At 44.2% G+C, this 72089-nt stretch overlaps 1 pseudogene; it reads left to right on the top strand.

Moving 5' to 3' along the window:
* Nucleotides 1-53530: 53530 nt before the first annotated feature.
* On the top strand, nucleotides 53531-53648 carry LOC124597141 (annotated as a pseudogene).
* Nucleotides 53649-72089: the final 18441 nt, after the last annotated feature.

Raw genomic sequence — 72089 nt, 5'->3', positions numbered from 1 at the left:
AGACGCCTGAAAGTGCGAACCATGAGTAGCGAACTGGTATATGGCAGTACCAAGTGTAGTAACATCGACAGGCAGAATGAAAGACCCAATAAATCAAGTTGCTATTAGACAAGTGCGAACCGACAGAAAAGGTACCCCTGACAACTTAAAAGTAAAAAAAAGGGGACAAAGGACATAGTAACAAATCAGAAAATAGGTCGAAAACGGATATTTTGATTAAAAACTGCCCTTTGGACACTGGGCCAGTAGTACACCTGTGGACTGTTCGATCAACAAATACGTCAGGGGAAACTGAAGAATCACAACTACTATGCTCATTTTACTAAGGTTTGAGGCTCCTCCTATCGTTCTTCCGTGTTTGCTATTTAAAAACTGTTTTTTGGAAATCAGCCTTATACAAACACAATTGGTTAATTTTTATATTTACCCAAACATGTTTCGACAGAAACGTGTCATCTTCTGTGGGTAAAATTTTTTTATTTCTTAAAATTACGTCGCTAACTGAACTTATTATTATACATTCATTTTAGTATTCGTTTCCGTCTTTTTTTTTTTTTTTTACAGCATGTCATCTGCAAAATTTTCCGTCCTGTTTCGTGTCCCTGGTTGTTGTCTCAATCAGCTGCTACTTAGTGCACTGTTTTCACTTAGTTTTTCACAAACTTCCGCTCACTACTTCACCTCAGATGCACTTACACAAAATGTAGCGAAATGTGATCTGAGCAGACCCTTCTGACAACACACCCAGTGACAGGACTACAACTACCATGAGCATTTTTTTCACTTACTAATAATTTCCAACACTTCAGGTGCCTCTAAGTGACATTCTTTAGGAACGGAATGATAGATTTCAAGATGTTGATCTATGCGTCGCACTTTATGTCTGCATTTTTCAAATGAGAAGCAAGTCGAATATCAGAAGCTCTGCCCTTTTGGTCTCTGTAAAATTGTATCTTATAGAGTCCTGACTTTGAGTATTTGTTATGAACTTCTCCTTCTGTATACCCTAATTTGTGTCGAAGCTGACTGTCAGTACGGAAGATTGCTCCAGTTCTATCCTTAGTAAAAGAACGAGCAATTTTTTTCAGATGCTTTTGTTCTGCAAGTCAATGCAACAAATTTATTCTTTAGGATTTTTTCATCCATGCTGCAAGTTCACTTCTTAATAATAAGGGGTAGTCAAGCCTCTTCGTCCGAAGCAAATCGACTGCCACGAATTTCTTTCCTCAGGGCTCCAAAAATATGGATGTCGCACGAGGAGAGATCGCTACTGTATGGAATATGCGTAAAGTCTTCCCAACAAAACTTCTACAGCGTGCTCTAAACAAACTTGGAAACATATGGACCCACCCACATTCTTGGCTGTCGATTTGCTTCGGACAAAGAGCTGCACACCTGCGTTCGACATGGCTCCCTAGGCATTCGCAAACATTTTTTAATCAACACATCGACCGATTTGTCTCGCAGTGTGATAAGTGCATTAATAGCTATGGTGATTACTTTGGAAATAATAACCAGTGTATTTACTTTTTGTCCTTCTGTCTTAGGAGGAGGAGATTACTGTTTAACGTCCCGCCGACAACGAGGTAATTAGAGACCGCGCACAAACTTGGATTAGGGAAGAATGGAAGACGACAGCGACCGTGCCCTTGCGAAGGAACCATCCCCGCATTTGCCTTAAGCGATTAGGAAAATTACGGAAAACCTAAATACGGGTGGCGGGATCTGGGTGTGAACCGTATTCCTCCCGAATGCGAATCCAGAGCGCTAACCTCTGCGCTTCCTTGCTCAGTCTATATGTCGTGTTTTCATTTGACAGTTCCTAATACACTGATGTGCCAAAGAAACTGGTATAGGCATGCGTATTCAAATACATAGGTATATAAACAAGCAGAATACGGCACTGCGGTTGGCAACTCCTATATAAGACAAGTGTCTGGCGCAGCTTTTAGATCGGTTACTGCCGTTACAATGGCAGGTTATTACTATTTAAGTGCGTCAGGACCTGACGTTACAGTCGACGCACGAGCAATGGGACACAGCATCTCCGGGATAGGGATGGAGAGGGGCTTTGACCTACGACCATTTCACGAGTGTACCGTGAATATGTGGAATCCGGTAAAACATCAAATCTCCGACATCGCTGCGGCCGGAAAATGATGCTGTAAGAACGGGACCAGCGACTACCGAAGAGATTCGCCCAACGTGACAGATGTGTCGCCGTTCCACAAACTCCTGCAGATTTCAGTGCTGGGCCATCATCAAGTGTCAGCGTGCGTACCATTGAATGACATATCATCGATATGGCCTTTCGGAGCCGAAGGCCCACTCGCGTTCCCTTGGTGACTGCACGACAATGCTTTACGCCTCGTCTAGGCCCGTCAACAACGACATTGGTCGGTTGATGACTGGAAACATGTTGCCTGGCCGGACGAGTCTCGTTTCAAATCGTATCGAGCAGATGGACGTGTATGGGTATTGAGAAAATCTCAAGAATCCATGGACCTTATATGTCAGCAGGGGACTGTTCAAACTGGTAGAGGCCCTGTAACGGTGTAGGGTGTGTGCACTTGGAATGATATGGGACCCCTGATACATCTAGATACGATTCTGACAGGTGACACGTACGTAAGCATCCTGTCCGTTCACCTGAATCATTTCATGTACATTGTGGATTCAGACGGACTTGGGCAATTTCTGCAGGACAACCCGACACATCCAGAATTGCTACAGAGTGGCTCCAGGAACACTTTTATGAGTTTCAACACTTCAACTTGTCACCAAACTCCCCAAACATGAACATTATTGAGCATGTCTGGGATGCCTTGCAACGTGCAGTCGCGCGGCATTAGCCGAGCGGTCATGGGCGCTGCAGTCGAGGACCTTCCGGCTTGTTCCGGCGGAGGTTCGAGTCCTCCCTCGGGCATGGGTGTGTGTGTTTGTCCATAGGATAATTTGCGTTACGTAGTGTGTAAGCTTAGGGACTGATGGCCTTAGCAGTTAAGTCCCATAAGATTTCACACACATTTGAACATTTGCAACGTGCTGTTCAGAAGATATCTCCAACCCCTCGTACTTTTACGGATTTATGGACAGCCCTGCGGGATTCTAGGGGTCACTACTTCAGACATTAGTGAATCCATGCTACGCCGTGTTGCGGCACTTCTGAGTGCTCGCGGAGGCCCTACACGGTATTAGGCAGGCGTACCAGTTTGGCTGGCTCTGAGCACTATGGGACTTAACTGCTGAGGTCATCAGTCCCCTAGAACTTAGAACTACTTAAACCCAACTAACCTAAGGACATGACACACATCCATGCCCGAGGCAGGATTCGAACCTGAGTCCGTAGCGGTCGCGTGGTTCCAGACTGTAGCGCCTAGATCAGCCTGACCACAGCGGTTGGCTGCTTCTAAAGTGAATTCAGTTTTCCTGTGAAATGCATACGCAATCTTAGTAGCGTCTGCTCTCCGAGCGCCATTCTTCCAGGACACAAAACGAAAGGTTTGTGACAGGAATCTGTGCCTCGAGCCGACCTCCGACTTTGGCGGTTCTTGGACTACACGTCATTTTAATGAAGTCACCGGCGGCGGCAAGGATCGGAATCCGATGGAACTCACGCCGTACTGCGACGGCAGGTGGACAGGTGGCGGCGAGCCATACAGAAGTGCGAGGGTGATGGGGGAGAGGGGGTGAGTGGGTGGTAGGGCGTCTGAGCAGAGTAGCTGCGGCGGCGTCTTTGCCGTTGCGCTGGCAGAGAGCAGGTGTGCCTTGGAGCTCGTTACATTAGGGGCTCCAGCCGTCTTGTCTGCCCCGCTATTGTACCGAGCATGTTCCGCGTAAAGGACCTCCCTTTCCCCCCCCCCCCCCCCTTCCTTTCACCCACCCACACACTCCCCAACTGCTCCCTAACACTCCACACACACACACACACACACACATACAGACCGTCAATAATGTATTCATAAGAGAGAGCCCCGCTTGTTGCACTAGCAGATGCATTTTATTATGATGTTACAAGCTGATTTTGTATCTCGCCGAAGTTTTTGAGCGTTCTTATCCTCCGACACCAGTCTCGAGCGACCCAGGTGCCGTCCAAAAGCTGGTTAAAAACGTTTATACACTACTGGACGTTAACATTTCTACACCAAGAAGAAATGCAGATGATAGACGGGTTTTCATTGAACTAATACATTATACTAGATTGTGATTACATATTTACGCAATTTGGGTGCATAGATCCTGACAAATCAGTACCCAGAACAACCACCTCTGGCCGTAATATGCCTGGGCATTGAGTCAAACAGAGCATGGATGGCGTGTACAGGTACAGCTGCCCATGCAGCTTCAACACGATACGACAGTTAATCAAGAGTAGTGACTGGCGTATTGTGACGAGCCAGTTGCTCGGCGCCATTGACCAGACGTTTTCAGTTGGTGATAGATCTGGAAAATGTGCTGGCCAGGGCAGTAGTCGAACATTTTCTGTATATAGGAAGGCCCGAATAGGACCTGCAACATGCGGTCGTGCATTATCCTGCTGAAATGTAGGGTTTCGCAGGGATCGAATGAAGGGTAGAAACAAGGGGCGTAACACATCTGAAATGTAACGTCCACTGTTTAAAGTGCCGTCAATGCGAACAAGAGGTGACCGAGGCGTGTAGCCAATGGCACCCCATACCATCACGCCGGGTGACACGCCAGTATGGCGATGACGAATACACGTTTCCAATGTGCGTTCACCACAATGTCACAAAACACGGATGCGACCATCATGATGGATTCATCGGAAAAAATGACGTTTTGCCATACGTGCACCCAGGTTCGTCGTTGAGTACACGATCGCAGGCGCACCTGTCTGTGATGCAGCATCAAGGGTAACCGCAGCCATGGTCTCCGAGCTGATTGACCATGCTGCTGCAAACTTCGTCGAACTGTTCGTGCAGATGGTTGTTGTCTTGTAAACGTCCCCATCTATTGACTCAGGGATAGAGACGTGGCTGCACGATCCCTTACAGCCACGCGGATAAAATGCCTGTCATCTCGACTGCTAGTGATAGGCTGTTGGGACCCAGAACGGCGTTCCGTATTACCCTCCTGAACCCACCGATTCTATATTCTGCTAACACTCACTGGATCTCGACCAACGCGAGCAGAAATGTCGCGATACGATAAACCGCAATCGCGAGAGGCTACAATACGATCTTTATCAAAGACGGAAACGCGATGACACGCATTTCTCCTCCTTACACGAGGCATCACAACAACGTTTGACTAGGCAACGCCGGTCAACTGCTATTTGTGTATGAGAAATCGGTTGGAAACTTTCCTCATGTCAACACGTTATAGGTGTCGCCACCGGTGCCAACCTTGTTTGAATGCTCTGAAAAGCTAATCATTTGCACATCACAGCATCTTCTCCCTGTCGGTTAAATTTCGCGTCTGTATCATGTCATCTTCGTGTTGTAGCAATTTTAATTTCCAGTACGTTAGTGCGATAGTTCTTAATGTTTTTGTTGTGCATGTTGGTTTTCGGATAGGTATGGATTTACTCATCGATTGTCGTTTTTTATGTAGCTCACTGTTGCTCTTTCGGTTTACATATTGTCATTTTGTTATCTGAAGGTAAAGAGTGGAGCTATGGACGCTAGACTATGGAGTGCCAAGTGGAGAAATCGGCACATTTCCGACGTATTCTTCTGACTGAGTTCAGTAACGAGGTGACAGTAGCCGAGGCAGCCAGAATCATTTGAACTGTGCATGAGGATAATGCCATTGGACAAAGCATGGTAAGAAAACTGTTTTATCGTTTTAACCAGGAGAGTTTTGACAGTAGTGACCCTTCACCTTCAGGAAGACGTTCGGGGTTTGATGAAGCAGATCGTTTAAACATGTTAATCCATATCCACGTCAATGTACTTGAGAACTGGCAAATGTAAAGAACTGTGATCATTCCACCGTGTTGCGACATTAGCACGCAGTGAGGAAGGTAAAAAAAAAAACTCGTGTATGGGTATCGCATGCTCTAAGTCAAAATCACATAAATCCGCCATACGTGCATCTCTGCTTGCTCGTCGTCAATTAGCTCGTGAACAACACCGGGCATTCCTGTCTGTATCGTTACTGATGACGGGAAATGGTGTCCTAATGCTAGCATAAGGGAAAGAAAGGCGAAACAAAGCAGGAACTTTCCGTACATAGATCTGCGCCCATCCAAAAATTTTAATGTTATGCATCTGGTGGAACAGTGACGGTTTGGTGTACTGGGGATTGCTTCCCCGAGTAGTCACCATCACTGCTGACGTTTACTCTCAACAACTGAGACGTCTTGAAGGCACAATCAAAGAACAACGACCAGGGAGACTGCGTGAAGCGATGCTACTCCACGATAACATCCGCCAGCATTCTGCTGCAGTGCAAAACAGTAACACAGGGGTTGGGTTGGAAAGTCATTCCGCACCCACCTTATTCGCCTGACCTCGCGCCCTCAGATTTTTACCTTTGAAAGTGGGCTGCGTGTGTGTAGCGCATTGCATCCGATCTCTGACTTCGCTTTCTTTGTAAGAGACTCTGTGGCTGGTTGGACACGTTGTTGGAAGTTAATCGCCAGTAGTGTTGGGCAGTTGGAAGTTGGTCGCCAGCAGTGATGGAAGTACTGTTGGGCAGTTGGAGGTGAACAGCCAGCAGTGATTGTTGGTAAATCTGATAAGTTACACTACTGGCCATTAAAATTGCTACACCAAGAAGAAACGCAGATGGTAGACGGATATTCATTGGGCAAATATATTGCACTAGAACTGATATGTGATTACATTTTCACGCAATTTGGGTGCATAGATCCTGGGAAATTAGTACCCAGAACCACCACCTCTAGCCGTAATAACGACCTTGATACGCCTGGGCATTGAGTCAAACAGAGCTTGGATTGCGTGTACAGGTACAGCTGCTCATGCAGCTTCAACACGATACCACAGTACATCAAGAGTAGTGACTGGCGTATCGTCAAGAGCCAGTTGCTCGGCCACCATTGACCAGACGTTTTGAGTTAGTGAGAGATCTGGACAATGTGCTGGCCAGGGCAGCAGTCGAAAATTTTCTGTATCCAGAAAGGCCTGTACAGGACCTGCAGCATGCGGTCGTGCGTTATCCTGCTGAAATGTAGGGTTTCGCATGGATCGAATGAAGGGTAGAGCCACGAGTCATAACACATCTGAAATGTAGCGTCCACTGTTCAAAGTGCCGTCAATGCGAACAAGAGGTAACCGAGACGTGTAACCAATGGCACCCCATACCATCACGCCGGGTGATACGCCAGTGTGGTGATGACGAATACACGCTTACAATGTGCGTTCACCGCGATGTCGCCAAACACGGATGCGACCATATGATGCTGTAAACAGAACCTGGATTCATCCGAAAAAATGACGTTTTGCCATTCGTGCACCCAGGTTCGTCGTTGAGTACACCATCGCTGGCGCATCTGTCTGTGATGCAGCGTGAAGGGTAACCGCAGCCATGGTCTCCGAGCTGATAGTCCGTGCTGCTGCAAAGGTCGTTGAACTGTTGGTGCAGATGGTTGTTGTCTTGCAAACGTCCCATCTGTTGACTCAGGGATCGAGACGTGGCTGCGCGATCCGTTACAGCCATGCAGGTAAGATGCCTCTCATGTCGACTGCTGGTGATACGAGGCCGTTGGGATCCAGCACGGCGTTCCGTGTTACCTTCATGAACCCACCGATTCCATATTCTGCTAACAGTCATTGGATCTCGACCAACGCGAGCGGCAATATCGCGATACGATAAACCGCAATCGCGATAGGCTACAATGCGACCTTTATCAAAGTCGGAAACGTGATGGTACGCATTTCTCCTCCTTACACAACAACGTGTCACCAGGCAACGCCGGTCAACTGCTGTTTGTGTATGAGAAATCGGTTGGAAACTTTCCTCATGTCAGCACGTTGCTGGTGTCTCCACCGGCGCCAACCTTGTGTGAATGCTCTGAAAAGCTAATCATTTGCATATCACAGCATCTTCTTCCTGTCGGTTAAATTTCGCGTGTGTAGCACGTCATCTTCTTGGTGTAGCAATTTTAATGGGCAGTAGTGTATCGTTGATGGATGGTAGAGGTCTGAAGTGTTAGCGTAGGCTAACGATCTGGAAGTATCCGACTTGAAGACTGAAAATTATTCTTGATTATATATTTTTGCACTGGATGTCACTGACGATTTACATTGGTGTTTGAACTGGATATCACATTTTTAAGGTAAAAAAGTACATTATTTGGTTTGCAACAAAATCTTTCTTTTCCTAACCACATGCCTATTAGTAGTTAGTGGCTTTAGTAGGTAGAATGTTTTATTTAGCTGGTAGTACTGACGCTCGCTTTATTGCAATAGTTCGCGTAATGAAGACTTTGGGAGGTAAGTGCTTAATGATATGTATAGGTTATTGTTAAGATTTCTTTTTAGTGTGGGCCACTCTTTTGAATTAATTTTTTGAAGTCAGGTTGTAATTATTTTTGAGGAGTCAGATTGCGTTTCGCTAGAATATTGTGGGTCAATGTCGACATGATAGGAAAAAGTGAAGAGAAAGTAGGCTCAGTACGTTCAGTTTTACTCAGCTGTTTCAGAATCAAATAACGTAGAAGTTTCATCTTCTCAGTCATTCTGCAATTTAAGTACAGATACACACGCATCTAAATAAAGAAGTTTCACCTTCTGCGCTCTCTGCGGTACAGCCTTCAAGGAACTTCCTTTTCGGATGAACATGTATTCCGAATATGGTTCGACTAGTTTTTTGCTTCAAAACAGTGTGATTTCTACAGTCGCGGAGTCGAAAAGTTACCCCAACGTTCGCAGACAGTTGTAAATAGTCAAGAACAATGTAGACACTCTAATCAAAAGTATCGGGACACCTGAGTGAAAATCGCTTACAAGTTCATGGCGTCATCCATCGATAATGCTGGAATTCAGTATGGTGTTGGCCCACCCTCAGCCTTGACATCTTCCACTCTCGCAGGCATACGTTCAATCAGGTGCTGAAAAGTTTCTTGGGGAATGGCAGGACATTCTTCACGGAGTGCTGCCTTGAGGAGAGTTATCGATGTCGGTCGGTGAGGTCTGGCACGAAGTCGGAGTTCTGAAACATCCCAAAGGTGTTCTATAGGATTCAGGTCAGGACTCTGTCCAAGCCAGTCCATTACAGGGCTGTAATTGTCGTGTAACCACTCCGCCACAGGCCGCGCATTATGAACAGGCGCTCGATTGTGTTGAAAGATGCAGTCACCATCCCTGAATTGCTTTTCAACAGTGGGAAGCAAGAAGGTGCTTAAAACATCAGTGTAGGCCTGACCTGTGATGTTGCTGTTGTTGTGATCTTCAGTCCTGAGACTGGTTTGATGCAGCTCTCCATGCTACTCTATCCTGTGCAAGTTTCTTCATCTCCCAGTACCTACTGCAACCTACATCCTTCTGAATCTGTTTAGTGTATTCATCTCTTGGTCTCCCTCTACGATTTTTACCCTCCACGTGATAGTGTCATGCAAAACAACAAGGGGTGCAAGCCCCCTCCATGAAAAACACGGCCACACCATATCACCACCCCTTCGGAATTTTACTGTTGGCACTACACATGCTGGTAGATGACGTTCACTGGGCATTCACCATACCCACACCCAGCCATCCGATAACTACGTTGTGTACCGTGATTAATCAGTCCATACCACGTTTTTCCACTGTTCAATCGTCGAATGTTTGCGCTTCTTACACAAAGCGAGGCGTCGTTTGGCATTTACTGGCGTGATGTGTGGCTAATGAGCAGCCGCTCGACCATGAAATCGAAGTTTGCTCACCTCCCGCCTAACTGTCATAGTACTTGCAGTGGATCCAGATTCAGTTTGGAATTCCTATGTGATGGTCTGGATAGATGTCTGCCTATTATACGTTACGACGTTCTTCAACTCTCGGCGATCTCTGTCAGTCAACAGACGAGGTCGGCCTGTAAGCTTTTGTGCTGTACGTATCCCTTCACGTTTCCATTTCACTATCACATCAGAAACTGTGGACCTAGGGATGTTTAGGGGTGTGGAAATCTCGCGTACAGACGTATGACGCAAGTGAGACCGGATCACCTGACCACGTTCGAAGTCCGTGAGTTCTGCGGAGTGCCCCATTTTGCCCTCTCACGATATCTAATGACTACTGAGGTCGCTGAGATGGAGTACCTGGCAGTAGGTGGTACCACAATGCACCTAATATGATAAACGTATGTTTCTGTGGGTGTCCGGATACTTTTGATCACATAGTGAATGATCCAAATTTCATCGCTCTGTGTTACTTAGCAGTTACGAAAGTTACCGTAGTTCATATGTTTGCACACTATTTTATATATTTAACCACAGCGCAGAGTTTCTCTTGCTTTGTCTTAGATGATACCTTCATCCGCGAATATAATCGACACATCGTCGTTAAATCGCTAGGTAACGTCTGTTAGTACTGTACCTCTCTTGCATTCTGGTTCATTACACAACAACGCGGAAGAAAGCGTTTCACAGGTTTCAGAGCACAGACGATCGGTCGAATCATACACCATCAACCTGTTCTCACACTGGGTTTTCGTCCGGGCAAAGTTCTAATCAAAACCCAGCCATCAAGATGCAGGTTTTACGTGATTTCCCTAAATCGCTTAAGACTAATCTCGGGATGCTCCCTTCGAAACGGCGTGTGTGATTTTCTTCTCCATCCTTCCTAATCGCAGCTTCTGCTCCGTCTCCAATAACCGTCTTGTTGACGGAACATTAAATCCATATCATCCTTTTTTAATCAAGCGAAGGCTGCACTCCCTAGACAGAGGTTGCGTCACGTGGGGTAAACCGTTAGCCCTGCGAGACGACCTTGTATATAGTGCAACCGCTACTATGAGTAATTATCTTGGGTATCAATAAACCGCTTCAGCTGTATTACGTCATTTTTTTTTGTAGATCACTGCCGGTTTTATGGCACTAAGAACCATATCTGGTGAAGATTTGCGAAATAATAAATCAAGGAGGATAACAAGCTGAGGGAATTAGATTAGGAAATGAGACACTTAAAGTAGTAAAGGAGTTTTGCTTTTTGGGGAGGAAAATAACTGATGATGGTCGAAGTAGAGAAGATATAAAATGTAGACTGGCAATGGCAAGGAAAGCGTTTCTGAAGAAGAGAAATTTGTTAACATCGAGAATATATTTACGCGTCAGGAAGTCGTTTCTGAAAGTATTTGTATGGAGTGTAAAAAAAATGGCTCTGAGCACTATGGGACTTAACATCTGTGGTCATCAGTCCCCTATAACTTAGAACTACTTCAACCTAACTAACCTAAGGACATCACACACATCCATGCCCGAGGCAGGATTCGAACCTGCGACCACAGCAGTCGCGCGGCTCCGGATTGAGCGTCTAGAACCGCTAGACCACCGCGGCCGGCGTATGGAGTGTAGCCATGTATGGAAGTGAAACATGGACGATAAGTAGTTTGGACAGAAAGAGAATAGAAGCTTTCGAAATGTGGTGCTACAGAAGAATGCTGAAGATTAGATGGGTAGATAACATAACTAATGGGGAGGTATTGAACAGAATTGGGGAGAAGAGGAGTTTGTGGCACAACTTGACGAGAAGGGACCGTTTGGTAGGACATGTAGGGATCACAAATTTAGCATTGGAGGGCAGTGTGGAGGGTAAAAATCGTAGAGGGAGACCAAGAGATGAATACACTAAGCACATTCAGAAGTATGTAGGTTGCAGTAGGTACTGGGAGATGAAGAAACTTGCACAGGATATGGTAGCATGGAGAGCTGCATCAAACCAGTCTCAGGACTGAAGACCACAACAACAACAACAACAACCCTATGAGGGCCAATGACATGTTAGTTTTCTAAAAATATTTTAATTCTTTCAAAAAAATTTAAAAGTTTTGACATAAGAATATTAAAAAACTTGTATTCACTCAACTAAAACATTAGTGCTAAAAATCTCGGAACTTGTTACCCAAAACCCGTTGTCCATCAAAATAAAACGTCGCTAAAACAACCCGAATCAAGGATCGGAATCCAATACGATGGATGGGGCCTAAACAAATTGTATTATAGTGATGCATTAGTATGGTGAAGGTACATGAAGAACTTATGACGTATTATGCGGTTTGCTTAAAAAAAAAAAAAAAACACGCGGGATTAGCCGAGCGGTCGTCGGCGCTGCAGTCACGGACTGTGCGGCTGGTCTCGGCGGAGGTTCGAGTCCTCCCTCGGGCATGGTTGTGTGTTTGTCCTTAGGATAATTTAGGTTAAGTAGTGTGTAAACTTAGGGACTGATGACCTTAGCAGTTAAGTCCCATAAGATTTCACATACATTTGAACTTTTTTTGCTTATTAAAAAAAAAAAAAAACAAGGATTGGTTGCAGCAAAATGAAAGCATATTCTCAGTAAACTGAACAAAATGCTTCAGCTAAATAGGTTATTAATGGAAAAATAGAAGATGAAAATCACTTACCGCTTATCCCGTCTACACGCACTTGTGGAACAGGAGACGTGACCACGTGGTGTGTCTTACCGACGACATGATAGTAAACAGCCAGGAGCAAGCTCTGATGATACGTAGGCACAACTGTATGGTCTGTGGTCTTTGAGGGAACGCAGGAATGGTTAATGAGAACAACGAAAACTAGGATACCCGAATATAAAAGCTTTCCTGAAAAGAATACGTAGAATATAATAGTGACAGTACAAATTTGTTTTCATTAGTAGCACCCCTAAGTTATCCTAACGTAGAAGAAATTCTTAAACCAAGAGTCTTTCCTGACAAAAGAGAGGACCACCGGATGCGAATATTATGACAAATGAAGGGATCTACCGGCATTGTCCCCTAAATAAACCTTAAAATACCTTAATAAGCTTTAACACTCTAAAACTATTGTGTTTTTGAAATGTTGTAACAATAAAATATTTCTACAGTTAAAATAATTCAAGACTGTACTGAATTTTGATACTTTTTAAGCGTAGTTAAAAGGTGAGATTTTATTTTTTAAACAAACGTGAGAGGTATATGTAAAAAAAATCTAAGGTAATACTAGGGGCGGCAGGGAAGATTCAAATGGCTCTGAGCACTATGGGACGTAACATCTGAGGTCATCAGTCCCCTAGAACTTAGAACTACTTAAACCTAACTAACCTAAGGACATCACACACATCCATGCCCGAGGCAGGATTCGAACCTGCAACCGTGGCCGTCGCGCGGTCCCAGACTGAAGCGCCTAGAACCGCTTGGCCACAACGGCCGGCGGCAGGGTAGATGGGGGAAGATGAGTGGAGGGGCAACGGAAATGGGAAGACCAAGGAGGGGGAGGAATGGGGGCTGGGTAAAAGAGCAGAGTATTACGTCAACTAAGTAAGGCACCAGGAATGTGCCGAAAGAGTATGATGCTGTAACTCTCTCTGTCCACTTATTGTGTGCTGTGGAAAAAGACTAATGGGTCGCATAATTGGACCTTTCCTAAGAAGTTTAAAGTTTGACCCTTGTTTTCTCGATGTAAAATTTTTGAGTTACTGAGGAAACTGATGATGGTATGCGTCTTGTCACAGAAGTAAAATACACACAAAACTGGAATCGCGGATTTCGTCTAGGCGCTACAGATCATTTCATTACAGATAATTGTTGGCTATAAGTAAATAATGTCATATTTTATTGGTAACACATGGTTGATTAGAAGGTTCATGGTTTGGTCGATGTTTAACGGTGGTACGTACCGCGCACAAACGGTAGATTAAATACAGCATCTTAGATGTGTGTCTCTGCTTTAACGTTTTATTACCGTGGAGATGGTTTCATTCTTTCTTTTATTATTTACCTTCTTTTCTTCTACATTTTATAGACTTTCCTTTTTGGATATCTTTGGCAGTGTGACTCTCGTTTAAGAAATGAAAAAAAGCCTGTGTATGTAGAGAGGACTCTTGCGTCTATTTAAAGCGCCGCATTAACCTATACCTTTAATGTAAGAGACGTCTACTGGGGTAGACAGGAACTTGACAGCTGCGAACAAGGGGATAGTGGATGCCACTGTTTTAAAGTTACGCTTTGTACCGTACGTCAGATAGAATAAAAGTACTCCGTCTTCAGGTCACGAGTGGCCTACCGGGACTATCCGACCGCCGTGTCATCCTCAGTGGAGGATGAAGTTAGGAGGGGCGTGGGGTCAGCACACCGCTCTCCCGGTCGTTATGATGGTATTCTTGACCGAAGCCGCTACTATTCGGTCGAGTAGCTCCTAATGTGGCATCACGAGGCTGAGGGCACCCCGAAAAATGGCAACAGCGCATGGTGGCCTGGATGGTCAAGTGCCGACCACGCCCGACAGCGCTTAACTTCGATGATCTCATGGGAACTGGTGTATCCACTGCCGCAAGGCCGATGCCCAGATATAATAAACAAACATATTTTGTAAATTTTGGAATTCGAGTGTAGGAAAAGGGAGAGAAGGAAACATAGTAGGTGAATATGGATTGGGGGACAGAAATGAAAGAGGAAGCCGCCTGGTCGAATTTTGCACACAGCACAACATAATCATAACTAACACTTGGTTTAAGAATCATGAAAGAAGGTTGTATACATGGAAGAACCCTGGAGATACTAAAAGGTATCAGATAGATTATATAATGGTAAGACAGAGATTTAGGAACCAGGTTTTAAATTGTAAGACATTTCCAGGGGCAGATGTGGACTCTGACCACAATCTATTGGTTATGACCTGTAGATTAAAACTGAAGAAACTGCAAAAAGGTGGGAATTTAAGGAGATGCGACCTGGATAAACTAAAAGAACCAGAGGTGGTACAGAGATTCAGGGAGAGCATAAGGGAGCAACTGACAGGAATGGGGGAAATAAATACAGTAAAAGAAGAATGGGTAGCTTTGAGGGATGAAGTAGTGAAGGCAGCAGAGGATCAAGTAGGTAAAAAGACGAGGGCTAGTAGAAATCCTTGGGTAACAGAAGATATATTGAATTTAATTGATGAAAGGAGAAAATATAAAAATGCAGTAAGTGAAACAGGCAAAAAGGAATACAAACGTCTCAAAAATGAGATCGACAGGAAGTGCAAAATGGCTAAGCAGGGATGGCTAGAGGACAAATGTAAGGATGTAGAGGCCTATCTCACTAGGGGTAAGATAGATACCGCCTACAGGAAAATTAAAGAGACCTTTGGAGATAAGAGAACGACTTGTATGAATATCAAGAGCTCAGATGGAAACCCAGTTCTAAGCAAAGAAGGGAAAGCAGAAAGGTGGAAGGAGTATATAGAGGGTCTATACAAGGGCGATGTACCTGAGGACAATATTATGGAAATGGAAGAGGATGTAGATGAAGATGAAATGGGAGATATGATACTGCGTGAAGAGTTTGACAGAGCACTGAAAGACCTGAGTCGAAACAAGGCACCCGGAGTGGACAATATTCCATTGGAACTACTGACGGCCGTGGGAGAGCCAGTCCTGACAAAACTCTACCATCTGGTGAGCAAGATGTATGAAACTGGCGAAATACCCTCAGACGTCAAGAAGAATATAATAATTCCAATCCCAAAGAAAGCAGGTGTTGACAGATGTGAAAATTACCGAACTATCAGTTTAATAAGTCACAGCTGCAAAATACTAACACGAATTCTTTACAGACGAATGGAAAAACTAGTAGAAGCCAACCTCGGGGAAGATCAGTTTGGATTCCGTAGAAACACTGGAACACGTGAGGCAATACTGACCTTACGACTTATCTTAGAAGAAAGATTAAGGAAAGGCAAACCTACGTTTCTAGCATTTGTAGACTTAGAGAAAGCTTTTGACAATGTTGACTGGAATACTCTCTTTCAAATTCTAAAGGTGGCAGGGGTAAAATACAGGGAGCGAAAGGCTATTTACAATTTGTACAGAAACCAGATGGCAGTCATAAGAGTCGAGGGACATGAAAGGGAAGCAGAGGTTGGGAAGGGAGTAAGACAGGGTTGTAGCCTCTCCCCGATGTTGTTCAATCTGTATATTGAGCAGGCAGTAAAGCAAACAAAAGAAAAATTCGGAGTAGGTATTAAAATTCATGGAGAAGAAAAAAAACTTTGAGGTTCGCTGATGATATTGTAATTCTGTCAGAGACAGTAAAGGACTTGAAAGAGCAGTTGAATGGAATGGACAGTGTCTTGAAAGGAGGATATAAGATGAACATCAACAAAAGCAAAACAAGGATAATGGAATGTAGTCTAATTAAGTCGGGTGATGCTGAGGGAATTAGATTAGGAAATGAGGCACTTAAAGTAGTAAAGGAGTTTTGCTATTTGAGGAGCAAAATAACTGATGATGGTCGAAGTGGAGAGGATATAAAATGTAGACTGGCAATGGCAAGGAAAGCGTTTCTGAAGAAGAGTAATTTGTTAACATCGAGTATTGATTTAAGTGTCAGGAAGTCGTTTCTGAAAGTATTTGTATGGAGTGTAGCCATGTATGGAAGTGAAACGTGGACGATAAATAGTTTGGACAAGAAGAGAATAGAAGCTTTCGAAATGTGGTGCTACAGAAGAATGCTGAAGATTAAATGGGTAGATCACATAACTAATGAGGAAGTATTGAATAGGATTGGGGAGAAGAGAAGTTTGTGGCACAACTTGACCAGAAGAAGGGATCGGTTGGTAGGACATGTTCTGAGGCATCAAGGGATCACCAATTTAGTATTGGAGGGCAGCGTGGAGGGTAAAAATCGTAGAGGCAGACCAAGAGATGAATACACTAAGCAGATTCAGAAGGATGTGGGTTGCAGTAGGTACTGGGAGATGAAAAGGCTTGCACAGGATAGAGTAGCATGGAGGGCTGCATCAAACCAGTCTCAGGACTGAAGACCACAACAACAACAACATTTTGTAAATGTTTCTTAAAGAATATTTTAGACATTTACTGTGAAATTTTGATCGTAGGATGGTCTGAAGGTGGAATGTGGCACGGAAATCGGTAGGAAATTGGAAATTTGTGGTAAGATCTTATGGCACCAATCTGCTGAGGTCATCGGTCCCTAAGCTCACACACTACTTAATCTAACTTACGCTAAAGACAACACACACACACCTATGTCCGAGGGAGGTGTCGAACCTCCGACGGAGGCAGCCGCGCGAACCGTGGCAATGCGCCTAGGACCGGGTGGCTACTCCGCGCGGCGGAGATCTGTAGTCATTAGGCAAAATATAAGTGCGACTATAGAATAAAAAAGAAGTTGTTTCTGCATAATACTTGTCCACGGGCTATTGTCGAAAGAAGACTGGGAATGAGGAAAGGCCATTCTCACAAAGCATTTAGTTTGTATTCTGCAAGGCCGCTGATAATAATCATGGCGCTTAGTGTCCTGAAACCAGTGTCCTCATCATCATAAGATATTTGAGTTTTCGTCTTTTACCCATTTTTAAACAGCTGAAAGAGATTCAGTACGAGTACAGCAGATGGAAAAAGTTATTAAAATATCTCAATAGGAATGTTATTTACAGCGCCAGTGATTATGAATACTACATCAGATAAGAAAAATTACTCTTCTAACCGCTGCTCTGCTTTCTTGCCGGAATTGCTAGTAAAACTGTTTGGGGGCGCCCGTAAATGATGAGGTTACCAGCTTATTATCCAAGAGAACTCAGTTTGTTGTTCATTAATGAGCAGCTATTCTTTCTCTGAACAACACTTCCCTCTGTGCAAAGTTCCTGTAGTACGAATGGCTTACATAATTTTGCCGCATATAGAAATTCCGGGAAACGGCAGCGAACATGCACTCTAATGAATGTAGTCTTTATACTAGGTATTGTGGGTGAGAAGGTGTCTCATTCTGTGAGCCTACACAGAGCATTACTACGTAATGAGCTCTTCTCTATCCTCTAGGCGAGGGCTAAAGCTTTGCAGGATCACCTTTCTTCAACGGGTGGGGTGGATCGACTTGCGAAAGAGGCTCATTTGTGTTTACATTCGGGGAAAGGGATTATGCACCAAGCAGCTTTTGTGCGATGCTTACGGATTACGAAAGTATGCATTCCCTCGCTGTACGTATCTAAGTCCTGAATCGTGACAAAATTAACATTTCGTCTGGGCTTGAAACACAGGAACAGTAAGTTTACTTAATAAAGCGTAATAATTGTTTCCTCTAATCCAGGCAGAATATGCAGAGTGTCCATAATTAAAGGTCCAGTTGGAAAACTCTGTAGAAAGAGAACTACTGCCCAGAATGACGTCGAATTTCAACAGCGTATTATTGACACAGGGGAAAACGTCATGGAAGAAACTGACTGAAATTTTACCAACGGACACTACTGACCGTTAAAATTCCTACACCAAGAAGAAATGCAGATGAGAAACGGGTATTCATTGGACAAATATGTTATACTATAACTGACATGTGATTACATTTTCACGCAATTTGGGTGCATAGACCCTGACAAATCAGTACCCACAACAACCACCTCTGGGCGTAATAACGTCCTTGATACGCCTGGGCATTGAGTCAAACAGAGCTTGGATGGCGTGTACAGGTACAACTGCCCATGCAGCTTCAACACGATACCACAGTCCATCAAGAGTAGTAACTGGCGCATTGTGACGAGCCAGTTGCCCGGCCACCATTAACCACACGTTTTCAATTGGTGAGAGATCTGGAGAATGTGCTGCCCAGGGCAGCAGTCGAACATTTTCTGTGTCCAGAAAAGCTCGTACAGGACCTGCAACATGCGGTCGTGCATTATCCTGCTGAAATGTAGTGTTTCGCAGGGATCGAATGAAGGGTAGAGCCACTGGTCGTAACACATCTGAAATGTAACGTTCACTGCCCAAAGTACCGTCAATGCGAACAAGAGGTGACCGAGACGTGTAACCAATGGCACCCCATACTATCACGCCGGGTGATACGCCAGTATGGCGATGACGAATACACGCTTCCAATGTGTGTTCACCGCGATGTGGCCAAACACGGATGCGACCATCATGATGCTGTAAACAGAACCTGGATTCATCCGAAAACATGAAGTTTTGCCATTCGTGCACCCAGGTTCGTCGTTGAGTACACCGTCGCTGGGGCATCTGTCTGTGATGCAGCGTGAAGGGTAACCGCAGCCATGGTCTCCGAGCTGATAGTCCGTGCTGCTGCAAACGTCGTCGAACTGTTGGTGCAGATGGTTGTTGTCTTACAAACGTCCCCATCTGTTGACTCATGGATCGAGACGTGGCTGCACGATCCGCTACAGCCATGCGGATAAGATGCCTGTCATCTCGACTGCTAGTGATACGAGGCCGTTGGGATCCTCCTGAACCGACCGATTCCATATTCTGCTAACAGTCATTGGATCTCACCAACGCGAGCAGCAATGTCGCGATACGGTAAAACGCAATCGCGATATGCTGCAATCCGACCTTTGTGAAAGTCGGAAACGTGATGGTACGCATTTCTCCTCCTTGCACGAGGCATCACAGCAACGTTTGACCAGGCAACGCTGGTCAACTGCTGTTTGTGTATGAGAAATCGGTTGGAAACTCTCCTCATTTCAGCACGTTGTAGGTGTCGCCACCGGCGCCAACCTTGTGTGAATGCTCTGAAAAGCTAATCATTTGCATATCACAGCATCTTCTTCCTGTCGGTTAAATTTGGCGTCTGTAGGACATCTTCGTGGTGTAGCAAATTGCGTGAAAATGTAATCACATGTCAGTTCTAGTATAGGATATTTGTCCAATGAATACCCGTTTATCATCTGCATTTCTTCTTGGTGTAGCAACTTTAATGGGCAGTAGTGTAGTTCTAGCGTTTTCGAAATGCCTCTGCGTCAGCCGCTTCACTGCCTGTGCATGTGTGGAGCAACGCCGTCTTGCACAAAAAATGGTCAGACCCAGACATCCACGCTGATGAAGGGTTGGTCAGAATTAAATATTTTGGTCCACAAAAGACTCTGATAGCGTTTACTTTTGATGGCACAGACAAGACTCAACTCCTCGAAAAATACGGTTCTGCGACAACGATGCCGTCAATCCGCGCTACAAAGTCACGTCTGTGGAATGAAGTTGTACCTTTCGATGTGCGTGTGGATTTTCCGCTACCCGCATTACGCAATTCTTCTTAGTGACATGTTCTTGACGATGGATATGGGCTTCGTCTGTAGACATAATGCTCCGTAGCCATTCATAGTCCACTTCCATGCGAGCAAGTAATTCCAGTGCAGTTGCCAGCCGGGGTGGCCGAACGGTTCTAGGCGCTAGCGCTACAGTCTGGAACCGCGTGACCGCTACGGTCGCAGGTTCGAATCCTACCTCGGGCATGGATGTGTGCGATGTCCTTAGGTTAGTTAGGTTTAAGTAGTTCTAAGTTCTAGGGGACTGATGACCTCCGTAATTAAGTCCCATAGTGCTCAGAGCCATTTGAACCATTTTTGAATTCCAGAGGGAAGGTTTGTCTTGTTGGCATGTCAGCAGGAAGCAACTCCTGAACAAGGGTGATTTTGAATGGACAGCAATGTAGGATACTTCGTACAATTTTATGGACCGTGCTCGCATGTTCGGGCATTTCCCCGTGTACTGCGTGTTTGCACACCAACGCTCGACTCCTCCTCCAATGCTGTGGCCACATCTTCGACAGACCTCTGATCAACTGCTTTTCTCCCTTAGCCGAACTGCAATTCAAAAGAACCCTTCTTTCCGAATTTTGTAATCATTCTCTCCAGGCCCTTAGCAGTCATCGAACCAAAGACTTTTTTTCATACCCTTGAGTGTTATCAATTTTGGCAGGGCTGCCGGCACACAGTCGCCGTTCTTGTAAAAGACCTTTGCCATCTGCGCGCGATCCTTCATGGAGACATTCATGTGGGGCATCTCTAACGTAAAGTGAGGAACAGACATGTGCCACGCGTCTCTTGGTGTGCATATTCTTATTCTCACAGCACCATGTATTGGTCACATTTTCGTCACGTTATTTTTTTTCCACGATGTTCCCCCTCTCGTCAAAAATATGCTGATCGAATTGGACATCATTCTGAACAGTGGTTCTCTTTCTACGCCCTTTTGAAACTGGAACTTCAATTATAAACACACTAATTACTCGTATACTAAAGTCCGCAGCTCGTCGTCTCGCGGTCGTGTTCTCGCTTTCCGAGCGCGGCGTCCCGGGTTCGATTCCCGGCGGGGTCAGGGATTTTCACCTGCCTCGAGATGACTAGGTGTTTGTGTTGTCCTCATCATTTCATCATCATCATGTAACTGGCGAGACTGGACTGATCAAAGGTTCGGAATTTGTACGGGCGCTCATAACCGCGCAGTTGAGCGCCCCACAAACCAAACATCATCATCATCATCATCATCGTATGCTAAATTCGCTATGTACGAACATTTCTAGTTCTGTAGTGACTTTGGTGTTCCTGACACTACGTTTTTAATCAGTAAAGATGGAGTAGAAAAGTATCAGTTTAGCAACGCGAAGGAAAATCCATTGGATCACCATCAGACATTTCACAATGTCGTGATCCAGTTTCCATTATATCGTTGCCTCGATCTTTTCCATTCCCTTGGCGCCCAGCATAGAATTTTCTTGGCCCTTGTACATTTCACTTCTCTCTGTCCTAACAGTTTACTCTCTGTCTTAACAATTTCTAATATGTGCTTCCCAACTGCTCGCTGAACAGCCCCCAAGTTATTTTGAAGATTTTCGGACGTGAATTCTGTGTCATGTGGTTGATTTGTTGTATGACACAAAGTAGTGACAATAAGTAACTGGATAGGCGAAGTAAAGTGTAGAGGCGGTGGGATCAGATTCAGACTGACTGAGCAGCAATGGCAGGAAGGGTTACAGGAAGGCTCAGGGATCGTCCGATGCTTTCCATTGACGAAGTTCGAAGGCCATGTAAGGGCATTTGCGTCACAATCAGATGGGAAAGTTCGAGGTTAAGATAGCAAATCCAGACTCATCTTCTGATCCCGCCCACAGAAAGCCCGAGTTTGATTCCCTGTTTGTTAACTGTCACTACCGCAGACTTGACATAAAGAAGCTACGTTCATAATAGGTTTACATCTAGTGGCATAGAAGGTCTAATAGCAGATTATACACGATCTTGGGCACTGATACCAATACCTAAAATTGTATTACCAATCCAAGGCGGTGATTCCGTGTGTATCTTTAAGCTTTTCGGGAACATAAAATGTGTTATTAGAATACTAGGTAAAATACGAAAATTATGCTGTGTTCTCTTGAACCAAATTTAGTATAAAATCGGACATACACTCAAGAAGAAAATGATAAATATTACAACAGCGACCAGAACACAGGTTGTTTATCATTCCCAGTCTATCCACAAGCGCCATTAGTACAGAGCATCATTACGAACTCTCTTTTGGACAGAGGCAGTCATTTATAAGAATTTATTTTTAAAAGGCAAAAGCGCTCGTTTTGAATAGAAGACAGTATATGGGAATATGCAGTGTTTATATCAACCAACTGGGATATAAAATCAACACTCGAACCATTTTTCGAAAGCTTTGAGTATGTACCTGACATTTCTGCTCTATTTTTCTGAAGTCTGATATTTGTTAAGGGTTACACATTGTATGTGAAGTTTACACCATTTATACCACTCGACTCGTGTTTCCTGCATACTACATTGCTACTGCATACATTTTAGTTCTCACTGTTATTAAAAGGATGTATTCCCCGCCCAGCCTTCCCCATAATACTTCCTGTGTTTCACCCAAAACACTTTAGGGGGAATGCTGGAATGGTTCCTTTAAATGGTTACAGTCAGTATCATGACCCATGTTTTCCAATAATGGTGCTTCTCCATCCCACATATACTCTTTATTGACGAGATGTAGAACTCTAATATGTCAGCTGGTACTTTTCTTATCGATTCAGCGAACCATTATCGGTGTCGTCCTATCGTTGGCACTTTTCTTTCATCTCCCCTGCATGCATGTTGTAGTGCGACTACTACACATGATCTACAATTATCCGGTAAGAAAATGATTTTTTTTTATCTTTAGCTTTATATGTCAGTTTCATGGGGAAGTGCCCATCATTACGATAATGGTCATACTTATTGCGATATTTCGTATTAGGTATACTTCGGACGAAGAGGTGCACGCTTGTGTACAATCACAGTTCTGTAGGCAATTGCAGACACATTTCCATTAGGGCGATGATCGTCTTGCCTCAAACTAGGATAATATAATATAATAGATTAGAACAATGACGCGCACTGATTACGCGTGTCCTCTTGGAATTGTCCAATAATTAATGTCGCTAAAAGATTTGTACATAGATTATGGTCTTCTCACTGTGCATAGATATAGGTCACTTTCTTACATTGCACTTATTTTCCATTGATGATGTGACTAATGTTACGTTCAACATTTTTAGAAACGCAATATTGAATTATCATCATTCTTTATGCTAGGGAAGTACGTATCATGCGTGCGTGTACAATATCGATATACATGTATAATGTCTTTGAGTGTATCTCTGATGTAATTCACAGCTGATTAGATTTCAGGCCGCATGTTAAAGTAACAAAAGTATAAGTTGAGACTTCACACGTGGTGTAATGTGGTTCTTCAATGTATCGTTGTTAATTTTACCATCAAGTAGTATAGCATGTGGCTCTTTCACATATTTTAAAACCTCTGTCTTCATATGTGATGCAGAACATGCCAATATTGATTTGGTTCCATATGTGGACTGATAAATTCATTGGCATGTCATGTCTCACGCGACATGGTCCATAGTGATGCTATTTGTGCAAGTAATATACAGTACCTCATGTCGAAGCTAGGAGTCTGTCATTTATTATGGTTTAAAGATTTTTTATTTGTTTCACCGGTGATGTGTCATATTCTAACATGGCTGGTACAATTTGTAGGTGCCCGAAAATGCTTTCACAGTGGAAACTGGTCAATAGTGCAACAAATAAGTGATAGTGTTACAGCCTACAATGGACAACGTACTAAATATATCGAGGCTGTGGACCCACATACGGATAAGATGCTCGATACAAATTATCGTGTCAATTTTTCCTTTACTGCAACTTTCATAGAATTCCACAGCCTGTCTAGTTAGTATAGCTAGTTCTATTCCTCTAACACGCTCATAGAATGTTAATCTATCTTTGCTCATACATGAATACGCTTTTCGTTATCTTTATTTGTTCTTAGTCTCTGCCTTTCTTCATCAGTATAAATAAGATCTAAAATTTTTCTGATGACTATTCGTTCTTTCTTTTGGATTTCTTTAATATATCGCTTCCTGTTTAAGGCAACTGTTTAGCCACCTAAAGGCTGTGTTCTAGCGTCTACATTTGCTATATTTTCAGATATATATTTTTTTTATACGTGTTTTGTATGGTTGAAAGCTGTTTCCATTTTGGGACAACGAATTACGTAACCACTGTTTTTCAGGTCCGTTTCCTGATTTCGCCTAAATATTTGAAATGAAAAACTCTATGTTTTCCCACATTTAGCTTTTAGAATTTTTAGTGCCAGTTTGTTGCTTTACACGTATTTTGTTTTTTCCAAATGAAATTTGGAATCCCATATTTTCTGGTGTTTCTTTAGGAATTTCTCTTTGCTTTTGTGCTGTTTGAACGTTCTGACATAGAATCGCCAAGTCATCTGCAAAAGCTAAGCAGTCTGTGCTAGTACTCGTTCTTACAAATTTGATTGGTTGGTGAATTTTAATCTCTGATTTGAGTTTCTTTCGCTTTTTCTGAGACACAGTTCAAAAGTAATGGAGAGATACCGTCATCTTGTCTCACTCCAGTTGTTCGTAACTGGAAAACGTTCCGAAAAATCTGCTACGATTTTAACTCAGATTTTCTACCATACAGCATTTCACTACCGCTGGGCGCGGTTTTGATGTATGTACCTTGTTCTTTCAGAATTTGAAAGAGAGATTTATGGTCCATTGAGTTACCAGCTTTAAAAGAAAAATATAATGGAAAAACTACTTTCACATTATAATTTTTTTGACGCCTGAGATTTAGTTTCAGACCCATATAGCACTGTCCTGAGCAAGATCTATTTAGTATGAAACCTTCATATTCGGCAATTTTTTATTCTGTCGAGGAGACACTAACACATAATTTTTGTATTGGACAGGAGGAAAGTAAATGCCTTAATAATTATTCAAATTCGCTATGTTACCCTTTTAATGTAATGAATGTATAAATGCAATTTTCCAGTCGTCCAGAATTTTGTTCAGTACGGCAGATGTGTTGTTAGGTCTATGTCATTTTGTATAGGGGTTTTTGGGCCAGCTGATGTCGGAAGTTTTGTAATAATCGGTCTACATCAGGTTATTTGCTGTTTTTTAAACTTTTATTTTCCATAGCATATGCTCTTCATTTGGTGTTTAGAATCTAAATGGATGTTTAGGGGAATTTTTGGTCCAAATCTGTCTGTGCGCTAAGCGCTCGTGGCCACAGGAATCCGACGGATTGAAGCTCCTAGATATTTTCAGCCTACTGCAAGGCGAACTGGCGGTTCGGTAGATGGGGCCCCATGTGGGATTTTCAGTTCCGGTTTTCGCCTCACGACCAAGGGAAGTGGCTATTTTTAATTTAATTCTGAGACAATATTTCTTAGGTTTGATACTTTATCAGCATAGATAACTCAGTTCTGAATACGACTCTTGGTATACAAGGTTCCTCCATTTCCCTGCGTTACTGTTCACTAATGTGACAAAAAATTATGCCCACCTGTTCAATTGGCGGTGGGTGCAAGTTTGGAACAGAATATAGCAACGATTCAGCGTGGCACAGTTTCGGAAAGCAGTTGGTAGGTTTCCGAAGCTATGTGACATCACATGTCTATGTGACATCAGATGTCTTCGCTATTGACGTAAATTATGGGCCGGTATTTAGTGAACTCGGAGTTGGTGTATAGTAGTGTCAGAGATTTGTTCCATCGGGTTCAGATCAGGCGAATTTGATGGCCAAGGCATCGACGGGAGCTCACTACCGAGTACCATAAACAACAGTAGCCTGATTATGCCCTTGTGTCACGAAGAATTATCCTGTTGGAAATTGCCGAAGGGGAGACACGAACTATGAAGGAATGCAGGTTTTCTGCAGTGATATTCATGTAATCCACAGCTTTCATTGTGCCATCGATTATTTCCACAGGTCCCATGAAAGTCCATCTGTATGTCGTCTTACCTTAACACTACCACACCAGCCTGCGTCCATGATGCAGTGCATACAGAGGGGTCCAAAAATATGTATCCACTGTTTAAGAGTCCATAACTTGCAAACTAATGGACATAGTTGTCTCATTTTTGGTGAAAGTGTAGCTTAAAGTCCAACTTAAAGGTATCACTGTAGGTGTTCGCAATGGTCACCATTAACATCGACACACAAACGATGCCGCCGATCTGCATCACGAACTACTGACTGCAACGTGTTCAGTTGGGTATTTGCATATTAATGTACGATGAATTCTCGAAGTTCATCCAACGTGCGTTGCTTTTGTCGATAAACGACGTCCTTTAGTGTTCCCCACAGGTAAAAGACCAGAGGAGTTAGGTCTGGGGAACGTGGTGGATACTCCACAGCACCTCTACGGCCTATCCATCTTCCCGGTAGATTTTCGTTGAGATACACCATAACATGATTTTGGTAGTGGGCTGGGGCACCATCTTGTTGAGAGTAAACTCTTCCGTCTCCATACAAGTCTCGGATGGCAGGTAAAGTGGATGTCTGAAGCTTCTGAAGGTACACCTCACCGGTAACTGTGACGTCAAAGAAGAATAGCCCAATCAAGCCCCGGTAAGACATCCCACACCACACACTTACACCTGGCAAATTCACGGCTTTGTCTACATGGACGTTCGGATTTTCGACGGGCCAGTAGATGCAATTGTGGTGACTTACTGTATCATTGAGTTGGAACTGTGCCTCATCAGACCACACAATCACCTCTGCAAACTCTTCATCGTTGCGCACCATGTTAGTAAACCACTCGCAGTACTCCATTCTACAATCTGAGTCGTCCTCGTTCATTGCTTGTAGGAATCTTGGGATGTAGCACTTCCACTTTCCTGCCTTCAAAATTCGCCTAACACTTGAGCGACTCACTCCAGTTTCACGGGCACACTGTCTGTGGTGAGCGGGTGAATAGTTGTAACACACGACAGGAGTTAGCAGGACTTGTTACTGTTACAGGTCGTCCAGATCGTTGTTTGTGTACATCTTTCAACATAGCCTTCGGTTTGAAATTTGTCTCTAATGCGACGAATCGTTAAACGTGTCGGTGGCTCTGTTTGATATCACTTCGCCATTGCCGTTGAACATCATTAATGTTTTCTTACTAAAAATACTACTTAAAAACTGACTTCCTTTCATTGAATGTAAGCCTTGCGCCAGCCATGTTTACTCGAGTAACTGGGTGCAACTAAGAACAAAACACTGACTATCTGGCGACTGTCTTCTGACAAAACAAATCAACGCAATACAACGCTTGTGTGGCGATTGCCAGAACTGCGAACTACACTCCTGGAAATGGAAAAAAGAACACATTGACACCGGTGTGTCAGACCCACCATACTTGCTCCGGACACTGCGAGAGGGCTGTACAAGCAATGATCACACGCACGGCACAGCGGACACACCAGGAACCGCGGTGTTGGCCGTCGAATGGCGCTAGCTGCGCAGCATTTGTGCACCGCCGCCGTCAGTGTCAGCCAGTTTGCCGTGGCATACGGAGCTCCATCGCAGTCTTTAACACTGGTAGCATGCCGCGACAGCGTGGACGTGAACAGTATGTGCAGTTGACCGACTTTGAGCGAGGGCGTATAGTGGGCATCCGGGAGGCCGGGTGGACGTACCGCCGAATTGCTCAACACGTGGGGCGTGAGGTCTCCACAGTACATCGATGTTGTCGCCAGTGGTCGGCGGAAGGTGCACGTGCCCGTCGACCTGGGACCGGACCGCAGCGACGCACGGATGCACGCCAAGACCGTAGGATCCTACGCAGTGCCGTAGGGGACCGCACCGCCACTTCCCAGCAAATTAGGGACACTGTTGCTCCGGGGGTATCGGCGAGGACCATTCGCAACCGTCTCCATGAAGCTGGGCTACGGTCCCGCACACCGTTAGGCCGTCTTCCGCTCACGCCCCAACATCGTGCAGCCCGCCTCCAGTGGTGTCGCGACAGGCGTGAATGGAGGGACGAATGGAGACGTGTCGTCTTCAGCGATGAGAGTCGCTTCTGCCTTGGTGCCAATGATGGTCGTATGCGTGTTTGGCGCCGTGCAGGTGAGCGCCACAATCAGGACTGCATACGACCGAGGCACACAGGGCCAACACCCGGCATCATGGTGTGGGGAGCGATCTCCTACACTGGCCGTACACCACTGGTGATCGTCGAGGGGACACTGAATAGTGCACGGTACATCCAAACCGTCATCGAACCCATCGTTCTACCATTCCTAGACGGGCAAGGGAGCTTGCTGTTCCAATAGGACAATGCACGTCCGCATGTATCCCGTGCCACCCAACGTGCTCTAGAAGGTGTAAGTCAACTACCCTGGCCAGCAAGATCTCCGGATCTGTCCCCCATTGAGCATGTTTGGGACTGGATGAAGCGTCGTCTCACGCGGTCTGCACGTCCAGCACGAACGCTGGTCCAACTGAGGCGCCAGGTGGAAATGGCATGGCAAGCCGTTCCACAGGACTACATCCAGCATCTCTACGATCGTCTCCATGGGAGAATAGCAGCCTGCATTGCTGCGAAAGGTGGATATACACTGTACTAGTGCCGACATTGTGCATGCTCTGTTGCCTGTGTCTATGTGCCTGTGGTTCTGTCAGTGTGATCATGTGATGTATCTGACCCCAGGAATGTGTCAATAAAGTTTCCGCTTCCTGGGACAATGAATTCACGGTGTTCTTATTTCAATTTCCAGGAGTGTATTACACTACCAAAGATGAGACAACCCCGTCAATTAGTTTGCCAGTTATGGTCATTTAAACAGTGGATACATTTTTCGGACCCCTCTGTATTTCGAGCGTTCGTTCGCCTGGGTGACTGCGTATCCGTACACGACAATAGGAAAGATGTAAAAAGAAACGTGATTCATCCGATCTGGCGGTATGTTCCCAATGATCAGCGGTCCAATCTCGATTACTCGACGCCCACTGTAATCCGTCGTGAGGTCTGTCACAGGTCGCCACTTACCCTGTTTTACAGGGTGCACAAGTCTCCGACCTACACATTCTGCAATGAGGCGTGGGCGTCCAACACATTGTCACCTACTCGTGGTTACAGGGTCCCCTAATAACTTTCCATAGATGCTAAGAGACGTTCAGCCCCACTTTTTCCGCGATGTCACTTTGCAGGCATACTCTGTCTTTTGTCAAACGCACTTACGTCAGTGGACATTTCCAGTTGCGCCCCTTAACGTCGCTAGACTGATTTCTCATTCGTCTCTGATCCGTTTATACAGGGTGGTCCACTCCATTGATCGTGACCGGGCCGAATATGTCACGATATAAGCGTCAAACGAAAAAACTACAAAGAACGAAACTTGTCTAGCTTGAAGGGGGAAACCAGATGGCGCTATGGTTGGCCCGCTAGATGGCGCTGTCATAGGTCAAACGAATATCAACTGCATTTTTTAAAATAGGAACCCCCATTTTTTATTTGATATTAGTGTAGCACGTAAAGAAATATGAATTTTTTAGTTGGACCACATTTTTTGCTTTGTGATTAATGGTGCTATAATAGAAACGTATGGCTCACAATTTTAGACTAACAGTTAGTAACAGATAGGTTTTTTAAATTAAAATACAGAACAGAGGTACGTTTGAACATTTTATTTCGGTTGTTCCAATGTGATACGTGTACCTTTGTGAACTTATCATTTCTGAGAACGCATGCTATTACAGCGTGACTACCTGTAAATACCACATTAATGCAAGAAATGCTCAAAATGATGTCCGTCAACCTAAGTGAATTTGGCAATACGTGTAACGATATTCCTCTCAACAGCGAGTAGTTCGTCTTCCGTAATGTTCGCACATGCATTGACAATGCGCTGACGCATGTTGTCAGGCGTTGTCGGTGGATCACGATGGCAAATATCCTTAGCTTTCCCCACAGCAAGAAATCCAGGAACGTCAGATCCGGTGAACGATGGTATGGTGCTTCGACGACCAATCCACCTGTCATGTAATGTGCTTTCAATACCGCTTCAACCGCACGGGAGCTATGTGCTGGACATCCATCATGTTGGAAATACAACGCCATTCTGTCATGCAGTGAAACATCGGTAGAACATTACGTAGGAAATCAGCATACATTGCACAATTTAGATTGCCGTCGATTAAAATGGCGGCCAATTATCCTTACTCCCATAATGCCGCACCATACATTAACCCGCCAAGGTCGCTGGCGTTCCACTTATCGCAGCCATCGTGGATTTTCCGTTGCCCAATAGTGCATATTATGCCAGTTTACGTTACCGCTGTTGGTGAATGACACTTCGTCGCCAATTAGAACGCGTGCAAAAAATGTGTCATTGTCCCGTAATTTCTCTTGTGCCCAGTAGCAGAACTTTACTCGACGTTCAAAGTCGTCGCCATGCAATTCCTGGTGCATAGAAATATGGTACGGTTGCAATCGATGCTGATGTAGCACTCTCAACAACGACGTTTTTGAGATACCCGATTCTCGCCCAATTTGTCTGCTACTGATGTGCGGATGTGCGGATTAGCCGCGAAAGCAGCTAAAACACCTACTTGGGCATCATTTGTTCCGAGCTGGCGGAATGTTACGTGATACCACGTACTTATACGTTTCTGACTATTGTAGCGTCATTAATCACAAAGCAAAAAAAGTGGTCCAACTAAAACATTCATATTTCTTCACGTAGTACACGAATATGTAATAAAAATGGGGGTTCCTATTTAAAAGAACGCAGCTGATATCCGTTTGGCCTATGACAGCGCCATCTAGCGGGCCAACCATAGCGCCATCTGGTTCCCACTTCAAGCTAGACAAGTTTCGGATTTTGTAGTTTCTTCGTTTGATGCTTATTTCGTGAGATATTTGGCCCGATCACTATCAATGGACCACCCTGTATACCGGACGGCTATGACTAAAGTGCAGCAACTCACAGAGATCCAGAGTGACCTGTAATTACTTTATAGCAACAAAACTTGGTCAATATTTTAATGCGTTTATGCGGAGTTGATTTACGCTGGAGAAAAATTAGTTCCAATTTTGGCCACCACGTGCAGAAAAGGGGCTGTGAATGCAAGAAAGACGCAAGGAAATGTTTTAGGATTAGCAACGGGACGTGGGGAGGAAAGGTCAAACAAATGAGGAATGTCGATTTTATTATTAACCTTTGCCTACACAGTTTGTTCAATTTGAGCAGTGGAGATGTCAAGGAGATGATGTACAGCGCCAGATTTGCACCTGGTGGCCAAAATTTGAACTTTTTTTTTTTTTTTAGCGTAAACGCATTAGTCTAGTTACCAAATTTGGATTCCGTACGATAACTGCAGCTCATACTGGACCTTGTAGAGTAGCTGGACTTTAATTGTAACCACCTTGTAGTTCCCTCACTGCCTTACGTATCCAGAACGCCACCAGGCGGCATCCAAACTAGCAGTGGGTAGCGGTCGTGATGTTTCGCCTCATCACTGTACGGTGCAGTATCCTCGGCGCATAGTTGCAGCTTGGGGTGCCCAGAGCAATGGTAGAGGCGTAGTCTCTGACACCGCCTGCTGGTTGCTAACGCCGGCGCAGCGCTGCAGTTCTCTTCCCTTGCCGCTGGAGTGTAATGAAGTAGCCATTTGTGTGTGAGCGTGTATCGTAAAGTAGGCGCAACTTCTGCGCACCGTGTTGTGTTGCTTTAATGAAACACCTTACTCATACCCAGATGTGCAGCTGCGTTCTTGCTACAGCGCGAAATATAGCTAAAAGCTTTCTGCTTGCTTTAAACCAGTTTAGTTCCATCGTCTCCTACAACTTTACTCTCGGAGATCTGAAATTACGGCGTTTCGTTTGTTATATTTTTAATACCTACGAGCTAATTAACTACAAAGTGCAAAAAAATTAAGGGGACTTCATTTTCCCCCCTGTTGTGAAGCAGAAACGTGAAATTTTGCTCAAGAGGGCCTACAATCTTTCATTACAATAGTGCAAAAGCGTGGTGCCATGCGACGTGAAACTAGCGGTCGGCGAAGCGTCAAACAGCAAGGATTAGAGCCCACACAGAGGCATACCGACAATCTTTCTTTCCACGACCAATACGAGACTGGAATGGAAGGGAGAACCGATAGATGTACTCAAAGTACCCTCCGCCACACACCGTCAGGTGGCTTGCGGAGTGTGGATGTAGATGTAGATGAAGGAGACGAGACATGCGACAAAAAGGGCCAGAGCTCAATATTTCATGTGAGGTGTAAAGTGGGTTAATTATGTTACGTTGGCATCAAATTTCACCATAATTCTGCCCAACGTTACTATGGACGTGGCTCACGCTCAAAATCATGTTACAACCCCACTTACCCACATCATGTTCCTTCTCTTGACACCTCTCTGATGGAGAGTCATCACACCGACGTCCTCTCAGACGCCGTCGCAATCTGTTCCACCGCGCGACCGTGGCGCGGGGCGCGGACGGCGGATGGAGCGCGCCGCGGGCGGAGGGTATTTAAATCGGCCGCCGCCGCGACCGAACCCAGTTCCCCCTGAGCAGCCATAGCGTACCTCCGTGCCGGCACGTTCACAGGGGCTCAGTCCGTCAGTTCACCTGATGATGGCGACATGTATGATCGCCGAAATATTGTGCCCGTTGGACACTGTAGACCGGCAGTACACCCGCGGATATTTTGATTATCAAATACGCCGGGAGAAACTCAAGAATCATACAATAAGGAAAGCTTCATTATTTGCTATTTTTTTCCTTGTTTACACTTCCATGGCCTGCAGTGTACAGCCAAAGTAGTGTCTATTGTGGTGATACGGTATACAAAGGGACTGTCAAGGAAAGATGGAGTTATTCCGAGTACCGCGACAGGGGTGGATGGTAAAAATTCAAAGTCATATTCTAAGGCGAGAGTGCTGTTTCCAGGACGAATGTGAAGTAAAAGAGAGAGGCAGAGGCAGACGGTCTAATGCCGCCTGTTCTATAGCTAGGATATGCATCTGCAAGTACATTTGTACTCCACAAGCGAGCTTGCAGTAAATGCCGGAGGGTACGTCGAGAACCAGTCACTTCCCCCTTTCCTGTCCCAATCGCGGATATCTACATCTACATCCATACTCCGCAAGCCACCTGACGGTGTGTGGCAGAGTGTACCTTCAGTACCTCTATCGGTTCTCCCTTCTATTCCAGTCTCGTATTGTTCGTGGAAAGAAAGATTGTCGGTATGCCTCTGTGTGGGCTCTAATCTCTCTGACTTTATCCTCATGGTCTCTTCGCGAGATATACGTATTAGGGAGCAATATACTGCTTGGCTCCTCGGTGAAGGTATGTTCTCGAAACTTCAACAAAAGCCCGTACCGAGCTACTGAGCGTCTCTCCTGCAAAGTCTTCCACTGGAGTTTATCTATCATCTCTGTAATGCTTTCGCGATTACTAAATGATCCTGTAACGAAGCGCGCTGCTCTCCGTTGGATCTTCTCTATCTCTTCTATCAACCCTATCTGGTACAGATCCGACACCGGTGACCAATATTCAAGCAGTGGGCGAACAAGTGTATTGTAACCTACTTCCTTTGTTTTCGGGTAGAACGATTGCCGTTAGACTCCGTAGGGGCTCGAATTTCTCTAATTTTACTGTCGTCACCTTTTCACGAGATATACGTAAGAGGAAGCAATATACTTGTATCACCTTCTACGAAAGTATGCTCTCGAAGCCGCGCGTAGTGACCGCGTGGTTTGGGGCGTCATGTCACGGACTGCGCGGCCCCTCCCGCCGGAGGTTCGAGTCCTCCCTCGGGCATTGGTGTGTGTGTGCTGTTCTTATTTTAAGTTAGTTTAAGTAGTTTGTAAGTCTAGGGACCGATGACCTAAGCAGTTTGGTCCCTTAGCAATTCAGACATATTTGAACATTTTTATGCTCTCGGAACTTTAAGAATAAAGCAGAACGCCTCTCTAGAAGCGTATGCCACTGGAGTTGGTTGATCATCTCTGCAACTTCCTCGTGTTTACTCAATGAACCTGTAACGAGACGCGCTGCTCTTCTTCCGATCTTTTCTACTTTCTCCATCAATCCTGTCTGGTACGGTCCCACACTGACGAGCAAAATCCTGTTATTGGAGGAACGAGTGTTTTGTGAGCCACTTCATTTGATGATGAACTATACTTCCTGGGGATTCTCTCAGTGAATCTCAGTCTGGCACCTGCCTTACTTGCGATTAATTTTGTGTATGGTTCAATTTAAAATCGCTCGTACGCTTACTCTAGATATTTCATACAGGTAACTGTTTCCAGTGATCGTTCTGAAATCGTGTAATCATACAATATAAGTTCTTTCTGTCTATGTATTCATAGTACTTTACATTTATGAACAGTATGTGAAGTGAGGGAGAGCGGGCCAATGCCGTACAGCGGGGTAATACCGTGCGCCGCTTTATCCAGTTTCCCAGAGAGCGCAAAGAGCGCTGCATGGTGCTGCCACATAGCGGAAGTAACTGTAATCAGATATGGAGGGGTCTATATCGTTTAACGGCGCAGACGTCTTCGACAATCGGTTTCAAGTGATTTCGAGTGTTTTCTTATAAAATCTGAGGATAATAAGTCTAGAGGTGAGCGAAATATGTAATAGCACTAATATTTACAGTAGCTCTATTTAATTACGCATTTCTTGATCTTCTTTTAAACATCAAATGTTAGACGTTAAATTTCGTGATTGTTGGGTTAGAATTTAAAATGGCGATTCATGTTGTCTCGGCGCAATACCGTGCCCAAAGCACGGTATTGCTCCGTGGTGAACGGTATTGCCCCATATGGTAATTTCTTTTGGAATTTTCGTGAACTATATATCTGGAAGTATGTGCGTGTGTTATGTGTGTCATCTTACAAGTTTTCCTTGTGTAGTGCATGTGACACAGCTGAAAGTTATATTTGCGACTACTGCCATTAAAACAGGGGATAAATGTGTTCAGAGACAAGTTGACAACAAAATCCAATAATTTTGTTTTACCAGTAAAAGGATTCTGTGTCTTTAGAAACTTTGATAAGTTGTAAAATTTATCTGTTTCAATTCTAAATAAATTCTGAATTTCGAATTTCTTAATTTGATTTATTTTTACAGAGTTTTTGTCATTTTATGTGCAATGCTGTATCATAAGATATATTGTGCGGTATTACCTCACCCCTCGGCGTGCACTGTAACACTTTTGTAAAACAGCTGTAGGAACGTAAATCGATGTAATATAGCAAATATGAAGCCATAAACGTGTGGGCATTGATTTCTTGCCCAAAAAAAGGTGTTCAGCATTTGAATTGAGTTCGAAAAATACGAAATATTTGAAGAATGGCTTATGTGCACGGTATTTCCCCGATCTCCCCTAATAACGTCAAAATGTCGTTTCCATGTATTCGTGGTAATACCTCTGAAATTATCAAACAGTCGTACAAAGAAATGAGCATAAAGTATTAACGTATAAGTATTGCTGCTTCGGGTATCTACAACGCGATTTCGTAAACATCTCTATGGCAACACCACTGCATAGCTATGTAGAGGGCTGTCGTTTTCGCCTGTAGCCGTTGGCGCTTCGCAATTGAAAGCTGTCAAAAACGCGGCAAGGTGTCAAGGAGTTCCTTAAGCGGCAGTAGGAGTGGCTTAGTAGTAAAGAATAGACGTATTAAAATTTCATGGATATTCCGGCATTTTCTCACGCATCTCTGTATTGATGACGTCATTTCTCTTGGACTTGTGTCGTACAGTGATATACCTGTTCAGGTACATTTGACGGTGTATGTGAATACTGTCAGCGAAATATGTTGCGATTAGAGTTAATAGCAAGGGAGTAATAAATTTAAACGTCACGCCTGATGCGACAAGTTTTGACAATCCTATGTTTTTATAACGTCATACCTCCTGAAATATGTGTGGTAACAAGATATCATTTTGCAGGTGCATTTAGCGGCATATGTGGGTACTGCCTGCGAAATTTTATTGCGAATAGGTAGTAGCACAGAATAAATAAATTTAAACCTCCTGCATGATGCGACAGTCTTTCATGCATCTCATTGTTTTACCTCATATTTTCTGAACTGTGATACGTAGGTGGTTCTGAATTCTGCAGTGATTGTCACTTGACAGTAGGAGACTGTGTACAAAGTTTGGTTGAAATCTACCCAGTGGTTTAGGAGGAGATGAGAAACACACACACATACATAAACCCATTTTTATAGCATGTATGGATACCTTAATTAAATATCCCTCAGCTCATTTCTACGAAGACTGATTTAACAGTTCATAATTGCCATAATTACCTCGCAGAACTAGCATTTCTTCCAGGAGTGCTAGTTGTGCAAGGTTCGCAGGAGAGCTTCTGTGCATATGGAAGGTAGAAGACGACATACTGGTAGAATTAAGTCGTGCTTAGGTAGCTCAGTCGGTAGAGCTCTTGCCTAGGAAAGACGAAGTTTCCGAGTTCGAGTCTCGGTCCGGCACATGTTTCAATCCTCCGGGAAGTTTCATGCTCCTTACGATTGAGCACAGTACTGAAGAGCTAATTGAGCAGTGTCTGCCGGACATGTCCTGGAGAATCAGACTGACCAAACCGTACTGCCTAATGACGTGCAGCTGCCAAGAAGATTGTAGAACCACCGCAACTACATCCGAACCAAGCATGCAAGGCCGGCCGGGTGGCCGAGCGGTTCTAGGTACTTCCGTCCCTAACCGCGCTGCTGCTTCGGTCGCAGGTTCGAATCCTGCCTCGGGCATGGATGTGTGTGATGTCCTTAGGTTAGTTAAGTTTAAGTAGTTCGAAGTCTAGTGGACTGGTGACCTCAGGTGTTAAGTCTCATAGTGCTCAGAGCCGTTTATCCGAGGATGCAAGATGCAAAGCATCCTATTACAAGCAGGAAGTGGGATACACTTGCAGATAGACGACGCGCTAAACGGAAGGGGCTGTTCACTAACTTTCGAAATCCGAACTTCGCCGAGGTTGTTGAGCATATATTATTACCATATCGTGCAGTGATCACCACTCAAAGATAATGGAAATTAGAGCTCGCACCAAGATATTCAGAGAGTCGTTTTTCCCTCGCGCGATCCGCGAGTGGTTCAAATGGTTCAAATGGCTCTGAGCACTATGGGACTTAACATCTAAGGTCATCAGTCCCCTAGAACTTAGAACTACTTAAACCTAACTAACCTAAGGACATCACACACATCCATGCCCGAGGCAGGATTCGAACCTGCGACCGTAGCGGCCGCGCGGTTCCAGACTGACGCGCCTACAGCCGCTTGGCCACACCGGCCGGCGCTCCGCGAGTGGAACGGGGGGGGGGGGGGGGGGAGTGGAATATGACTTTAGCGCGAATTGTTTCCTCCGCCACACACCGCTTGGTGGCTAGCGGAGTATATATGCAGATGTAGATGCCGATGCAGATGCGGATATCGTACATAGTCTTGAATGAGATCGCCACGTAAAGGAGCAGACAGTGGACCACATTTCCAATAAGAATACTACAAGCACACTGGGACGAGTCCTAATGGCTTCTTCAAAAGGCTATTGCCTGGCTGGACATAGAGCTTTCCTGGACATAGAGCACTGATGGATTTGTGTTATTCATAAAGCCCCTCATTGTTCACATGTCACAGTTCTATATTAAAATAAACTAAACTCTGTCCGAAAAGGCTTCGGAAGACCCAATGGTACCGACTCAGCTGATAGGTGTCACTGGATGCAGATGTGGAGGGGCGTATGGTAAGCACACCGCTCTCATGGTTCAAAATGGCTCTGAGCACTATGGGACTCAACTGCTGAGGTCATTAGTCCCCTAGAACTTAGAACTAGTTAAACCTAACTAACCTAAGGACATCACAAACATCCATGCCCGAGGCAGGATTCGAACCTGCGACCGTAGCGGTCTTGCGGTTCCAGACTGCAGCGCCTTTAACCGCACGGCCACTTCGGCCGGCCCGCTCTCATGGGTGTTGTCAGTTTTCATGACCGGATCCGCTACTTCTCAGTCAAGTAGCTTCTCAACTGGCGTCATAAGGGCTTGAGTGCACTTTGCGTGCCAATAGCACTCGGCGCACCCGGACCGTAACCCATCCAAGTGCTCCACCGCGCTTTATTTCGGTGATCTGACGGGAAATGGTGTTACCTCTGCAGCAAGGCCGTTGGCCCATTTGTATACTAATTAGCTAGTATATTTGTATAGTTCTTTCGTGCCTCACTTTTGCGTTATTTACGTCATATGATTTTCAGTTTTACCTTACAGTAAATAAGTAAACACTTACACGGAATGTTTCGAATAATCCTCAGTGGACTGTCTCTAGTGAGTGGTGTTATTTACAATGCGAACGTACTGAAACAGTGCGTGAAGAGATGTATTACCGCGTTAGCTGTTGTAATTGGCACTGACAGTCACATTATCGGGGTAATTGTTTGCTACCGGAGATGTGCTCGGGAAAAGACAAATAGATTAACAATTACTCCCATAGGAGACGAATCAATTAGCTGCTCAAACTCTCTCCATCCCCAATGCGGGAAATGTATCGGTAAATTACTGCCCCCAAAAGACGTTAGTGCCTCACAGGCCACCAGTTGACAAACACATTACGAACGATATGGGAGCAGTAATGTGGATATCATCCTGTTCCTAATTTCCCTATACGGGTCACAGAAAGTGTGACATACCACTTTTATTCTCCAAGTAGGGGCTTTAGGATTTCGCCAGTAGCCAGCCCTGTAGTAAAGATTTAATGTATTTTCTTATTTCAACTTGAAATGACTACATTCACTTTGTGTGTGTGCTGTGGTCTCCTTCTGACATTCCAAAAATTACTCCGCAAAATTAGGTTTTCTGCAAATGCATAAAGAAAACTGTTCAAAGGTACAAAAGGTCAAATGCCTAGCAACAAATATTCTAATGTAATTTAAAAGTGTTACAGTAGAGGAAATCTCGTCAGTAGTGTATGCAGTAGTCTATTTGTTAAATAATTACTCCACCACACACCAGTAATCAATATGTGAAAACAGGTTAAGAAGAAGTATTATCGAAAACCAGTAACAACGTAAAAATATTTTGAAATATCATCTGTTGGTATTTGACACAAATTTCTATTTTCATGACAGCAAATATTCTTAAGAAATTAAAAGAAAAACTCAGTTCATTTGCAAATTCAAGGGGTGTTGAATAAGTAATGCAACACATTTATTCTCAGCGAATTTCGGCTGGGAAAATGTGGAATTTGTTGTGGGGCATCGTGGAATACTCCCTTTACAGTCCGTATAGTTTCATTAATTTCCGGCAGGCTGTGGAGCTTCATGAAGCCTTCACAATGGCGTCTCTAAGGGAGGGGAGTTCTAAGTAAAGACCTATCATTGAGTTCCTTTTATTGGATAACCAGAGCATCGCATATATTTGCAGGCGCTTCCAGAATGTCTATAGAGACCTGGCAGTAAACAAAAGCACAGAGAGTCGCTTCAGCTAACAAAACTCCGTTGGACTGTTCTTCCTCAGTCACCCTACAGACAGAATCTCGCACCTTCCGACTTCAATCCGTTTGGCCTGTAACAGTAACATTAACTACATGAAACGACAATCGATACTAACATTATACTTCTGCGAGGAATTTTTGAGAAGTAGTGACCGTGAGATAACCTAAGGGTAACAGAACAATGAAACTGGGGTTCGTATCCGAAACACCCCAGCAGAGTATAACTAACAGTAAACAAGCGCGTCAGGGAACAGACGTTCTCCCAACACAAAAACAAGTTGTAACATTACATATGAAACTCGGTCGCCAGCCTAATTAGGCATTTATGTCTCAAGCAATATAATGGTTCAAATGGCTCTGAGCACTATGGGACTCAACTGCTGAGGTCATTAGTCCCCTAGAACTTAGAACTAGTTAAACCTAACTAACCTAAGGACATCACAAACATCCATGCCCGAGGCAGGATTCGAACCTGCGACCGTAGCGGTCTTGCGGTTCCAGACTGCAGCGCCTTTAACCGCACGGCCACTTCGGCCGGCCCAAGCAATATAAGAAAGTAGAAAGTAGTGCTAAGGCTAACCTGACCTTCCTTGATACATATGCTAAACTCTTCCTCTATACCTACGTCTACATGTACATTTATACTCCGCAACCACCCAACGGTGTGTGGCGGAGGGCACTTTACGTGCCACTGTTATTACCTCCCTTTCCTGTTCCAGTCGCGTATGGTTCGCGGGAAGAAAGACTGTAGGAAAGCCTCCATGCGCGCTCTAATCTCTCTAATTTTACATTCGTGATCTCCTCGGGACATATAAGTAGGGGGAAGCAATATATTCGATACCTCATCCAGAAGCGCACCCTCTCGAAACCTGGACAGCAAGCTACACCGCGATGCAGAGCGCCTGTCTTGCAGAGTCTGCCACTTGAGTTTGTTAAACATCTCCGTAACGCTATCACGGTTACCGAATAGTCCTGTGACGAAACGCGCCGCTCTTCTTTGGATCTTCTCTATCTCCTCCGTCAACCCGATCTGGTACGGATCCCACACTGATGAGCAATACTCAAGTATAGGTCGAACGAGTGTTTTGTAAGCCACCTCCTATGTTGATGGACTACATTTTCTAAGGACTTTCCGAATGAATCTCAACCTGGTACCCGCCTTACCAACAATTAATTTTATATGATCATTCCACTTCAAATCGTTCTGCACGCATACTCCCAGATATTTTACAAAAGTAACTGCTACCAGTGTTTGTTCCGCTATCATATAATCATACAGTAAAGGATCCTTCTTTCTATGTATTCGCAATACATTACATTTGTCTATGTTAAGGGTCAGTTGCCACTCCCTGCACCAAGTGCCTATCCGCTGCAGATCTTCCTGCATTTCGCTACAATTTTCTAATGCTGCAACTTCTCTGTATACTACAGCATCATCCGCGAAAAGCCGCATTGAACTTCCGACACTATCTACTAGGTCAATTATATATATTGTGAAAAGCAATGGTCCCATAACACTCCCCTGTGGCACGCCAGAGGTTACTTTAACGTCTGTAGACGTCTCTCCATTGATAACAACATGCTGTGTCCTGTTTGCTAAAAACTCTTCAATCCAGCCACACAGCTGGTCTGATATTCCGTAGGCTCTTACTTTGTTTATCAGGCGACAGTGCGGAACTGTATCGAACGCCTTCCGGAAGTCAAGAAAAATCGCATCTACCTGGGAGCCTGTATCTAATATATTCTGGGTCTCATGAACAAATAAAGCGAGTCGGGTCTCACACGATCGCTGTTTCCGGAATCCATGTTGATTCCTACATAGTAGATTCTGGGTTTCCAAAAACGACATGATACTCGAGCAAAAAACATGTTCTAAAATTCTACAACAGATCGACGTCAGAGATATAGGTCTATAGTTTTGCGCATCTGCTCGACGACCCTTCTTGAAGACTGGGACTACCTGTGCTCTTTTCCAATCATTTGGAACCTTCCGTTCCTCCAGAGACTTGCGGTACACGGCTGTTAGAAGGGGGGCAAGTTCTTTCGCGTACTCTGTGTAGAATCGAATTGGTATCCCGTCAGGTCCAGTGGACTTTCCTCTGTTGAGTGATTCCAGTTGCTTTTCTATTCCTTGGACACTTATTTCGATGTCAGCCATTTTTTCGTTTGTGCGAGGATTTAGAGAAGGAACTGCAGTGCGGTCTTCCTCTGTGAAACAGCTTTGGAAAAAAGTGTTTAGTTCACATTACAACACAGTAATCTAACCATGCTTATAAATGTACTGCTAACTTGGAAGTCGTACAAACAAATGACCAATGAGATAGCAAACAGTAACATATCCCTCTGAACAACACGTATTTTAAATGAATTAGATGCAACAGTTTATGGAACCAATCACCAACACACACGAAACTAGTAGCAATACTAGACAGGGAAGAGCATGAAATGATTTTGATTTAAATCGCTGGGGGGTCTATAAATGATCATATTCTATGCATCATTGCTTAGTACCGGTTCTCTATGCCTGTGCATTAACCAACTTATTCTACAGTAGCCGCCATACCAAATATTTCTTTTTTAAACTAAGTTTGAATTGATTAAACAGAATGCAAATCTAAGAACACTGGCTATGAAGGTGCCTTTGTTTTGCTTCATTATTAATTATATAAAACACAACAAATTATAACTCTTTAAATAACAAATATGCTTTGACGAGCAGTCTTTTAACCTACTCAAAATATAATTGGCTGTGCAAATGCCAACAACACATTAAATTCAAGTTCAAACGCCTTCTCATGATATGATCACTGATAAAACTTCGTAATTCTGATCGAAGTGCAAAAATGCAACAATAAATGATATTTTCATTTATGATTCCCTGTCTAGATTGTCGCACAAAACACAAAATGGTAGGTATCGAAATAGACGACAGAGGGAAAGAGAAACAATTAAAATCGCTCAAAAGAGGAAAGGCCGCTGGACCTGATTGGATACCAGTTCGATTTTACACAGAGTACGCGAAGGAACTTGCCCCCTTTGTTGCAGCGGTGTACGGTAGGTCTCTAGAAGAGCGTAGCGTTCCAAATGATTGGAAAAGGGCACAGGTCATCCCCGTTTTTAAGAAGTGACGTCGAACAGATGTGCAGAACTGTAGACCTATGTCTCTAACGTCGATCAGTTGTAGAATTTTGGAACACGTATTATGTTCGAGTACAATGACTTTTCTGGAGACTAGAAATCTACTCTGTAGGAATCAGCATAGGGTTTCGAAAGGGACGATTGTGAGAAACCCAGCTCGCGCTATTCGTCCACGAGACACAGAGGGCCATGCACACGGGTTCCCGGGTGGATGTCATGTTTCTTGACTTCCGCAAGGCGTTCGATACGGTTCCCCACAGTCGTCTAATGAACAGAGTGAGAGCATATGGATTATCAGACCAAATGTGTGATTGGATTGAAGAGTTCCTAGATAACAGAATGCAACATGTCATTCTCAATGGAGAGAAGTCTTCCGAAGTAAGAGTGATTTCAGGTGTGCCGCAGGGGAGTGTCGTAGGACCGTTGCTATTCGAATTATGTATAAATGACCTTCTGGATAACATCGGAAGTTCACTGCGGCTTTTTGCGGATGATGCTGTGGTATATCGAGAGGTTGTAACAATGGAAAATTGTACTGAAATGCAGGAGGATCTGCAACGAATTGACGCATGGTGCAGGGAATGGCAATTGAGTCTCAATGTAAATAAGTGTAATGTGCTGCGAATAAATAGAAAGAAAGATTCTTTATCATTTAGCTACAATATAGCAGGTCAGCAACTGGAAGCAGTTAATTCCATAAATTATCTGGGAGTACGCATTAGGAGTGATTTAAAATGGAATGATCATATAATGTTGATCGTCGGTAAAGCAGATGCCAGACTGAGATTCATTGGAAGAATCCTAAGGAAACGCAATCCAAAAACAAAGGAAGTAGGTTACAGTACGCTTGTTCGCCCACTGCTTGAATACTGCTCAGCAGTGTGGGATCCGTACCAGATAGAGTTGATAGAAGATATAGAGAAGATCCAACGGAGAGCGGAGCGCTTCGTTACAGGATCATTAGGTAATCGCGAAAGCGTTACGGAGATGATAGATAAACTACAGTGGAAGACTTTGCACGACAGTCGCTGAGTAGCTCGGTACGGGCTTTTGTTGAAGTTTCGAGAACATACCTTCACCGAGGAGTCAAGCAGTATATTGCTCACTCCTACGTGTATCTCTTGAAGAGACCATGAGGATAAAATCAGAGAGATTAGAGCCCACACAGAGGCATACCGACAATCTTTCTTTCCACGAATAATACGAGACTGGAATAGAAGGGAGAACCGATAGAGGTACTCAAGGTACCCTCCGCCACACACCGCCAGGTGGCTTGCGGAGTATGGATGTAGATGTAGATGTATTGTTTTTAGGAAGCTTTTCAAGTAAGGCAAGTTTAAGAAATGCTGCAGATTGGTCAAAAATTGAACTGGAAGTGAATTATTTCTCAAATTATAAAACTGAACCTTAAACATTATAACTCCACACATTAGAAAGCAATTACAACTATCTTTACAGCTGCGGAATAAGACTTTCCATGACAAATAAGGACAGTCGGAATTAAATTCACTAGGATAGGATTCCTGTCCAGGTTTGTGATTTGGGATATTCACGACTGTAAAGTAGAATTTTTAGCAACACCACGATTATTATTAAAATCAACGACATTTCATAGATACCTAGTCCATTACAGAGTGCCAAATATAAAGAATTTAGTGTACGGCTGGTGGTACTGTTGGCCTGATTTACAGCGGCTGTTACCATGGCGGTGATGCAGTCATTGCAGTACTGTTGGCCTCGCCCCATTACTGATCTTCTTGGAATCGTAATTATATTTTTATAGGGCCAAAAACAGTGCCACAATTGTATTATCACCAAATACAGCATCCGAGGCCCATAAATATTGCTTTTAAGCTCTTCTGGCTTAAAACTACAAGAATATGAGCCACAATGATCCGCTACTGCTAGCGAGACGTTAACTATAGCACTGCTCAGCCCAGACTCCATACCCGTCACATAGGACGAGTTCCCACTTGCGCGCCAACCACACCTTCTCCACTCCACCAGGCTACTCCCGTAGCTGCGGATCTTCCCCACACCTTTTAAATTCAACCCTACGTGGTGTGTGGTATCAACGAAGACGCACGGGCGGTTTACGACGATAGAGGAGAGAGCCATGTGGTTAGATGTTGAACACCATAGGCGACACCATTTTAGAGTTTTTTATATTTTGACGACTATGTGGAGATGCACCTTGGAAGACACGGCTGCAACAAGGGAAGTGGCCACGATGTTTTAATTTCACCATCAATTTTATTGTGCCTGGTACATGATCCATTTTAGCGAGTTTTAACAGGTTCTTTTACTTTTTATTATTCTAATGACGGAAGCTTGACTTCCGAAACGCGTCAATCTTAGTGTTTTACACTATAAAGAAGTGGCTGAGCCGATATATTTTTTAACATTGACGTTTACAACCACGACCTCTCATCCAGTATGGATAAAATCAAAACAACCCTACATTCTCTGACTATGGACAAAGTCATTTACAGTACATTATATAACAATCATTCCATTAGTTATTTAAATCCAGAAGCATAATTTAAAAAACATCGTTCAAAAGTTCACATACATGAAATATGTATACATAGTTAAAGAACTTCCATGACGAATATAACACACTAAGTGAACAACACTAAATATTGACATAGAAATATCGATACAGATACAAAATAGGTCGGAAACAGCGGTTATAGGCCCAGTGAAGGCTGCACTCTGCGGAAATCCGTACGGGGTTGACTGGGAGGTTAGTGATGAAGCAAGAAGTTGACTCCGACATTGGCCAGTAGAGTGGTACCATGCGGGCATACCACTAACGTGAACGGAGATTTCCCTGAAAAACAGGGTTCTGCAGACAGAAGATTGAGGAATAATACGGTGTACTGGAATCGTGAATAAACGCAACCTGCTTTCAGAAAAAAATGTGTTGCGTTAACTATTGGACGCCTTCATATTACGTGTTTCATGGTAGAAGATATGCTGTTTGAAGGAAATAGATGGTGCACCACTAAGTATGGCTTAATCTCCACATGTTATGTAACTTGTTCTTCTCGCCATAAAATTCTGTCAGTGATGTAATAGCAATATACTCCAAATAGCTTTAATTATTATACAGCATTTAAATATGTAGAACCCATAATATTCACAAACGCCGCATGGAACACAGCGTCATATCTCTCGACACCAAGAACAGGACAAAATGCCGGAAACTGCTTATTGTGATCTCTTGTGCATATTCCGTCTTGTCATTCTAAAGTCGAACGCTAGATTCAAATACCGGTCAGGAAGCATCACGTGATCCTAAGTAAACAGTCCTCCGCGTTTAACGTTCTCCTGTGGAAAATAACCCACTTTAGATTTAAAATATTCCATAAATCGTTATACTCTACGTTTCTCCTTCCTTCATGAGATCTTAACGGTGTTAATATTTCAAATCAGAAATAGGAGAACGTTGTTTTTCACGAATTGAAAGCTGCTATCACTTTTTTTGTTGCCAATAAAACTGCCATTGTGTGCGATAGCAAATACTTGATTCTATCGTCCTCTGCAAATAAGAGCGAGTGTTTACTGTAGGTAAATGCACAACATCTGTCAACAAATGTTCCGAAATCCCGCAAAGTAATCTTTAAACACAGTGAAGCCAACATGAATTTATGCTTTAACAATGCTAGTCAAATATTTACAGCATCTGAAGTATTCATCCAGAGCCTAGTGAGATTTGGCGTGCGGGCGTGTGCTACCGGTTTTGTCGTTGGGCCATGTTTTGCATCAGATCAAAAATCACTGCACAAAGGTATGAAAGGCAGCTCGGAATAGTTACTACACACATCAGCAGCAACAGAATTTCGATTAAGCAGAAACAGAGCAAAAGTCGATAACTACAAATATCGAAATTAGGGAACATACAATAAGCCCCCTTTACACCGAAGCGATTAAAAGCGAACCTGAGCGAATGCGCATTCGGACGAACCGTGCGAAAGGATTCGCTAATATGTACCATCAATACCTGCACCTACGAATAGGCTTTTACACTGGAGCAAATGGAAGAGAACACGTGATAGCCCAGCGGCCGACATGTTGAGTTTAGTGGTTGCGAAGCTAACACGCCATAGTTTGTGGTTTTCGTGTTCATACAAGTGTACTACGAAAATATGCAGTTTTATTGATATACAGCTTTAAAGATTTCTCCAAAACGCCCAATTTTTAGTAAAGCTGGTTCTGCTAAAGTGTCGGGAAATACACGTAAACGTTAAATCGGTGGAGGTACTACGCTTAAAACTGAATTGCAGTTCCTGCTATCCTTAGCACTTCTCCAAAGCGTTGCACACAGGGGGCGTTCAGTGCACAAGTGAATCAAATAACAATAAGAAAGTTTTGAGAAAAATAGGCAACGTTTTTGCGGAATAATTAAGTAAAAGAAAGAGTTTGTATGACAGAAGTTATTTTGTAGAGTTAATTCTCATATTAAAGAAAGTGCTGTAACATGATACCTTGATTGGAAAAGTAACATTTTGGACTTGATCCTTTTGTAGACTGAATGTATTGTTCTTGTATCTTCCCCCTTATTTTGGTCTTCCAGTTTTACAAATGAAACAGTAAATAAAATATGTTTCTTGAATATATAATTATAGTTTTACTCTCTGTATCTGCTTATAGCAAATGTTTCCAATGAGGACATTACGCTGTTGAGGTATAAAGAAAATTTTATTCGCTTTTGTCTACTTACTCTTGAGAAGCTGAGGAAACTGTTGTGCCCTTGTCACACTGTCGATTCTTTAAAAACTGGTGATCCGCTGGTGGAATGTATAGCAGGAAATCTTCCATGTCCTTATATTCGTTTTTGTGACTGCTAGACGTTTGGTACTAAGAGGACCCTGCTGGACGTCGCAATATGTTGTGAAATAGCACAACTTCGTTAAGAAGTCAACTTCGTCAAAATGCACATCGCGATTCAGAGTATACTTCAAAAATCAAGGTAAAAGGATATTATGTTTCATTACGTAAACAACTCATGGTTAGCCAGTTGCTGCTATAACCAGCAACCTTTTTCTTTCTGTTTATTATCGAATTCTCCAAGTTTATGGAGGATGAGAAGACTGAGAACTTCATTTCACTGACCTCATGTCTGGGGGACGTTTAATTTTCTTGTCTTAAAGATATCATCTGGTGCACAAATGTGCGAAATTGGGTTACTGGCGTTCTCCATTAAACCGAAATCATTATCGCTAGGTTAGTAAGAATGTTAGCAAGAATTTGTGATCAGTGGCTGTGACTTCACGCTCGGATCTTTACCTAGCTTTGTGAGGGAAAATGACATTTTGATGTTCCCGTTTCGGTCAGGACACGAGTCTGAATATATGATAACTTAATTATGCGTAGAGGCTATATACCCTTACAGATCTGACTACAATTATTAATAAATATTTAAAGGTAATGACTTTAGAATTTCCGGAACCAACTCTTTTCCGGGAACTCATAATCAGACCTGACTGAATAGGTCCCCAAAGGTACACATTTTGCCGACTGTAATCACTATGTTTCCAGAAGGGATGAAAACGTGTTCTCTCTCTTATTATTTAGGTACATTGTGACCTTACAGCTTTATGCCCTTTCCCGTAGTATCTTCCGCCCCGACCCCTTCTGCCGTTGCCTAATTCTCTTCTTACACTCTTCAGGATACCGTGAAAGCCTTACTTCCCTGCTCCCTGTCCCACCTTGACAGCAGACATTATTTTCGGCTGATACAGAAGCACTGCCTTTCTAAGGACCTGTGTCCTCTCCTGCGATGAAAGAAGAACGTGCTAATACTCGTTTAAAATGCAATGACTGAGAACGTACGGCTAATATTGTTATCATTCATTGAATCTCAACGGCCCAATCTGGTTATTAGCACTTTAGATTATTCTCACTTACTAAATTTACAAAGTCATATGCTTACCTGAGCTAGAACGCTGATACTCCGACGCATTATCTTCCATATCTGTAGATGAATCACTCATAATCAACAGGACGCTTTAATCTAAACTCATACACCGACAAAACAAACCACGCAAACTGTGACAATCGACATGTTCCCATTATGCTCTGAACAAAAGATTGCTTGTCTCACTGTTTAACAGTGTTACCAACCCTAGAGTATTCACTAAAAATATCTGGACTCGAATCGTTTATGCTCTAAAAGTATCTTCATAAACAGTACTTAAAAGTGGAAGAAGTTCAAAATGACCAAAAATGGGTTTGATTCCCCGCATCTAAGTTGACTCTTTTTGCTGGTTTCTCATTAAAACTAAGGAGTAAATTTAACGCAGAATACTAATTACTGACGACCAGCATTACCTCAAGAAAGACTAGCATTAAAACTTTGGTTATTAGCAGCCGGATACAGTCAAATCAGGACTGTTTCGAATTTCATAGCAGCTATCAGTCTGATAGTTTCTGGTATCTCCAGTGACGTATGCAAATCATGCAAGTATTTTATTAAAGAAATGTGTTAAAATATGTGTGAATTCCTAAGGGACCAAACTGACAATGTCATTGGTCTCTAGACTTACACACTACTTAAACAAACTTAAACTAAAATAACCACACACACCCATGCCCGAGAGAGGACTCGAACCTCCACCGAGAGGGGCTTTTATTAAAGTGCGTATAAGGAACGTCAGTAATGTGTAAGTTACGAAACTTGACACATACCTACAACCTGTCAAATAGGTTACTTGATACAATCTGCTGTATAGTTAAAGGTCAATATCGTGATTCCGGGTAAACCATTTTTATTTACTATCAAAAGTCGCCAACAGTGATACACTAGCCGTGAAATAACAGACGGCGAGAATACAAGCAACGACAACATTCAGTGCTTTCGTATATTTTTCATTTTAATCAGGATAATACTCATATCATCAGGAGAAAGAAGGATGGCGTTCTACAGATCGGAGCTTGGAATGTCAGATCCCGTAATCGAGCAGGTAGGTTAGAAAATTTGAAAACGGAAAATGGATAGGTTAAAGTTTGACATAGTGTGAATTTGTGGAGTTCTGTGTCAGGGGGAACAAGACTTCTGATCAGGAGACTACAGGGTTATAGACACAAAATAAAATAGGTGTAATACAGGAGTAGGTTTAATAATCAATAAAAAAATAGGAGTGCGGGTAAGCTACTACAAACAGCAGAGTGAACATGTTATTGTGGCCAAGATAGATACGAAGCCCACGCCCACCACAGTAGTACAAGTTTATATGCCAACTAGCTCCACAGATGACGAAGTGATTGATGATATGTATGATTAGATAAAAGAAGTTATTCAGATAGTGAAGGGAGATGAAAACTTGATAGTCATGGGTGACTGCAATTCGATAGTCGGAAAAGGAAGAGAAGGAAACATAGTAGGTGAATATGGAATGGGGGTAAGGAATGAAAGAGGAAGCCGCCTGGTAGAATTTTTCACAGAGCATACCTTAATCATAGCTAACACCTGGTTCACGAATCTTGAAAGAAGGATGTATACATGGAAGAGGCCTGGAGATAGTCGAAGGTTTCAGATAGATTATATAATGATAAGACAGAGATTTAGGAACCATGTTTTAAATTGTAAGACATTTCCAGGGGCTGGTGTGGACTCTCACCACAATCTATTGGTTATGAACTGTAGATTAAAACTTTAGAAACTGAAAAAAGGTGGGAATTTAAAGAGATGAGACCTGGATAAACTGACAGAACCGGAGGTTGCAGAGAGGTTAAGGGAGAGTATTAGGGAAAGATTGACAAGAATGGAGGATATAAATACAGTAGATGAAGAATGGGTAGTTTTGAGAGATGAAATAGTGAAGGCAGCAGAGAATCAAGTAGATAAAAAGACGAGGGCTAGCAGAAATCCATGGGTAACAGTAGAAATATTTAATTTAATTTATGAAAGGAGAAAATACAAAAATGCAGTAAATGAAGAAGGCGAAAAGGAATACAAACGTCTCAAAAATGAGATCGACAGGAAGTGTAAAATGGCTAAGCTGGGATGGCTCGAGGACAAATGTAAGGATCTAGAGGCATATATCACTAGGGGTAAGATACATACTGCCTACAGCAAAATTAGAGACTTTTGGAGAAAAGAGAACCACTTGTATGAGTGTCAAGGTCTCAGATGGAAACCTAGTTCTAAGCAAAGAAGGGAAAGCAGAAAGGTGGAAAGAGTGTATAGAGGGTCTATACAAGGGCGATGTACTTGAGAACAGTAGTATGGAAATGGAAGAGTATGTAGATAAAGATGAAAGGGGAGATGTGAGACTGCATGAAGAGTTTGACAGAGCACTGAAAGATCTAAGTCGAAACAAGGCCCCGGACGTAGACGCCGCGGTGGTCTAGCGGTTCAGGCGCTCAGTCCGGAACCGCGCGACTGCTACGGTCGCAGGTTCGAATCCCTGCCTCGGGCATGGATGTGTGTGATGTCCTTAGGTTAGTTAGATTTAAGTAGTTCTAAGTTCTAGGGGACTGATGACCACAGATGTTAAGTCCCATAGTGCTCAGAACCACCGGACGTAGACAACATTCCATTAGAACTACTGATAGCGTTGGGGCAGCCAGCCCTGACAAAACTACCATCTGGTGAGCAAGATGTATGAGACAGGTGAAATATCCTGAGACGTCAAGAGGAATATAATGATTACAATCCCAAAGAGAGCAGGTGTTGACAGATGTGAAAACTACCGAATCAACAGTTTAATAAGTCATGCCTGCAAAATAATAACACGAATTCTTTGCAGACGAATGGAAAAACTGATAGAAGCCGACCTCTGGGTTGGTCAGTTTGGATTCCATAGAAATGTTCGACCACGTGAGGCAATACTGATCCTACTACCTTAGAAGATAGATTAAGGAAAGGTAAACCTTCGTTTCTAGCATTTGTAGACTTAGAGAAAGCTTTTTACAATGTTGAGTGGAATACTCTGTTTCAAATTCTGAAGGTGGCACGGGTAAAATACAGAGAGCGAAAGGCTATTTACAATTTGTACAGAAAGCAGATGGCAGTTATAAGAGTCGAGGGACATGAAAGGGAAGCAGCGGTTGGGAAGGGAGTGACACAGGGTTGTAGCCTATCCCCGATGTTATTCAATCTGTATATTGAGCAAGCAGTAAAGGAAACACAAGAAAAATTTGGAGTAGGTATTAAAATCCATGGAGAAGAAATAAAAACTTTGAGGTTCGCCAATGACATTGTAATTCTGTCAGAGACAGCAAAGGACTTGGAAGAGCAGTTGAATGGAATGGACAGTGTCTTGAAAGGAGGATATAAGATGAACATCAACAAAATCAAGACGAGGATAATGGAATGTAGTCGAATTAAGTCTGGTGATGCTGAGGGAATTAGATTAGGAAATGAGGCACTTAAAGTAGTAAAGGAGTTTTGCTATTTGAGGAGCAAAATAACTGATGATGGTTGAAGTAGAGAGGATATAAAATGTAGACTGGCAATGGCAAGGAAAGCGTTTCTGAAGAAGAGAAGTTTGTTAACATCCAGTATAGACTTAAATGTCAGGAAGTCATATCTGAAAGTATTTGTGTGGAATTTGGCCATGTATGGAAGTGAAACATGGAAGATAATTAGTTTAGACAAGAAAAGAATAGAAGCTTTCGAAATGTGGTGCTACAGAATAATGCTGAAGATTAGATGGGTAGACCACGTAACTAATGAGGAGGTATTGAATAGAATTGGGGACAAGAGAAATTTGTGACACAACTTGACTAGAAGAAGGGATCGGTTGGTAGGACATAGTCTAAGACATCAAGGGATCACCAATTTAGTATTGGAGGGCAGCGTGGAGGGAAAAAATCGTAGAGGGAGACCAAGAGATGAATACACTAAGCAGATTCAGAAGGATGTAGGCTGCAGTAGGTACAGGGAGATGAAGAAGCTTGCACAGGATAGAGTAGCATGGAGAGCTGCATCACACCACTTTCTGGACTGAAGACCACAAAAACAATACTTATATATTTGCAGTTGTTTCCTTTGATTGTACTGTGCTTTTCATTTTTAATAAAAAGGATTATGATACTTGGGTGTGTTCAGTGCTTTCTCGCCTGCTGCAAACGTGTAACAAATCTGTCGTCTGCCTCACGTCTTCAGTTGGACCTTTGAGTGCTTCGGCAATATTCTGCAGGTCATATTACTTTTCGTTCGGAATTTGCGCTTTGTATCCCTTCGATCACAGAATGACGTTTGATATCTATGTTCCTGTAGCAGTAACATTACATTCTCCGCGGCCCATGTCTCTGCTCACGCAACTCATGTCAACAACAAAAATAGACGTTATAGCAAACAAAACTTTCTTTACTGCTAGCGCTGAAACAGAAAGGACAAGAAATTCCTTTGACGGTTCCCTGAAAGACCGACAACCGGCTGGACACGACTCGTGCCCCGCCTAACGTTCACACCAGTCAGAATTCTCGTTCAATGTTGCTTTAAAAGCAGCAAAATAATTCTCCTTTACTCGAAGTAGTAGTCAAAACAAAAGGGGTGCCAGAAGCAGACAGCCACAAGCTATGATAGTTCCTTCCAATAAGATGCCGAATCATTAGTAACCGAATTCTAAATCACACGGAAATATTGAAATGTTTTAACAGGGACTGAAGCACAGCTAAAACAGGAACGTTTTGTTCCATACAGATTTTCAGTTAGAATATTAGTGCTCAGCTCTCATCATAGGGCAACGGCCTTGCCGCAGTGGGTACAGCGGTTCCCGTGAGATCACCGACGTTAAGCGCTGCCGGGCGTGGATGGCACTTGGATGGGTGACCATCCGGGCCGCCATGCGCTGTTGCCATTTTTCGGGGTGCACTCACCCTCGTGATGGCAATTGAGGAGCTACTCGACAGAATAGTAGCGGCTCCGGTCAAAGAAAACCATCATAACGACCGGGAGAGCGGTGTGCTGACCACACGCCCCTCCTATCCCCATCCTCAGTGAGGATGACACGGCGGTCGGATGGTCCCGATGGACCACTTGTGGCCTAAAGACGGAGTGCCTCTCAACATAGATGAACATTATTGAATCCCCTCTTAGATTTAGAGAGCAGTGTTTCTCACTGTTAGAACCCTGAGATGCTGGAGTTTTAATCACACAGATCGACGTAGTTATAGCAATATTACTTCATTTCAGTTTACTCTAATGTAGACGGAGGAAAATAGATTAAACGGTTTCGGTTTAATTACGTCATCATTGAAGCGTGGTTTATAAGCTGTGTCCTTCGTGAATTGCCGGCCGGGGTGGCAGTGCGGTTCTAGGCGCTCCAGTCTGAACCGCAGCACCGCTACGGTCGCAGGTTCGAATCCTGCCTCGGGCATGGATATGTGTGATGTCCTTAGGTTACTTAGGTTTAAGTAGTTATAAGTTCTAGGGGACTGATGATCTCAGATGTTAAGTCCCATAGTGCTCAGAGCCATTTGAACCATTTGAACCTTCGTGAATTCCTTAGATCCTGCCTTACCCGCCATTAATTCTATGTGGTTGTTCGACTTTAACCCTAGGTCACTAAACCACCATAAAATTGGTGATTGCAGTTTGTATCAGTTATCGGTTCACGCCAATCTAGAATCTGGTTTTTTCAGTATAGGATTTAAAACAGGACATTTTGTACTTACTTCGCATGTGACAGACCGTTGTAGATCTTATAATTCTAGTTAACTAGTGCATAAATTATAAACTGTGACTTCCTTTGAACCAAATATGAAGTAGTAAAAGTGACAGTGGTTTAGTAAAATGTAACGCCCCTCCCCCCATTACTGTTTTGTGGTCAAATGTCGTATGCGCATACTCCTGGGGAGATTTTATTATAAATGTAACTGCTTCTAGTAATTGTTCTGCAATCTTGCAGTTACGCAGTAATCGATCTTTTTGCCCATTTATCCGCAATAGCTACATTTTTTTATCGGTCAACTGCCAGTTCCAGCACTAAGAGTCGATCCTCTGCAGATATTTCTACATTTCGGAACAATTTTCTGTTGTTGCGACTTCATCCACGAAACGTTTCATGGAACGTTATACACAATTTCATTAATACATTTTGGTGATTGTATAATAAAATGCAGTCACACAGTAGGTCTGATATCCTTTGCGCTCGTATTTTGTTTATTAGCCTGCAGAGTGGACCTGGATCCTTTCTGAAAGTGAAGGAACATGGTATCAATTTATGCGCCTGTGTCAACTGCTATCTGGTTCTCGTGGACAACAGAGCTAGTTGAGTTTGATACAGTCGTTCTTTGCGGAATCCACTGTAATTAATACAGACCAGATTTTCTGTTTCGAGAAATGTCATAAAATGCGAGCATAAAACGTATTTCCGAATTCAGCAATAGATTAACGTCAGCAATATAGACATCTAGATTCTGGGTGTGCGTTCGACGAACCTTCGTAGAAACGGAAATATTCAAAATGTGTGTGAATTCTTATGGGACTTAACTGCTAAGGTCCCTAAGCTTACACACTACTTAACCTAAATAATCCTAAGGGCAAACACACACACCCATGCCCGAGGGAGGACTCGAACCGCCGCCAGGACAAACCGCAAACGGAAATGAACTACGGATTTCTTAAATCAAAGAATTTCACTTTTGAATTTACTGAACTCGTTTAGTTTTCTTCAATGCTTTTCACACCCCCTGCAGTGCATAGGTTTCAGGCGCGGATACTACAATACACGGTAGTGGTCACGTGCATGTGGGCTGTGACCTGTGACGTCTACATCTACATCAACATCCATACTCCGCAAGCCACCTGACGGTGTATGGCCGAGGGTACCTTGAGTACCTCTAACGGTTCTCCCTTCTATTCCAGTCTCGTATTGTCCGTGGAATGAAAGATTGTCGGTATGCCTCTGTGTGGGTTCTAATCTCTCTGATTTTATCCTCGTGGGCTCTTCGCGAGATATACGTAGGAGGGAGCAGTATACTTGCTTGACTCCTCGGTGAAGGTATGTTCTCGAAACTGCAACAAAATCCCGTACCGAGCTACTGAGCCTCTCTCCTGCAGAGTCTTCCACTGGAGTTTATCTCTCATCTCCGTAATGCTTTCGTGATTACTAAAGGATCCTGTAACGAAGCGCGCCGCTCTCCGTTTGATCTTCTCTATCTCTTCTATCAACCCTATCTGGTAGGGATCCCGCACCGCTGAGCAGTATTCAAGCAGTGGGCGAACAAGTGTACTGTAACCTACTTCCTTTGTTTTCGGACTGCATATCCTTAGGATTCTTCCAATGAATCTCAGTCTCGCATCTGCTTTACCGACGATTAATTTTATATGGTCATTCCATTTTAAATCACTCCTAATGCCTACTCCCAAATAATTTATGGAATTAACTGCTTCCAGTTGCTGACCTGCTATATTGTAGCTAAATGATAAAGGATCTTTCTTTCTATGTATTCGCAGCAAATTACACTTGTCTACATTGAGACTCAGTTGCCATGCCCTGCACCATGCGTCAACTCGTTGCAGATCCTCCTGCATTTCAGTACAATTTTCCATTGTTACAACATCTCGATGTACTACAGCATCATCCTCAAAACGCCTCAGTGAACTTCCTATGTTATCCACAAGGTTATTTATATATATTGTGGATAGCAACGGTCCTACGACACTCCCCTGCGGCACACCTGAAATCACTCTTACTTCGGAAGACTTCTCTCCATTGAGAATGACATGTTGCGTTCTGTTATCTAGGAACTCTTCAATCCAATCACAGAATTGGTCTGATAGTCCATATGCTCTTACTTTGTTCATTAATGACTGTGGGGAACCGTATCGAACGCCTTGCGGAAGTCAAGAAACATGACATCCACCCGGAAACCCGTGTGCATGGCCCTCTGTGTCTCGTGGACGAATAGCGCGAGCTGAGTTTCACACGATGGTCATCTTCGAAACCCATGCTGATTCCTACAGCGTAGATTTCTAGTCTCCAGAAAAGTCATTATACTCGAAGATAGTACGTCTTATAAAATTCTACAACTGAGCGATGTTAGAGATATAGGTCTATAGTTCTGCACATCTGTTCGACGTCCCTTCTTGAAAACGGGGATGGCCTGTGCCCTTTTCCGATCTTTTGGAACGCTATGCTCTTCTAGAGACCTACGGTACACCGCTGCAAAAAGGGGGTAAGTTTCTTCGCGTACTCTGTGTAAAATCGAACTGGTATTCTATCAGATCGAGCGGTCTTTCCTCTTTTGAGCGATTTTAATTGTGAGTTTGTCGTTACGCCACATGTGTTCAAACTTATAGGCCCACGATGCATCCGTGTTGTAAGTCATACGCAGGTACGAATGTAATAGAGATTTTCGATGGTTTAGCCGATTATTATTGTTATTAAGCCTTATATTATTTGGACTGTTTTTTTCTGTGGTTGCTGAAATGCTAGAAACTTCAGAAGGACGTCAACCACTTTCACCAACATAACTGGACTCAGAAAGGTTGTGGCAGATGGGTTGCCCTTTCAAATGACTTAAAGGGCGGTTCTATCGTGAGTAAATGCCAAATTTTAGTCGATAACCATCTTGAGGCAGAGATTCCTGAACAATTGTAAGCCATAACGCATTTTACACAAAACCTATACCTGTTTTAATTTAATGGATTTTCGAATCCTGAGGTATCAAATATAACCTATAGATACCCTGTAAGTTTTCTGTTCGATGACCTTATATCACAGACAAATGATCTCACTTTAAATTCAACATTTTCTACTACTTGAATCGTTTTAGTCAGTAATTCCTTAGGAACGGGTGGGTGGAAGTTATAATAAATGGGCTCCATCCATTTTCCTAACAAACTCCTGATGACCATAACTTGTTGTGTGGTCCACTGACAATCTGCTCTCCTTGGTAAAAACATAAATCATTGTTTACTTTCATTTCATCTAAAGGTAAGATCCAGGTCTTCTGCAAATTTTGTTTATAGCTTTGATTGACTTTTCAGAACACTAAGGCTTTACTCAATAAAACCTGGCGGATTACTAAATTACGTAAGTCTTCTTTCAGTAGTGACTCCACGAGAAAGAGGATCTTTCAGTACTTCCCTGACAAAAGATAACGCTTTATAAGATAGGCAAGATACAGTGACAGCCTTCGTAATATCTTCAGACGGCTACTTAGTACACCGCCCCTTCATAGCCACTTGTTGGTCGCAGTCAGAAAAAGAGCCCTGAATCACTTTTTGAAGATGTTTTAATTTCAATAAGCAAGCCCTACATCGAGATCCTGTAAATCTGCGTTCTTTTGAATTTGTTTTCACTGTTAACATTTGGCTGGTAGCAATTTCTTCATTAGTTGGTAACATAGTTACCTGTGAAATACACTCCTGGAAATGGAAAAAAGAACACATTGACACCGGTGTGTCAGACCCACCATACTTGCTCCGGACACTGCGAGAGGGCTGTACAAGCAATGATCACACGCACGGCACAGCGGACACACCAGGAACCGCGGTGTTGGCCGTCGAATGGCGCTAGCTGCACAGCATTTGTGCACCGCCGCCGTCAGTGTCAGCCAGTTTGCCGTGGCATACGGAGCTCCATCGCAGTCTTTAACACTGGTAGCATGCCGCGACAGCGTGGACGTGAACCGTATGTGCAGTTGACGGACTTTGAGCGAGGGCGTATAGTGGGCATGCGGGAGGCCGGGTGGACGTACCGCCGAATTGCTCAACACGTGGGGCGTGAGGTCTCCACAGTACATCGATGTTGTCGCCAGTGGTCGGCGGAAGGTGCACGTGCCCGTCGACCTGGGACCGGACCGCAGCGACGCACGGGTGCACGCCAAGACCGTAGGATCCTACGCAGTGCCGTAGGGGACCGCACCGCCACTTCCCAGCAAATTAGGGACACTGTTGCTCCTGGGGTATCGGCGAGGACCATTCGCAACCGTCTCCAAGAAGCTGGGCTACGGTCCCGCACACCGTTAGGCCGTCCTCCGCTCACGCCCCAACATCGTGCAGCCCGCCTCCAGTGGTGTCGCGACAGGCGTGAATGGAGGGACGAATGGAGACGTGTCGTCTTCAGCGATGAGAGTCGCTTCTGCCTTGGTGCCAATGATGGTCGTATGCGTGTTTGGCGCCGTGCAGGTGAGCGCCACAATCAGGACTGCATACGACCGAGGCACACAGGGCCAACACCCGGCATCATGGTGTGGGGAGCGATCTCCTACACTGGCCGTACACCACTGGTGATCGTTGAGGGGACACTGAATAGTGCACGGTACATCCAAACCGTCATCGAACCCATCGTTCTACCATTCCTAGACCGGCAAGGGAACTTGCTGTTCCAACAGGACAATGCACGTCCGCATGTATCCCGTGCCACCCAACGTGCTCTAGAAGGTGTAAGTCAACTACCCTGGCCAGCAAGATCTCCGGATCTGTCCCCCATTGAGCATGTTTGGGACTGGATGAAGCGTCGTCTCACGCGGTCTGCACGTCCAGCACGAACGCTGGTCCAACTGAGGCGCCAGGTGGAAATGGCATGGCAAGCCGTTCCACAGGACTACATCCAGCATCTCTACGATCGTCTCCATGGGAGAATAGCAGCCTGCATTGCTGCGAAAGGTGGATATACACTGTACTAGTGCCGACATTGTGCATGCTCTGTTGCCTGTGTCTATGTGCCTGTGGTTCTGTCAGTGTGATCATGTGATGTATCTGACCCCAGGAATGTGTCAATAAAGTTTCCCCTTCCTGGGACAATGAATTCACGGTGTTCTTATTTCAATTTCCAGGAGTGTATTTTCTACTTCTTTACAGTAGGTTCGTTTTTGCGCCTGAATATTTCTCTCATTATTACGCTCTTTACTACATACTGAATCAGCACTTGAGGATGGTAGATTTACAGCTGGAACAGCTTAAGTCTTCAACTTGCATTTCCAAACAATATTCAGCGGTTGACTTTTGAAATGTGTTTCATAAACTGAATCAGTAAAATGTCTTGAGCTCAACGAATCTGCACTTTTACAGTCTGGAACCGCGCGACCGCTACGGTCGCAGGTTCGAATCCTGCCTCGGGCATGGATGTGTGTGATGTCCTTAGGTTAGTTAAGTTTAAGTAGTTCTGAGTTCTAGGGGACAGAAGTTAAGTCCCATAGTGCTCAGAGCCATTTTGCACTTTGCAAGCATTTATCCATTTTCCTTTAAAGTGGTTCAAATGGCTTTGAGCACTATGGGACTTAACTTCTGAGGTCATCAGTCCCCTAGAATTTAGAACTACTTAAACCTAACTAACCTAAGGACAGCACACACATCCATGCCCGAGGCAGGATTCGAACCTGCGACCTTAGCGGTCACGCGGTTCCAGACTGAAGCGCCTAGAACCGCACGGCCACATCGGCCGGCATTTTCCTTTCGTCTCGCTGCTTTTCGAAATATATTAAACTTAATTCATAACTTACGTATTTACGTGTCTGCTGTGGTTAGTATAACTAACAATCGTGCAGCGAAGTATTAGTTTTTACGTAAGAACTTATTCTAAAAATCCCCGGATACACTGATAATTAGGGCGTAACTCTTTACTTAGTCGCCAGTCACTAATAAATACTGCCGTAAACAACCTTGTTTTCGCTCCTAAACGTAATTACATCACAACAGGTTATGACAATTGCGAGCTACTAAGCGCTAGTTGGCTTCACTCAGACATAAGAGGTGCAGCTTGCTACTGCGCGTATACCATGTGATCCCTACCGTGTATGCTGTCATCCGTCGTTTCAGGTCTTGAACCACTCTTCTCCTACAGCTTTTTGATGTTTCGCAATGGAGCCCTCATCCCTACCATTGTCCTCTCCCGTTCCACGTTGTCTGGCAAGATATGGGTCAAGGGATGCCGTGCACACTCGACTAAATAATTCTTTGTGGAGGAGGGGACTCATAACTCCAATGAATCCTCCTCTCCTCTCTTGGGCTCACACCTGGGTCACTGGCACCTGTGCGGTCTACGGCTACTCGCAAGGTGTCAGAGAAGGTTGGTTACTCCAAAGTTAATTAAGGCGGGCTAGCTGTGGATAAAGACGTGGAGCCAGCCGACGCCTCGAGCAGGCGGCGCCGGCGGCGACCGCAGGGGGCGGCGGTGCAGCGCCGGAGCAATTACCGAAATGAGGCGGTGGGGTGTGGTGTGGCGTGGCATGACGTGGCGCCGCGGCGCGGCGGGGAGCCGAATTAATTTGGAAGGCTTCACCCGCCGCCAGGGCAGGCGTGACGCACACCTCGACGGTGCGCGCTGCTAACCTCCCTTCATCCGCCACCGCCAGGGATGGCTTTCGCCATGGTTACGAGGTCGCTGGGAGATGATGTACGACGAGTATCATAAAGTTCTAATTATCGCCCCGAAACTGTACCCTACTAGCTGCCAAACCTGGCTTTGTCCAGGTATCCATTTTGCCAATTTTCTATTAGACCTGAGACCTTACATGTACTGTTGCTGCAGACTCCCCGACAGTTTGTGTACGCTGGGAGCAGTTCCTTCGCGTGTCTACAACGCTATTGTAAACGTCTGTGGCAACGCCTCTTCAAAGCTATTGTTTTGGCAGTTTGCGCTTCGCGGTTCACGTGTGTCAAAGGCGCTGCCGCAGTCGAAATCTTTCAAAAGCGCTGCCAGATGTCAGGGATCTCATTAAGTTGGTGCAATTGTAGTGGTGTCTTAGTAGTAAAGAATGAATGTATCAGAACTTCATGCAGAATGCGGCATCTTTCTACGCATCACCGTGTTTATCACGTCACTTGACCTGTTTGTGATGCCGTGAAAAAAATTTGTAGTTGTAATTAGCGTCACGTTTGGATACTGTCTGCGAAATTTATTGCTAATGGAGTTAGAAGTAATAAATTTAAATGTCGTACATTATGTGCAGTTTTCCACTCATCTCAGTAGGTGGTTCTCACCCCAACAGCGATTGTTGCCTTACAGTAAGGGATATGTGTACCAAGTTTGGTTGAAATCGGTCCACTTGTTTAGGAGGAGGTGTGCATGTACTTCCTTTCTTCCTTTTGCTGGTGCCTTGTCCCGCGGTTTCGCAGGATCGGCACGGTTGGGACAAATTTAGTGTACCCCAGCTGCCTGTGTCTAGCGTAAGCCATGGAATAGTGCGAATATGTTCAGATGTCTGCGAGTCGTGTAACTGAGGCGGAACGTGGGGACCAGCCCGGTATTCACCTAGTGGGATGTGGAAAACCGCCTAAAAACCACATCTAGGCTGGCCAACACATCGGCCGCCGTCGGTAATCCGCCGGGAGGATCCGAGCCGGGGCCGGCGCGCCTACCCGAGTCCAGAAAGCAGCGCATTAGCGCTCTTGGCTAACCTGGCGGGTCAGGAGGTGTACACGTACATATATACCATTTTTATAATATGTATGGATATTGATGAAATTTTGTCAATTTTATCATTCGTTCCACAGCGCAAGATGTTGAGTATTTCGGATAATTGTGTCGTATACTTTTTTTTTTTTAATTGAATGTCAGAAGTGATTGTGGTGTAAGATGGAGAAAATTGAGGATCTTAGTGTGAAAACTTTTCCTGCATTCCAATGGGTAAAAAGTGTCCGCGAAATCCATGATGAGATGTCAGCCGTTTATGGAAGTATTTTCCCATCTTTTGACAGTATTGTATAGTGGATAACGAATTTCCAAACTTATCAAATATCCCTAAAAGACGGGCCAAATGCAAAAGTCAGCTCGCAAGGTATTGCTTTCAGTTTTTAGTACTGTAGAAGAGTCATTCTGCTAGATTACCTTGCCAAGGATCAAACCATCACTGGTAGCTTCTACAGCAATCTCCTGGACAAGTCGTGCGAAGCTCGGTTTAAGAAAGGCGGTGGTATGCTCTCCAGAGGCGTTCGTCTTCTGTCTGACAGTGCACCGTGGCATTCATATCAAGGTGCAGTTGGCAAAATGGAAGCATGAGGCTTTGAAATCTTGAAGCATTCATCTTATTCTCATAATGTTACAGCAGATGACTTTTCGTTTTCCAATTTGTTATATAGCCGCGGATTTGACCAACACAGATGACATCGCCAATGAAGTGGGGAAGTGTTTTAAGACTAAATGGTTCAAATGACTGTGAACACTATGGGACAACATCTGAGATCATCAGTCCCCTAGAACCTAGAATTACTTAAACCTAACTAACCTAAGGACACACTCATCCATGCGTGAGGCAGGATTCGAACCTGAGCCGGTAGCAGACGCGTGGTTCCGGACTGAAGCGCCTAGAACCGCTCGGCCACATCGGCCGGCTAAGACTAAACTGCAGATTTCTACACACATGGTATTTGTAAAGTAAAGAAAAGCTGCGAAAATGTTTGAGTCTGGACGGTGACTACGTGGAAAAGAATCAACAACAATAAATTAACACGGAAGTCTCTATCTTACTTTTTTTCTGTCGTGATAATTAGAACTTCACGATACTGCCTCATACTGTTATGAACACTTGGGATGACGCTGAGCCCATTGCGCATGAGCGATGTACTTTTAATTTATAATCATATATTCCGGTACATTTATGTTATATAAAGGGTAAGCATAAAGTCTTTCCCTGATTATAAAAAATTTGTTCCTTAGAAACTATGCTAGATACAGCTATGCGGTTCCTTCTGACTGTGACTTTATTCACAATTGTTTTTATTTATAGACTTCTCTATGTGCTCTGTTTGATTCCCATAGTACCTCTCGGCGTCATTCAGTTTCTCTCTACGTCTTTGCCAACGTCTCTTCCGTCACCGCCTCGGCAGCATCTTCTATTTGTGTTGTAAGAATCTGCGCAGCCGGAAATGGTGAATTACAGATTTTATCCTTAACGTAAAGCTACAAAAAAGTCAAGAGGAGTTGTTGCTGGTGAATCTTGGAGCGTCTCTACCATTCTGTCCGATAAAGCTTCATCGAAGAACTGCTGAACAAATAATCCCTCAGTGTGGCAGTATACCATCTATACGTACACAACCCCTTGTTTAAATTCCTGTAACTGAGGTGCATGTAAAGTTCTAACATGTGCAGGGAGACTGCTACTGTAATGGTAGGCTTGGTGAAAGAGGACGGCCCAGCAGTAATTGTGTTGTGCATTAAGTGACACCATTCATTCTCTTTCAGGAAGTTGCTTACCTGCACTACTATGATCTGTGAGTTCTTCGATCCTCAGATCCAGACAAAGCCTGTTTACTTCGTCTGTTGATACTTAAAAAAAGGTATCATTATCGGATCTCGATATAGCAACAAGAATATCGACATATCGTTATATCGGTAGAAAAAATACACTCGTAGACGTACCTGCCTACAAAAATATCGGAAGCACATTGTAAATATGCTGCTGGCTTTAGAACCGTATTTTTAAGTATTGATTTATTATTCAACATTCTGTAAACCAACAGGCTAGCATTCTGCCTATCCTCCTTAGAGCAAGAACTGAAAGGAAAATGATGTATATTGTCGTTTGCCGATGCTCACTTTGCGAACAATATTAACTGCATGTAAGTGGCACAATAAAACGTGTCAGACGGGTCCATCGTTCGGTTTCGTCACATATCGGATTTGTCTTGAACACTTCGTGTCGACTTCCCTGTGTTCTATTTCTGCAAAGGCCAGCGAACTAGCAGTTGTAGTGTCAAAATGTTTGGTGAAGCTAAACGTTGCAGTTTTTGTTGGTAGCACCGAGCGCCGATTACGTCAGCATTTCGCATCACACGTCTCTGAAAGCCTGTTAAATGAAATATTGCGCTCAGAACCTTATGGTTATATCAACTTTCTGCGAATGGTCAGTGAAACTTTTAATTACTCTTTTAGAGTTACTTCGCCCTCACAGTGAAAAAGAAGACGCAACCGTGCGAAAATTTATTTCTTTCTGCTTCGTCCTGTAATGACAGTTGATTGAAATACAACCTCGTGGGAGCATGTATCCTATATCGTCAATGGAAGGAACGGAAAAAATTGAGTTATTTTATTTTATTGCACTCCTGCTTGGATGTTGTGCGTAGAATACTGATTTTATTCTTAACCTTTTCCTGCGTTAGTGTATGGCTAGACAAGATGATATACAGCAACTATTCTGGGAAATGCCAGTGCTGTTTCGTTTTTGTCCTTGATCGTAGTTTCCACAGTTGCGCAAGCTCAAGATGCAGTGAGATTAATGGTAATAAAGCTAATTTTCACTAAAAACGTGCGGCGACATATCAACTCAGACAACGTCTGCCATCTTGTCAAATATTCTGTCAGTCAAAATTTCTGAAAAAGACGCCAAACACGCTCTTTGACAAACACGTAAAATAGCACCGGAAACGGTCAAATATTTGACAAACATAGTGAAATCTGACAAAATGGTCGTGTAGGGTGACCTTTAAGAATGTTGTCTATGTGACCGAATCCGCAGCACCCCAATGACTTCAAACAGCGCTTCGAGGCAGCCTGTCACTACACGACAACAGCAATTACAGTATGTACCACTCCCTAACTAAAATTGATAAAAACTTGCTTTAAACTGATTTGTATACAAAAAGGTTTAAATGCATCAGTTGCGTCACGAACAGAAATAACGATACATAAAAAAAATTGTATCTCGTTGCTGTAACACACTTGAAAACAACTAAATATACCATATTCAATAACTCTGCTAAAAGAGTAATGTTTCTTACGTTTACGGGTCCAAATATATTCGCCTTCACACTCTGTCTGAAACACCCTGGTTATTCTCGCATTAGACATGAGACTTGAAGCATTATGATTGGAGTGCATATATGTTCCAGCAGGTGCAGCAGGTATAGGAATGTCACTATAATTCATTTAAGTACTCAATGTCAATTTTTTCATGCAAAACAAAGTTTCTCAGGTACGTAACTGTATACATTTGTTGTGTGCCGCTGAAAATGGACATGTGGGCCGTTATCAGACGAGCATAACTTTAAAAAAAGTCGGCTGTTGGTCACGAAAAATGAAGTTACAAAGTACCAGAGGCGCTCATCCTACAACCCCCCCCCCCTTCCCAACCACCCTCAAATTTTCCGTTCTTAATCGTAAAGCCTTGCGAAGCACACGTGCTGGTTTCGGTCCTGGAGTGAGAAACGCAGAGGAGCTCCTGCGCTGGACTCTCTAGTTTATCCACGCTGCGCTGCCCTCCGTTTCCTCCTTGTAATGAAATTTTTAACGCAGCGGCCGCGGCTGTAGCCGCATTACATACTGGCACCGCGCGCTCCTCTTTTGCTCTTGCTGCAGAATTCAGTGAAAATAGAAATTTGGTTTGCTGATGCGCCACCCCTTACCGAGGTGAAAAAGGTCCACTTGAAATTTTTTTGCTAGCAGACTCTCTGCAGTAAATATGCAAACGATCCTTTCGCTCGCCGCAAATTCCTCTGAAGAGTATAATTCTAGCGTATAATTTTATTTATACAGTATTCTTGTCGTCGCCGAAACGAAACCGAAAGTTCTCTAGAAAGTACTCAGTACAAAACTGTTGCCTAGGCAACCCAAAAAATATAGGGAAAATTATAATATGGCGACTATTTGTGACTTTTTCTGGGTCTTCAATCTTCTGATTGGTTTAATGCGGCCCGCCACGAATGCCTATCCTGTGCCAACCTCTTCATCTGGGAGTAGTAACTTGCACCGTACGAACCCAGTTATTGATGCATGTTTTCCTGTCTCTGTCTTCCTCTACAGGTTTTATCCTCTACAGCCTTTTGTAGTACTGTGTAAGTTATTACATGATGTCTTAACAGATGTCCTACAATCCTGTCCGTTCTTCTTGTCAGCGTTTTCATATATTCCTGTCCTCGCCGGTTCTGCGGAGAACCTCCTCATTCCTTTCCGTATCAGTCCACCAAATTTTCAACATTCTTCTGTAGCACCGTATCTCAGATGCTTCGATTCTCTTCTGTTCCGTTTTTCCCACAATCCATGTTTCACTACCATAGGATGCTGGGCTCCAACCATCTGCACGAACAGTTCGACGACGTTTGCAGCAGCATAGAATATTAGCACGGAGACCATGGCTGCGGTTACCCTTGACGCTGCATCACAGACAGGAGCGCCTGCGATGGTGTACTCATCGAAGAACCTGGGTGCACGAATGGCAAAACGTAATTTTTTCCGATGAATCCAGGTTCTGTTTACAGCATCATGATGGTCGCATCCGTGTTTAGCGACATCGCGGTGATCGCGCATTGGAAGCGTGTATTCATTATCGCCATACTGGCGTATCACCCGGCGTGATGGTATGTGGTGCCATTGGTTACACATCTCGGTCACCTCTTGTTCGCATTGACGGCACATTGAACAGTGGACGTTACATTTCAGATGTGTTACGACCCGTGGCTCTACCCTTCATTCGATCCCTGCGAAACCCTACATATCAGCAGGATAATGCACGACCGCATGTTGCAGGTCCTGTACGGTCCTTTCTGGACACAGAAAATGTTCGACTGCAGCCCTGGTCAGCACATTCTCCAGATCTCTAATGAATTGAAAACGTCTGGTGAATGGTTGCCGAGCAATTGGCTCGTCACAATACGCCACTCACTACTCTTGATGAACTGTGGTATTGTGTTGAATCTGCATGGGCAGCCGTACCTGTACACGCCATCCAAGCTCTGTTTGACTCAATGTCCAGGCGTATCAAGGCCGTTATTACAGCCAGAGGTGGTTGTCCTGGGTACTGATTTCTCAGGATCTATGCACCAAAATTGCGTGAAAATGTAATCACATGTCAGTTCTAGTATAATATATTTGTCCAATGCATACCCGTTTATCATCTGCATTTCTTCTCTGTGTAGCAATTTTAATGGCCAGTCGTGTCGTAAAGGCCCAGCCTGAAATGAGAGGATGTAATATGCTGCAAGGGAACGTACCAATGAGGTACCGCCAGCAAAACTGCTCACACATTGGCGCAGCAGCGTCTATCACGCTGAACTGAGAGCGGCTGCTTGACTGATCTTTTAACAACGGAACAGTGACTGCTTTATGGCTTCGCCGTTCGAATTTGTCCATAGAGCGGCTCTTCCACGAAGTGGCGCAGGTTACCAACTCGAAAGGTAGTGATCTGAACAAAGAACTCTCATTGTTGCCTTGCACAAACCAAGATCAAGCAGCTCCCACGTTCGGCAAGACCCGGCCAGGCAGTGCCGAAAGCAGAGGACACGCCTTTGTGTGCTGCATCGCCGCCGCCAAGATATCACTAAACCTGGTATCCCCACAGCTAATGGCCACAATTGGTGCTCTTTTTATCGCACCTAGACTTTAGAAGCAGCCTTCCTGCATTTATTTGCATCACTTAATGGAACGAAAGTATTGTCAGTTTAGTGAGGTCAGTAGCCGCTCTGCGAATTTAGAATTTTACGATTAATCGTCCGACTACCTTCAAGGAAAAGTCAGTTTAATCAATTGTTACACATGAACTTAATCGTTATACGCTAGCCGTTCAATATCCCAACTTCTTCTTCTTGAGTTACGGCCTCTGTTGGAACACGGGTAGCCCCTTCGTGGACTGCATTTTCCTCTTCTTCTCCCAGAACCTCTTCATTCTTTCTCTTCCTTTCTCCCGCTCTTCTTCCGAGATCTTCAGTTTCCGTTTCTCCTGTCGGCTCCACTGGTGAAACTCTAATCTTTTCCTGTATTCTTCTCTGTCATTGCTCTCCGGCATATTGGTCGGTGTATATTTGTTCCTCCAATTTTCCTTTCCGTCGACCTTGATCCCCAATTCCAACCGGTCCTTCCGAAGTTCAACAACCCACTTGGTTCCTGTCTTTCCCCTTGTCCTCCCTGTTATTCCCTACACCCTCTTCGTCATTCTGTCCATACTCATCATAACTGCATGTCCAGCAAACGTTGCCCTTTTGAGACTGATTTCCCCAGATAGTGTTCTCGTGTTCCGATACAATTCTTCCCTAGGTCTTCGCATCCACCTCTCTCCACCTCTTTTGGGACCTGGTATTTTTCTCAGTATTTTTCTCTCTTCTTTCTCTAGTTGCTCTGCCCCATATCTTCCTAGTGTCATCGTCTCAGCAGCATATAATACTGCATTCCTCACCGTTGCCTTGTAGTGGCTTATCTTTGCCTCTGTGGATATATTCTTTTTATTGTATACCTCTCTCGTCAAGCAGAAGACTGACCTCATCTTCTTTATCCTCTCTGTTATTCCCTCCTTGCTCCTGTTCCTTCCTGTTATAAATTCTTCCAGGTATTTAAATTTGTCCACAATTTGCACAGTGCCTTCCGGTATTTCCCAGTCTGCAGTGGTATTTAATGTCTTTGTCTTGTTATAGGTGATCCTCAGTCCCAACTTTCTGGCTACCTTACTTAAGCTGTCGAGGTGTGTCTTTGCGTCTTCTTCCGTCTCACTTACTATTGCTATGTCGTTTGCAAAGGCTAGGCAGTCCACTTGACTTATTCGTTATACGCTAGCCGTTCAATCTTCCAACTGGTAATATTCTATTAATTTGTATGTTTACGTTATGTCTTTTTAAATAGAGGAGGGCACTGAAACCTCCTCTTTCCTCTGGAAACGAAGGCCTGCAACCTCCTTCGTAGTGCAGTCAGGCACCTGAGTTTCGCCAGGAGAGATATTTGACGGCTGTGACTGATCACAATGGCTAATCGCCTACGCGGTGCCCAGATAAACTAAAGTCGTGTGGCATGAAGGCCTGGGAGACCCCGAACGGCAGGCTCAGCCGCCTAATTGGAAAGGTTTTTCGTATCTTCTGCATCCGCAGGCACCATCCCTACGCAAAGTATGAGCTGTGTATGTAAGTGTATATGACTATGGTGGGGATGTATGTAGTATAATGTCATGTTTGTGTTGGATACGATGAGAGAGCGGAGAGGGCGAAACGCGGTGACGGAAAACAGTCTACTTCTCCCAAATAGCACCAAGGAGGCCGCCGAACTAACGTCTCCAGCCGACAGACGATTGACCATCAACGGTGTAGCAGGTCTGCACTTCATGAGACACTGCGGAGAGATTTGGAATTTAATCCAGGACATTGGCCCAAAATCTGGTGATCACCACTACTGTCAGCTGCAGCGGGTCAGTAAGCGGAATCAGCGACGACGAGCGAAACTGTGTACCGGACCGGGATTCGAACCCGGTCTCCTGCTTATTAGGCAAGTGTGGTAGCCACTCCGCCATCTGGGACACAGCGTTATCGCAATTGCACGGACTACCTTGGGACGCGTAACCTCCGATCCACAGTCCCACCGAGCACCACCTATCCGCAGTCCCTGTCCATTATACTCCCGTCCGCTATTCGGCCGTAAGGCGTACCGAGATGGTCCGTGCAGTTGCAGTACCACTGGGTCCTGGATGGCGTAGTGGTTACCGCACCTGCCTAGTAAACGGGAGATCCCTTGCTCGAATCCCGGTCCGGTACGCATTTTCGCTCGTCGCCGCTGATTCCTCTTAGTGTCCCGCTGCAGCTGACAACAGTGAACCCTCTTCCATTTACATATAGTGTTTCATAGCTGCGGGGTGTCTATTCTTTCAAAGGAAGCGACACCACACATTCATACAAAAAAAGAGGGAAAATTGTCAACAGCAGGCGGCGTACCCAGCTGGTCACCCATCTATGTACGGGCCACGGCCGACGGTTTTTAGCTTCGGTCATCTCACAGGAACCGGCGCATTCTCCTCGGCACGACCGTGGACTCTGCTCGGACGATACCGGTTGTTTTCCGCCACCTGCATAAATTACGTTGTACTTACACCTACTGAGGCTCAGCTACCATTCTTCGTTTACAGAGCTGATCAGTTTCAGATCTTCCTGCATTTGAAACAACTTCCCAATTGGCTACTTTCTCAGGAAGCTAAAAACATTGGCGATTACCTCGCTCACAAATACACTATGCGAGCAAAAGTATCCGGGCACCCCCAAAACCACAGGATTTTCATATTAGGTGCATTGTGATGCCACCTACTGCCAGGTGCTCCGTATCAGCGACCTCAGTAGTCATTAGGCGTCGTGAGAGAGCAGAATGGGGCGCTCTGCGGAACTCACAGACTTCGAACGTGGTCGGGTGATTGGGTGTCACTTGTGTCATACGTCTGTACGCGAGATTTCCACACTCCTAAATATCCCCAGGTCCACTGTTTCCGATGTGATAGTGGAGTGGAAACGTGAAGGGACACGTACAGCACAAAAGCGTACAGGCCGACCTCGTCTGTTGACTCACAGAGGCCGCCGTCAGTTGAAGAGGGGCGTAATGTGTAATCCACTGCAGGTACTATGGCAGTTAGGCGGGAGGTGAGAAAACTTGGATTTCATGGTGGAGCTGCTGCCCATAAGCCACTTGGTTGGTTGGTTGGTTGGTTTTGGGGATTAAAGGGACCAGACTGCTACGGTCATCGGTCCCCCATAAGCCACTTATCACGCCGGTAAATGCCAGACAGCGCCTCGCTTGGTGTAAGAGCGTAAACATTGGACGATTGAACAGTGGAAAAAAGTTGTGTGGAGTGACGAATCACGATACAGAATGTGGCGATCCGATGGCAGGATGTGGGTTGGTGAATGCCCGGTGAACGATATCTGCCAGCGCGTGTAGTGCCAACAGTAAATTTCTGAACCGGTGGTGTTATGGCGCAGTCGTGTTTTTCATGGAGGAGGCTTGCACTCTTTGTTGTTTTGCTTGGCACTTTCACAGCACAGGACTACGTGTGTTTTAAGCACCTTCTTGCTTCCAACTGTTGAAGAGCAATTCGGGGACAGCGACTGCATCTTTCTACACGATCGAGCACCTGTTCGTGCCGGCCGGGGTGGCCAAGCGGTTAAAGGCGATACGGTCTGGAACCGTGTGACCGCTACGGTCGCAAGTTCGAATCCTGCCTCGGGCATGGATGTTTGTGATGTCCTTAGGTTAGTTAGGTTTAAGTAGTTCTAAGTTCTAGGGGACCGATGACCTTAGAAGTTAAGTCCCACAGTGCTCAGAGCCATTTGAACCTGTTCGTAATGCACGGCCTGTGGCGGAGAGTTATACGACAATAACACCCCTGTAATAGACTGGCCTGCACAGAGTCCTGACCTGAATCCTTCCTGCCAGGCCTTACCGACCGACATCGACACCTCTCCTCAGTGCAGCCCTTCGTGATGGATGGGCTGCCATTCGCCAAGAAACCTTCCAGCACCTGATTGAAAGTATGCCTGCAAGAGTGGAAGCTGTCATCAAGGCTAAGGGTAGGCCAACACCATATTGGAATCCAGCATTACCTATGGTTGGCGCCACGAACTTGCAAGTCATTTTCAGCCAGGTGTCCGGATAATTTTGATCACGTAGTATATCACA

The sequence above is a fragment of the Schistocerca americana genome, chromosome 2 (genome assembly GCF_021461395.2).
Source record: "Schistocerca americana isolate TAMUIC-IGC-003095 chromosome 2, iqSchAmer2.1, whole genome shotgun sequence".
Classification (NCBI taxonomy): domain Eukaryota; kingdom Metazoa; phylum Arthropoda; class Insecta; order Orthoptera; family Acrididae; genus Schistocerca; species Schistocerca americana.
The sequence above is the reverse complement of the archived record's forward strand: the minus strand, read 5'-3'. Positions and strand labels throughout refer to the sequence as shown.